The sequence below is a fragment of the Humulus lupulus genome, chromosome 2 (assembly GCF_963169125.1).
Source record: "Humulus lupulus chromosome 2, drHumLupu1.1, whole genome shotgun sequence".
NCBI lineage: Eukaryota > Viridiplantae > Streptophyta > Magnoliopsida > Rosales > Cannabaceae > Humulus > Humulus lupulus.
This window is the reverse complement of record NC_084794.1, coordinates 122,594,990-122,659,552: the sequence shown is the minus strand read 5'-3', so window position 1 is coordinate 122,659,552 and position 64,563 is coordinate 122,594,990. Positions and strand designations below refer to the sequence as shown.

The following is a 64,563-nucleotide window of genomic DNA, read 5'->3' as shown; positions in this document are numbered from 1 at the left end:
ATCTGCATCTGAGTAGGCACGTAACTCTAAAGTTGACGTAGATGGAAAAAGCAGACTCTGAAATTGAGTTCCCTGAAGATATCGAAGAATACGAAGCACAGCTGCCCAATGAACGGTAGTGGGAGATGCAACAAACTGACTGACAATGTGAACTGCATAAACTATGTCTGGCCTGGTGATAGTAAGGTACACTAAGCTACCAACCAGAGTGCGATATAGAGAGGGATCTGACAAGGCAACACCATCAGATGAAGAATACCTGGCATTAAGCTCAAGAGCGGTATCAACAGTGCGAGCATCAGAGAGACGAGCCTGATCGAGAATATCAGCAATGTACTTAGATTGAGAAAGAAGATAGTCATGAGGAGAGTAAGCTACTTCTATCCCTAAAAAGTACCGTAGGGAACCCAAATCTTTCATCTCAAATTCACGAGTCAAGTGCGTTTTCAACTCCGTTATCCCATTCGCATCATCACTGGTGATAATCATATCATCAACATATAAAGAGAGTAAAGTGCCGCCAGAAGAAGTACACCTAACAAAGAGAGCTGAATCATGTGCACTGGGGTGGAAGCCGAGAGAAGTAATCACGATGGAAATTTTTTCAAACCAGGCTCGGGGAGCTTGTTTAAGCCCATAAAGAGCCTTCTTCAATCTGAAAACTTCTCCTAAATTATGAGGAACACCTGGTGGAGGAACCATGTAAACTTCTTCTTGAATAGTCCCGTTCAAGAAGGCATTTTTAACGTCCATTTGAGAAATGGACCACTGTCGAGCAGACGCAACAACAATGAGAGTATGAATAGTGGTATGTTTGGAAACTGGAGCGAAAGTTTCCTCATAATCAATCCCATACTTCTGAGCAAAGCCTTTAGCAACCAAACGAGCTTTGTACCACTCTACTGACCCATTAGACTTAGTCTTGATCTTGTAAACCCAACGGGAACCAATAGCACGCTTCCCCACAGGAAGAGGAACAATATCCCAAGTACCTGTCTTGTACAATGCAAAGAGTTCTTCAGCCATTTCCTGCTGCCAAAGAGGGTCAAGAATAGCCTCTTTATAGGAAGAGGGCTCAGAGAGTTGGTGAATAGAAGTGAAAAAAGAAGAGAAAGAATCAGAATAAGTGGAGTAGACAAAATCAGGTAACTGTGTGGACTTACGAATTCTTTTAGGGTAGCGAGGAGGAGGAGCATGATCCACAATCTCATAAGCATCTTGGGCAGTAGTAGGGACAGAAGGGACTTCGACAGGCTGAGAACCGACATCTGCAGAGTTAAGAGTATCAATAGTACAAGAATCAAATGGATCAATACGAGTGAGATCAGATTTGTGTAGATTGGGGGTGTCCGATGGAATAGAGTAGAAAGGTATATGCTCAAGAAACACAACATGACGAGAAACATAGAGTTTTTGACTAACAGGATCATAACATCGATATCCTTTTTTACCTTCACCATAACCAAGAAATACACAAAGAGCGGAACGAGAAGTAAGCTTACTACGTTCAACATGAGGACGGAGAACAAAACATGTGGAACCAAAGACTCTCAATGAAGAATAATCAGGAGCGTGACCATAAAGTTTTTCAAAGGGAGACAGACCTGAAGTGACAGATGACAGAATTCTATTGATTGAATGAACTGCAGTCAGAATGGCTTCCCCCCATAACTCACTAGGAACAAAAGCAGACAATAAGAGAGAACGAGCAGTTTCAACAATGTGTTTGTGTTTTCTTTCAGCAACCCCATTTTGCTCTGGTGTATCGGTACAAGAGGTTTGATGTAAGGTACCATCTAAAGCAAGCAATTCAGATAAACGATTGGAGGTATATCCACCACCCAGATCACATCGAAAACATTTGATAACAACATTATGTTGAGTTTTAACAAAAGCACGAAACATATGATAAATCGCGAGGAAATCATAACGATGTTTCATAAGATAGACCCAACAAAAACGAGTATAATCATCAATAAAAGAGACATAGTAACGTGATCCACCTTTTGTTAGAACGGGTGATGGCCCCCACACATCAGAGTGAATCAAATCAAAAGGTGCAAGAGAAACAGAAACACTCTTATAAAAAGGTAAAGCAGAAAATTTTGCCAATTTGCAACCACAACAATCTGAAATATCATGGGTTTGTAACTTTCCTAATGCTCCTGTGGAAGCTAAGTACTTTAAACGTGAACCAGATACATGTCCAAGAGGAGAATGCCATAAATAAAAACTAGACGAAGACAAACTTAAACGAAATGAAGACAAATCGACACTAGAAGCTGCAACATCAGGAACTCTCAGCTCATCTAACATGTAAAGCCCCCCCTGCCTACGGCCTGTCCCAATCAGCTTCTTGGAATGAGGATTCTGCACATAACAACAAGAATTAGAGAAAATAACTAAGAAACTAGAGTCACATAATTGACCAACAGAGACAAGATTCAAAGTAAGATTTGGAATATGATATACATCAGAGAATGACATTTTTGGAGTGAAAATCGAGCCAATCCCTGCTAATGGCATGGGAGTGCCATCAGCGGTCATGACAGATACAGTGGGTGCTGATTTAATGGACAATAAGGAATTAGAATTAGGTGACATATGATGTGAAGCTCCAGAATCAAGGACCCATATAGAGGAAGATATACCTGGTGTACTACTAGAAGGCAAACCTATGTGTGAGGAGGCTGACATGGCGTGTGGCTGCAAGGCAATGAACTTCTGAAACTACTCTGTGAGTGTAGCAATAGAGGTACTAGGAGTGCTTCCAGAATCTACAGGTGGAACAATAGCTGCCATGTTCGAAGACACAGGGTGAAGAGGTCGATAAGGTTGGTTGCCAGATTTCCAGTGAGGAGACTGATTCGGTGATTGCGCCCTGTTCAACAGTTTGGGACATTGAGCCTTCCAGTGTCCCTTTTGCTTGCAAAAACTGCATTCGTCGTAGCCAACCTTGGCTTGAGTCTTGTGTTGATTGTTGGAGGCTGGCCGATGAGGAACTGCAAAGACAGAGGGATTCGGAGAAGGAAGAATCCCCTTTTCCGCCCCCCCCCCCCCTTTATCAACACAAGACTTCAAGCGAATCTCTTCTGCTAACAACTCATTAACCACCGAATCAACCGACGGAAGAGGATTGCGATGCAGGATTGTTCCATGAAGACCTTCAAACTCATCTCGAAGAGCCATCAAAAACTGAACCAGATGTTGTGCGTCTCTCCTAGCAATGTAAGGGGCAAATGCCCGTAACTCCGCTGATTCAGTCAAAGCAAGCTGATCCCACATATTAGACATAGCAGAATAAAATTCCTGAACGTTCATGCTATTCTGTTGAAGGGCCAGAATGTCAATCTCCAACTGATACTTCTTTGCGAAATTAGACTGTGTTTACAGCCTTTCCAAGTGCTCCCAAACTTCCTTCACCGTCTCATATTTCGCCAATTGGATACCGATTGATTGTTGAACCGAGTTGTTGATCCAAGTGATGATTTTCGAATTGTTGGCATCCCAAAGATCCAACTATTCTGCAAAGCTCTCATCCTTATCGTTCTTCGGTTTCGTGGAAGTTCCAGAAACATAACCCCACATACGTTTCCCTTTCAGAAAATTTTTCATAACATAATGCCAATACGAATAATTCTGCCCATTCAATTGCACATTGATGGACTGAAGCGAATCATCTTTTGCACCAGCCATGATGAACAATCAAAATCCAAATAAATAGAACAAAGTGCGAGATTATAATCCTAGCGCAACCAAATCGAGAGTACTGAAGAACCTGACTCTGATACCATGATAATTTTGCAAAATAGACAAAGGAGATTTTAGAGAGAACAAAAAAGGAGGCTAGGTTTTCATTATATCAAAAGAGATGATGATAAGAGTACAAGAGCAACAAAATATATAGCCAAAATAATGAGAGGCTAAAAGACTAAACTACCCTTACATAATAATAAAACTTATATTATTAACAATTTAGATTAAATAATGTGACAATGAGTGTCACATATTGTAACATATAAAAGAGAGTTACAATATTTGGATATATGTGAATATTCAAATATGTAACATATTTGGAGTTGCAAATTCAGTTACAAATTTGTAACTCTAAAATATTATTCAATAATGTGTAGATTTGATGTTACATAAGAGATATGGCTATTAGAGATGTGATTTTAACTTCCATAATGTGCATGGAAGTTATAAAATTAAGTGGGAATGGATTTGGAACGTTTTCGAAAAGTTTGGAAAATTGGTAGCTGAAAAAATGTTGTGGTCGCAGCCAGTGTTTGTCCCAGGCCGCGGCCTAGGGGATAGAAGCCACTGGCTGCAGCAAGGCTTATCCCAGGCTGCGGCCAGAGAGGCTGACAACATTTTCTAAACTTCAGTTTTATCCAATTTTGAACGTTTCCAACAACCAAGTAACTCTCAAATCTCTATTTTAATTATATTTTAATTCTATAAAACATCCAATTAAACATTAGTAGCAACCATGAGGGTTTGTGGAATTTATAATTCAAATGGTGTCTCTAAACTCTATAAATAGGAGTCTATTGCTCACTTGCAAGATACAACAATTTCTATCCACTAGAGCACTTAGCTAGAAATTCACCATAGATGCTTGTTTATTCCAGATCTATATTTTTTTGTGAGAGTTCCTTTAGTGCTTGAGATATGGAAAAATAAGCTTTTGGACAAATGTTGTAAACCTTGTTCAAGTTGGTGATCTCAATACTCTTCATTTTGATTGTGTAAGTGAGGGTATTTGTTCTTTGTTCTTGTTCAAAACTGGGATAATAAGAAAGTACGATAATGTTATTATTAACGAAAACATGAAGCAGTATAATCAGCCAACTCCTCTGCATACGACTTGAGTAAAATTCCAAAGGATCTTCCTCTTTTCATGAGCTATGGAAAGAATGATTATCTTTCAGATGTAAATGATGTGAAAGTTTTATTTGACAAGATTAAAGATCATGACAAGGACAAGTTGGTGGTACAGCTTGTGGATAATTATGCTCATATGGATTTTGTTATGGGTAACAATACCAAACAAGTTGTGTTCGATCGTGTTACGGCCTTCATTGCTTTCCATTAAGCTACCTTTGTAGTTCCAACCCCATGAATTAAATAATTCTATGCCAACTCATACATAGTAACCATACATCTCAAGTCACTGACATATTGTTGTATATACATATATCTCATCAAACAATAATAAAGTTAGGAGAGCTTGTACTTAGATATTTAATTAATAGTCCTGATTTGCCACCACTTTAATTTCCAACTCATATGTATACTATCTCCAAAATCACTTGTGCTAGATTCAGGCCAAACTCATCCATTTGGCAAATTAGGATAAATCTAAGGCTATAAAAATTTTGTTTTATTTTATGAGTATAAGACATAAGGTCTCAAAAAAAATTCTCTCTTAAAAATTATTTTTAAGGTCTCAAAATGCTTTTATATGCGTAAGACATTTTAAAATGTTGAGTTGGCCCTGTTCCAGACTTTTTAAAATTACTTGGCTTATTATTATGGTGTTGTTTGGTAATACTAAAAAAAATAATTTTTTATTTATTAATCAGAAATTTAAAAATTAAACATAAAAATGTGTTTGATAACTTTATTTTTATTTATTATTTTTTTAAATTTTAATTAAAATTTATTAAATTTTGAAAATAAAAATTTTTCACTTTCAAATTTTTTTTAAACAGTTTTCATTTTTTTCTTTCATTTTTTTTTTTTCTTCTTCAAATCAACACCTCATTGTTAAACAAAAAATAAAAATAAAAGTTATCAAACACGTTTATTATTTTTTGTTTTTTAAAAAAAAAATAGTTTCCAAACATATTTTTATTTTTTAAAAATAAAAAACAAAAATAAAATAATATTTCCATTTTTATATTTAAAAAATTCAAAAACAAAAATTTTACCAAATGGTGTAACTCTATTTTTATTTATTATTTTTTTAAAATTTTAATTAAAATTTATTAAATTTTGAAAATAAAAATTTTTCACTTTCAAATTTTTTTTAAACAGTTTTCAATTTTTCCTTTCATTTTTTTCTTTAAATCAACACCTTATATTGTTAAACAAAAAATAAAAATAAAAGTTATCAAACGCGTTTATTATTTTTTGTTTTTAAAAACAAAAACAAAAACAAAAATAGTTACCAAACATATTTTTATTTTTTAAAAATAAATAAACAAAAATAAAATTATATTTCTATTTTAGTGTTTAAAAAATTCAAAAACAAAAATTTTACCAAAGAGGCCCTATATTAGTAAAACAAAAACAGAATTAATGTTTTTTCCAATGGAGTAAATTATTATTATTATTTTTTGTAGGAATTGGATACGAAAATCATAGTTCAATTTGGGAAATATAATACTAACAACAGACTAGAAAAAAAAAAAAAAAAAAGCTAAAAAGTTTATAAAGATGAGACCAAAATTTCAAAGATGTGGGGTACCTACAATTTCCTTTTCCTCACAACAAAAATAAAGCTTATATATAATGAATTTTCTAGCATTATTAATGATTTAGCTAGTTAATGCAAATACCATTAAAAGCCTCTTTTTTTCTCTTCTTCTTTTGCATTTACAATAGAACATGTTCAAGATAGAAGAAACATTGCATAATTAAAGAACTTACCCTATTCTTTTCTAATCTCTTAAATGTAGATATTAACCATAAAAGGATCATCAGAATTACTCTTTGCATATTTACCATTCTTCTTATTTGATTCAAGGAAAAGCTCATCACAACAAATAAGAAGAGGAGGTGATGATGATAAAACTAAGGGCCTGTTTAGCTTTGTTTTCTGTTTTCTGTTTTTAGTTTTCAAAGTTGTGTTCTCAGAATTGAGAACAGAAGACAGTTTTTGTAGTTTTCAAAAAACAAGAAGTGTTTGGTTAATATTTTCTAAAAACAATTTTTTAGTTTTTTTTAAATCTTAAATAAAAAATTAACAAATATATTTACAAAGATAAAAATCTTTTCAAAGTTTGTAATAAATAATGAGATAAAATAATTTGAAAGAAAAATGATGACAAATAATGAGTGAGAAAGTAAGGAGAGAAAATTTGAAGAAATAGAAATTGAGAAGAGAGAAATTGATCAATGGATGAAAAAATAAGAGAGAATATAATGAGAAAGAAAGTGAAGAGAGAGAAGTGAGTAGAGAGAGGAAATGGCGAGAGAGAAAAAATGATGAGAGAGAAAATAAGGAAATATTAAGTGATGAGAGAGAAAGTGAGGATATAGTAAATGATGCAAGAGAAAATAAGGAAATAGAAAATGATGAAAAAGAAAATAGCAAGAGAGAAAATGTAAGGAGAGAGAAAGTGATGAGAGAGAAAGTGAAGAGAGAGAAAATGATGTGATAATAAATTATGTTAGATAATAATAATTAAAAAAGTTATGTGAGAAAAAAAATATAGACAAAATTTTTTTGATAACAACAGAAAACAACTTTTTGTTGTTCTCAAAATTTTCTGTTTTTTGTAACTTTGTTTTTAAAAATTGTTTTATGAAAACAACGCCAAACACCCCAACTTGTTTTTAAAAAACAGTTTTTAGCTTTTAAAAACAAAAAACAATTTTTTAGTTAAAGAGTCAAACACCCTCTAAGTTTTCCGCCTCGTCCTTGCAATTTTTTCCTTAAGATTTTCTGAAAATTATCTTCAACTTTCTCACATGTATGATGAGCTTCATCAATCTTCTATTCTTCTCAGCCATGTTTTTCATTGAAAGTAGAAAGCTTAAAGAATGCTTGGATTGTGTGTGTAGATTTGACATAAGAAAAACTTGATGAGGAGTGTATATAAATATATATATATATATATATTATAGATATATCATCACATGGATTATGTGAAAGCTTTTCAGGAGAGACTTGCTTATTTCATGAACTTTTTATTTTTGGTTCAGTTTGTTATTTTGCCTTCTCATCAGTTTGTTAGATATTTGAGTGTATATTTTTGGCTTGTTATGTGTAACCTTTACTTTATGGGGATAAACACTTGGTCAAAAAGTGCAAGACAAGATCTAATGCAATTACATGTAATGGATTATGTCAAATTTATGAAAGTGACAAAATTTTGAAGAGACTTTGCTTGTGAAATCCTTATTTGCACATGTCAAAGGTTGTTCATTGTTTTCAGAACTAAATTAGTTGTTTTAAAAGTAATTTCTTTTTGTTTTTCTTGTCAATAGATTATGACTCGTGATAAAGTAAATGATTCAACGAGTATTAATTAGGTTCTATTTACTGTAATAGGTGATTAGTCTAAACTTGTATTATGTGCAGAGGACACGTGCTGTGTGGTCCCTCACAATTCAGATATATATGCTCTTGTACTCTCCTTTTTATTTTCAAGGAATATACAATATAATTTAATTCCTTCTTTACGTCTATCATGGTATCAGGCCTTAAACAGCTCTAAATGGCCTCTACAACTAGCCCTCAAGATTCATCCTCTATCTCCCACGGAGAGACCACCCCTGTACGTCCCACCTGTTACAGATGTTTCTTCACAGTCGACCATGGCCCCCATGGCCGCTATCTTCGCCCTTTCACCTCCCACCTTACCCTCTCTTCCATTTGTAAATCAACCTATTGCTGTCAAGCTTGATGAGCACAACTTTGTTGTTTGGCAAAAACAAATGCTCAATATCATCATTGATAATGGTTTAGAGGATTTCGTCAATGGAACTCGTCCCTACCCTATTCCGAATGCTTCTAACCCAGCTGACCCAGTCAATCTGCATGTTCAAACATGGCACTGGTACAACCGGCTAGTGATGAGCTGGATTTATGCCTCCATCAATGAATCTATGCTTGGCCATATCGTTGGCTATCGCACGACTGCTAAGATTTGGCTTGCCCTTGAGCAAATCTATGTCGCTGCTTCTCTTTCCCGGATTTCCGAGATTCACACCCAGCTTCAAACTCTTAAGAAAGATGATCTTACTGCTTTTGCATATATTCAAAAGTTCTGAGGTCTCTCTAACATCTTGGCCTCGACGGGTGCACCAGTTTCTTACACTAATAAACTTCTCTATTTTCTCAATGGCCTGGGTCGGGAGTATAATGCTTATGTTTCTCCCATCCAAGCTCGCTCTGATAAGCCTACAATGGAGGAGGTCTTTAGCTTCTTACTCAACTTTGAGGCCCACATCAATCGTCAAAACGCGGTGGATACCCTAAGCTCCCTTCAAGCCAACTTTACCAATTTAGCTCTCCATAAACCCAAACCAAACCCCATCCCACTTATCAGCCTCCACCTCACTCTTCCTCTTCTTCTCGCCCATACACCTCTTCTTCTCACCCCACTTCTCGCCAGCCACACACCTGGTCTTCTTCTCTGCATCCTTCATCCTCCCGTCGTCCTATCTCCACTCTTCCCACCAACCGTCCTCGCTACCAGATCTGTCTCAAAGTTGGCCACACCGCCAATGTGTGTTATCATAGACAGAATCTCACTTATCAGCCACCCCCTAACCCGATGCGTCCTTTCAATGCCTTTCTCTCTCAGCATATCTCTGGTTCTTCTTCGGGCACTACCCCTCCTACTACCTCCGTTGTTGCCAATCTCTACTCCGATCCGGCTTGGTACTTGGATTCAGGTGCATCTCATCATTTCACACCTGACTTGAATGTTCTTGAGGGGGCTCAGCCATATACTGGTTCTGAACAGGTGACCGTGGGTACTAGTAAGGGTGCTTGTATTTCTTCTGTTGGTTCTGCTACTCTACCTGCCTACAATTCTGTGTTAAAATTATCTCATGTCTATCATTCCCTAGCTCTCTCAAACAATCTTCTTAGTGTTTCACAGCTCTGTGCTGATAACCATGCTTTCATTGAATTTCACCCACATTTTTTTTATGTGAAACATCAGGTCACCAAACAAATTCTTCTCACGGGTCATCTTGATAATGGCATTTACCGCGTCTCCAATCCAGTGTCTCCAGTCTCATTTCCCTCGTTTCATCTGTTTTCTGCCTCAACTTTGGATCCTAATATGTGGCACTCCCATTTGGGTCATCTAGCGAATGATGTTACTTGTCATGTTTTTTCTTCTTGTAATCTTTCAGTTCCTAGGAAGTCTGTTTTTCATTTCTGTAAAGCTTGTTATCAAGCTAAGGCTCATAGGTTGCCTTTTCCTGTATCTGTATCCAGGGCCTCAAAACCCTTTGAATTAATACATAGCGACTTATGGGGTCCTTCCCCTGTGTGTTCCATATCTGGTGTTCGTTATTTCATTTTGTTCATTGACGACTTCTCTCGTTTTACATGGTTATATCTTCTTAAAACCAAGGATGAAGCATTTTTTGCCTTTCTCACCTTTCAAAAAATGGTCTACACCCAGTTTACAACCAATATTCAGCAGGTGAGTACCGATTGGGGAGGTGAGTTTCGCTCACTTACCTCTCTTTTTGCTCAGCATGGTATCCTTCATGAGTTGTCTTGTCCATATACACCCCAGCAGAATGGGCGTGTTGAACGAAAGAACCGACATATTGTCGATATGGGGCTTGCCTTAATGGATCATGCCTCGGTTCCTCTTGAGTATTGGCCATATGCCTTCACCGTTGCTTCCTATTTAATTACCCGTCTCCCTACTTGGGTCCTCCAAATGCAATGTCCTTATTCTGTTTTGTATCACAAGCCACCCCAATACACTCACTTACGAGTGTTTGGTTGTGAGTGTTACCCTTTACTCCGACCTTATAATGTCCACAAACTTGAGCTTCGTTCTCAGTCTTGTGCCTTTCTTGGCTATAGTAGCCATCACAAGGGTTATCTCTGTTTGCATTGGGCCACAGGCCGTTTATACGTTACTCGTCATGTCGTTTTCAATGAACACAACTTCCCTTTTCAGCAAGCTTCCATTCCTACCTCACCTTCTCCAGCCTACACAGTTATCAATTCTCTTCCATTTGTCCCTCCTCCACCTCCGACTTCATCTACCTCGTCTTTATCTGTCCCTCCTCCTCGTCCATCCCTTTCGGTCAGTGCATCCTCTCCTATTATCCCCTCTCCTTCCTCATCCGCTCCATCGCTCTCTCCTCTTCTCTTAACACCTGTGTCATCATCACTTGCTGCTACTTGCATCCCACATAATGTCCATCCCATGGTAACCCGTGCTAAACATGGTATTTTCAAACCTAGAGCCTTTCATGGAACCCTTGCTGGTATTCTAGTTGAACCATCACCATTTTTCGAAGCTGTTAAACATGTTGAATGGCGTCGTGCCATGGACCAAGAGATGTCGGCTCTCCACTCCCAAGGTACTTGGATACTTGTTCCTCCTCCTTTGGATGCCCAGATAGTAGGCTGCAAGTGGGTTTACCGTGTTAAACTCACTCCGGATGGCACAGTCTCCAGATATAAGGCCCGTTTAGTGGCCAAAGGGTATCATCAAACTCACGGCATTGACTTTCATGACACCTTTAGCCCGGTGATTAAACCCACTACGATTCGCCTCATCCTTAGTCTCGTTGTTTCTCGTCATTGGGACAGTTAGATGTCCATAACGCTTTCCTCCATGGCGATATCACAGAAACTATTTACATGAGTTAGCCTCAAGGGTTCGTTGACAAGACTCGCCCTCATCATCTTTGTCTTTTGCAGAAGTCTCTCTATGGTCTCCGCCAATCTCCAAGGGCGTGGTTTACTAAGCTAAGCACAGCTCTCTGTCAGTGGGGTTTCAACACATCTAAGGCCGATTCCTCCATGTTTCTTTATGTCTCGGGTTCTACTATGCTCATTGTTCTGGTATATGTGGACGATATTATCTTGACTGGTTCCTGCAACTCTTCTATTGCTGCCTTGCTGGGTTACTTAAAGTCTCAGTTTGCCATAAAGGACCTTGGCCCACTCCATTTTTTTCTTGGCTTAGAAGTGCATCGTTCTTCTGCTGGACTTCATTTGAGTTAGACAAAGTATTTTCGGGACATTCTCACCAAAACAGGCATGTTGGATTCCAAGCCTTTATCCACACCTATTGCCTTGGGCTCTATCTCTCTTCATGATGGTCATCCTTTGTCCTCAGCTACAGAGTATCGGAGCATTGTGGGAGCTCTACAGTATGCTACACTCACAAGACCAGATATAGCTTTTGCTGTCAACAAGTTATGTCAGTTCATGCACTCCCCTACGGACGTTCACATGCAGGCTGCAAAAAGGGTGTTGCGATACATCAAGGGAACCGGTCATCTAGGTTTACTCTTGCAACTTGATACTTCTCACACCTTACATGTTTATACTGATGTCGATTGGGCCTCATGCCCTGATGATAGGCGCAGCACTAGTGCCTATTGCTTGTTCCTTGGCTCCAACCTCATCTCTTGGTCGTCATCCAAGCAAAAGGTCGTTTCTCGCTCTAGCACAGAGTCTGAATATCACGCATTGGCCAATGGAGCTGCCAAAGCATCCTGGATTCAGTCTCTTCTTTCTGAGTTGGGTCTTCCTCTGCCTCAACCACCAGTGCTTTATTGTGACAACTTGAGTACGCTTCACCTTGCCTCTAATCCAGTCCTTCATGCTCGTACAAAACATGTCGAAATGAACTATCATTTTTTCCGCGAACGTGTACTTCGCAAGTCTCTGCTTCTCGCTTTTACATCTTCTACTGAACAATTGGCTGACTGTTTAACTAAACCCCTTGTTACTCATCGGTTTCAGGAGTTGCGTACCAAACTCACTGTGCTGCCTCGCCCAATGAGTTTGAGGGGGGATGTTAAAGTAAATGATTAAGCGAGTATTAATTAGGTTCTATTTACTGTAATAGGTGATTAGTCTAAAGTTGTATTATGTGCAGAGGACACGTGTTGTGTGGTCCCTCACAATTCAGATATATATATGCTCTTGTACTCTCCTTTTCATTTTCAAGGAATATACAACAGAATTCAATTCCTTCTTTACGTCTGTCAACTCGCAACCCTTAATTTGTAAATTGAATTAAAAGTAATGAAAACTATTATCTTAAACTTTATTAGGATGGTGGGATTGGATTGGATAAGATTAGATAATTTTTGTAATGTAACTTTGTTATCAAATTAGAGAGGGTGTTGAAAAAATTAAACCAACAACCTAAATAAGCATCCTAGTTCGAGATAACTGAATCCTATTGAAAAATTTGGGATAATCTTATCCCACCCAATCCTCATTCTCCATATATTTCCTTAGTAAAAAAAAAAAATTGATATTTGGGATAATTAATGAACTCATTAATTCTTATATATTTTTTCTCTTATGTTTTTTAATCCTATCCAATCTCACCATCCAAACATGACCTTAAAGAAATAAAGTGATAAGAACATAATTTTAGCTATATAGTTGGTAAAGAAAAAGATGGTAGAATTCAAATGGAAAGGGAAATGGTGTTATGTATAAATGTAACGTCTCAATTTCCCTAACAAGGGCTTAAGGCCTTAATTAGGGAGCCAGAATGGAAATTTATGGAAACTATGTGATTTAGTTATGAAATATGTGTCTATGTGATATATATATGTATCATTATATGATTATGTGAGTTATATTATAATATGACTCGATATGCATATTTAGGTGTATTAAATATGCATATGGGCCCGTTTATGATTAAAATGGAAATTTTCGTAATTTGGCCCGTTATTGGTATAGTTGGCATATATGTGATATATGTGTGAGACCACATCATTATGTGAATATATTTGGGTTATTTGACATGAGACGATCATAGGGAGCAAATTAGCGGTTTAGTCATAACATGGTCAAATACCCAGCTCGAGGTGAGCCTAGGGGTATTTTAGTAAATTATTACATTGTCGGGATTTATTGGGTAATGGAAAATTATTTAGTGTCTATTTGAGGATATTGGAGATAATGGAAATTTGTGAGACATTAATTATGATTAACGGGGAAAAGTAGCTAAAGATGGTCTTGCCCTCGAGAGCATTAGGGAGTATGTTATTGGGCAAGGGGCAATTTGGTCTTTTCATTCCAAGAGAGTGACTTAGTCACTAGCTTACTTGAGGGGAAGGAAACATAGCAAAGGGGAAACACTCTCAGCACCTCACACACTCTCTTTCACGTTTCTCTCTCTCTTTCACGTTTCTTATCTTGTTATAGTCGCATTTTTCTCAAATTCAAATCAAAAGAAACTAATTTTTTTTTATAAATAAATAACAAATGTTTTATTTCCAATTCTAGTTGAGTTCACCAATCAACTTTTATTTCATTTCCTGAATATATTGAACCTTTAATGCAGTTAACGTCGAACATTAGTCATCTACTCTAAGTTTTCGAGTACGAGCTTGTTTCATACTTTTTCAGGAGCTCATTTCTTTACCTGGTCTATCGACACTATGATTTTTGATTGCCCTACCGAGCAATGCCGGCCTCACCTTATGGCAGGTGAGGCAGTTGCCCTCCTAACATAAGAGGCCTAATTTTTTATGTATCATTCTATATATATATTACATTTTCTATAACATTAATGTATATTAATAAATGATTAATGTAAAACCACGTATAAATATGTGTAAAGTATAATAAAAATAATAATAAGAGAAAGACAAAATAAGAAATGAAATAGAACACAAGAAAATAATAAACAAGATGATTAAATTATAATAAATTGTTTATTTCTGTTTTAAAATTTTCATTGTTAGTGTTAGATTATTTTATATCAAATATCAAAATTTAATATTCATTAAAAAATAATTGGCCGAAAAAAGACATATTCATTGTAAGTCCATCGTGGTTTTATAGGTAATAGTTTAGAGGTAGAAAAAAAAATATCCAACATAAAATATGCGTTGAATTCCCCGTGAAAAAATATATGCATCAAATTATATTAATATTAAAATTTGAAAAGAAGAAAAAAATTTGAAATAAAAAACCTCAATTTTTGTGTTCGCCTACAACCCCGGATTTGCTATCAGCCGGCCCTGCTACTGAGTTGGACTCTGTTTTCTATATTGGTGTTCTTTATGAGCTTAACCTCTGCACACATTATCCTTCGTTCACCCTATGCTCCACTTGACCAAGTAATGTATGCTTATTTGACATTTGGGTCATAATAATAATAATAATAGTTCATCCATAAATTTGAAGAAAGCAATTATAATCTCTTACAATATTTCATAACGACTCATCTAAAGAATCTAAGGAAAAGTTAAATAATATTGTTGTGCATGGTTTTAGCATGCATGCTCCAAAACTACGCACAATATATGTAGCCCAAGTTTCAAGCACGAGCAAGACAATCAAGATTCAATCATAAAAAAAAGTGGCTACCTGCTCTAGGAACATAAATTAGATAATAAGAAGTATATAGAAGACGAGCTCGAGTTAGAGTATTGCTCGAATGATCAGCTTAGGATAGGATGTTATAAAGATCCAAAATTAAGATTATTAAATGCTTCGTCGATGCGGAGGAGATTCTGATTATCTAAGATAAATATTTGAGTTTAATTGGTCAACTCGTAGGAAATGTAATATCATTTATTTATTTGTAATTAATTAGTTTATTTTAACATTTAAATTCAAATAAATATAATTATAACACACGAGTAATTGCCTGAAATTAAGTAGAATTGGACGTAAAGTTTCTCCTATAAATAGTAATGCCTCAATATAACAAGAGAGGGATCAATATATGCAATAACACTACATAAATCAATACTCAAAACAAATAAAACACTCGAGTAAAAGTAGGCTTACTTTTTTTGGATTGAATTACTATAAATTTTAAAAGTCTACTTGCTTGCTAGGGAAGGTGACTCTTTGTTTAACGACTAAATCGTGACAACCACTAAGCGGTGGTTGTTCTTGTTGTATAATCGGGCGATCGATCCACAATGAGATAACCTAAAATCAAAATATTAGTAGAAAATAACAACAAAAAAAAAATAGTTAGAATGAATAAATAAGAAATGGAAATGAAAAGAAGTTTGAGATTTTTGTATTGTCTTTTTTATAAAGTGATAAAATAAGATAAGTGAAATAGAGGTAAGATGTAATCAAGAATTTGAGAAATGGAAAGGTTTCAAGAATCATTCATATGCTTGTTTAGTTACTTGGTTACTTGATTTACAAAAATACACAAGTAAATAGTTCACATCCCAACATTTACTTGGAAAATCTAACATTAAAGTCCATATATTTTTTTCTAATAAAAGTTCATTTAAGTTATAAAATTCTTTACTTTAAAAGCACAATATTAATCTTATGAAAAATCTAAAAATGACAAAATACCCAAGGGCAATAATGCAATAGAAGATTAGACACAAAATTATGTATCAATATTACTTTTACTAATTAGAAGCACATAGAAAGAGAATGACTAATCATATATACTATTAGCATAAGTAAATAAAGATAACAAAATAAAGATAGAAATGAAAGAACATAAATAACTCAAATACATTACATTAAAAACATAGTAAATCAAAGTAGCAAAATAACATCACTAGCATATGGAATCATCCCTAACCTTCTTAGGAATATTATGCCATTATGCTCATGATTCTTACAAAATTCTAAGAAGAAAGTGAGTAGAAATTTTGCTATAGTTTCTTTACTCTAAAAATTACATACCAATTCTGAAGAAAAAGTCTCTATTTATAGAGGGAAAAAATGACTAAAAAGAAATTAAACAACAAAATGGGGTTTACAAAATAAATCTGAAATATTAATAATAAAATATGATTTTGAAAAATCAAATCTTATTATTAATATTACCCTAGCTATTTTGGTGTATGGTCAATATACAATTTTTCTAAAGCACAAAAAAATAAGAGCTTTAAAGCTCAAAATGATAATTTTGCAAGGCCCAATACCCACAAAATATGGGTTGAAGGTGGCTGGTGGCAGAAGTGGGTTTTGACCCATTTCCAACCAATGAAAATGTGCCATGTGGGTGGCTAGGTTGAAGGAAAATGGCTGGTTGGGCCGGCTGGGCTTGCTGAAGGGAGACTAGGCTTTGGGCGAACTGGGCCTTGGAGGTGCTTTGGGTCGTTGGAGGCTTGATGCAGCAATGAGTTAATTGGCGTGGAAATGGTTGGACGCTGAAGGGGATTTGAGGATGGCCTGGACAGGTGGCGCAAGGAGGAGCAAGGAGTCTGGACACATGGCGCGAAGGGAGCACGACACCTAGCAGGTGGGGAAGAGGAAGGAAGAGCTGGGCCTGGGCTTGGAGTTTCGGTTTGGGCCAAATTCTTTCAAAAATGTCATTTCCTTCATTTTCTTTTTCAGTTTTAACTATTTCTTTGTTTTTTTTTTTTATTAATGTCCAAATGCAATTTATTTCCTGAAAAATTAAACACAAATTAAATTTAAAATTAATATTTTCAATTATAAAATATATTACAATAAATTCATGAAAATATTAATTAAAACTTAATTTATTTTACACTTTAAAACCAATAAATTTGTATTTTTGAGCACTAATCACTCTTAAATATAACTTGTTGATTTGTTGATGACTAAATTTTTGGCGAACAAATATATATATATACTAGATACAAGCAATGTGCAACATGCACGTTTGCTTAGTTTTGTTTATATAATTTATTAATTATTTTTATTAAATTTATATTAATGTCATATAAATTTTGAAATAAATATCATATTTTAATTAAATTATTTATTTATTTTGTTTAAGTTTATGTTTGTTCTAGTTTTTTAATTTGGGAGTGACAACAAAAGATTATATATTATATATTTAATGTAATATTAAATATTATACGTGGATTTTAAATTTAGGTTTCTTACTAGTTTTTAAAAAAAAAAGTAATTTGTTGCTAATTCACAACATATTATATTATATGTTTAATATGATATTATTTTAATAAGTGAGTTTAAGTTTAATTAAATTTTATTTAAGGTATAAAACATATGATTTTATTATTTTTAAATAATTATCATTGTAAAATATCTCAAAAATATCATATTTTAATTTGTTTAATTATTTATTATTTTTAAATAATTATCATTGTAAAATTTCTAAAAATATCTTATTTTAATTTGTTTAATTATTTATTATTTTTAAATAATTATCATTGTAAAATATCTTAAAAATATCTTATTTTAATTTTTTATTTTATTTTATTTAAGTTTTAGTATTTACAAACTACCGTTAAATATAAGAATATTCTGTTAAAGTTAACATTAAAAAAATAAAAAACCGTTAAAATCAATAATTTCCGTTATCTACACACTTATTATATAGAAGAGATATATTAAGTAGAAGTTATAAAATTATAAACATTGTCTATAATTTTAATTAAAACTGTTATATATATAATAAAATGAATTATAATTCTATAATATATATCAATAATCTCTATATATATGACATCTAAACACAATATTGACATAGATATGTATTTATATAGCTACGTAACATATATATAAAATACAATAATATTTAAAAACAAATTAATAATAGAAATAAAATGACAATAGAAAAAGTCATAGTGTAGACAGTAGTATATATGCATTAACTATTTTTAGTTTTTAATATATTTCACAATATCTTTTGGTAAATTTGATGAAGAAAAAGAGCTTCAATCACTTGATAAAAAACAAACTATCAAACAAATTTATAAAATAAAAAAATAATATGTATGTCTTTATTATTTTTAAATAAATATAATTTAATTATTTAAATTATCCTAAAATATCTTAAAAATATCATATTTTAATTAATTAATTTATTTGTGTTTTTGTTTATGTTTGTTCTAGTTTTTGAATTTGACACAACAAAAGATGATGTATTATATGTTTAATATAATATTAAGTTTAAATTTAATTACATTTTATTTAAGTTATAAAATCTATGGTTTTATTATTTTTAAATAATTATCATTATAAAATATCTCAAAAAATATCATATTTTAATTTGTTTAATTATTTAATTAATTTTATTAAGTCATATTTACAATATACCATTAAATATAAAAATATTCTGTTAAATATAAGAATATTCCGTTAAAATTAATGAAATTAAAATATATTAGGATTATCTACCACTTTTTTTTATAGAAGAGATATAAATAAAGCAATGTTGAATAGAAATAGAAATGCACTCAAATTTGCAGAAAATATTTTACTTGTTAAACAAATACATATAACTCAGTAAATGGTATTAATTACTTCTAATTTCAATTATTACTTGACTTTCTAAATACATTCTTAAATAATGTTTTACAACATTATACATAAAATTTTGAAATTTAATTTAATTTGTGTAGACGGCTTTTATTACAACAATGCCTTATCAAACTAGTGTTTCTATGAATTATGTCATTGCTAAAAATAAAATAAAAAACTAGTACTATATAAGTATATATATTTTACGACATAGAATGGAATCGGAAGGTAATAGCGTAATTTTCCTTTTCATTTTTATTCCCTCAAAGCCCGAGAAAAACGACGCTCAACCCTGTCGTTACGCTTGAAAGATGGTCAATATTAATTAATAATGGGAAAATAAAAACTAAGGTAGCTGACGTGTAAAACGATGATTGGTCTTTACACGTAATTCGGACCACAGCTTATAATATTGGGCTCTTCCCTGCTTGGCTCTGGAGAGGATTTTGCTCTGATTTGAAGAATTCAGCAAATCTTAGAGAGAGAAAGAGAGATTGAGAAAAAAAGAGAATGAGAGTGGATCGCTCATTGATCCGAGCTCTTTCGCTCGCTTTTGTTTTCCTTTTCGTCTTCAATGTCTGTGATGCACTCTATGGACCTTCGTCTCCAGTGGTTCAGCTTACTGCTTCCAACTTCAAGTCCAAGGTATAATTTGCATATATGTGCCTATATTTACAACATCATGCCCATTTCCCATCCCCCATATATGTAATCTTTTGGATCAATTATTCAAATTTGTCTTCGTTTTCACAAACAGTATCTGTGTAGTGATCATTTTTGTTGTTCCTTAAATTACTCGTTATTGCTTTCATATATTTCTATTGTATTTTTGCACCCCTTTCTGGAAAAATGAACCGTGTAGTCCTCAAATCCGAGTTCGCAGTTTTTACTTTGTGTAACTTTTTTTGGTGAAAAAGTGAATCCATTGTGATTGATAACTAGAACCACATCAATTCTAAGTATATTATTTGGAATTTCAATGGGGCGAGGGACTGAAATATTTGAATGGTGGGCAGGTTTTGAATTCCAATAAAGTTGTTCTGGTTGAGTTCTTTGCCCCGTGGTGCGGACACTGTCAAGCATTAACACCTATATGGGAGAAGGCAGCTACTGTCTTGAAGGGTGTGGTTGGTGTGGCAGCTCTTGATGCTGATGAACACAAGTCCCTTGCTCAGGTATTTTACTAGCCTTTAAACGTTCCCTAAGTTTTGACCTTTTCAGCAAATAACTTGCCATTTTTACCTTAATTCGGACTTGCTTTTTCCCGCTTAATCTTTGAATATATTAATATTAATACTAGCTAAACACAATGATGTGCAATTAATTTTATTTATTAATATTTTCAAGTAGGACTACAATATGGTTGAGAATGAGATTAATTACTTGTGAAATTTTGTGTCCCTAGCATTACTTATATATTAATATGTTTATTGTCACCGATTTCCTGGTTGGTTCCATGCCCAAGAAGGGCATCACAACTTGCCCTGGCAGGTATGCTTTGCCTGGTATTCATTCCTGAGATAGCATAATAGGCAAGAACGCACCTCAATGAACCAATTTTTCAATTATTTATTCCTTATTGTATATAACAAACAGGAATGTCCATTTTCCTTATTTTGTGTTTTTTCCTTCGGAAAATTGTTTGGTTTGTGAGGTTATAAATTATAATCAGTGTCAAATTGTGATATTATGCCTTTTTCAGTCACAGGAGTTAAATAAATCTGCAACTCTATTTCAGAGTTCTCCTACTTAAGTTAAATGAAGAAGCAAATCTAAAAGTTATTGTAAAAGCTACTATTTCCTGTTTATTTGAATGTAATTAATAGTATATTGACCCTCAGTTGGCTGGTTTCCCTGATTTAAAACTTTCTATTTGCTCTCTGAATTACTATAATGTTTTTGTTGATGATGATGTAATTGATTTTTATAGGAATATGGTATTAGAGGGTTTCCAACAATCAAAGTATTTGTACCTGGAAAACCTCCTGTTGACTATCAAGGAGCAAGAGATGTCAAATCCATAGCGAACTTTGCTCTGTCACAGGTTTGTTGATTCATCTTGCGACCTGTTCATTTCATGTCTTCAATCACTGATTTTCCATCACATCTTAATCGCCCAAAATGCGAAAGCTTTTGGTATGGTAGATTTCAAACTAAAGCCAAGATAAGTTTTGCACATTGTCCAAGTGGTTTATGTGTAATAATAACTACCGTTTAACTTGACTTTGTAATGCTTTTGTTAACAACTCTCATAACTTGTAATGTATTAGAAACTACTATTGGAAAAGGGGGAACAAACTATATATTTATATATACATGAAAGTTATCAGTATATGCTGACTATTCTATTGTCCGCCACAGATAAAGGGACTTCTAAAGGAACGGTTAGATGGTAAAGCAACAGGGGGATCCAGTGGGTCCAGTGGATCGAATGAAAATTCTGAAGCTAGTGCCTCAATAGAATTAAATTCTCGCAATTTTGATGAACAAGTACTTAAAAGTAAAGATCTCTGGATTGTAGAGTTCTTTGCACCATGGTAGGATCCCTATCAGCTATGTATCAGTTAAAATTTTTGATTTAGTTTGACCCTAAGAATTAGATACAGCTAATCAAGCAATAGTGTTAACTCTAATTAAATCTTCTCATTTCCAGGTGTGGACACTGTAAAAGGTTGGCCCCTGAGTGGAAGAAGGCTGCTAATAACTTAAAGGGAAAGGTCAAGTTAGGTCATGTTGACTGTGATTCAGAAAAGGTAATGTTGGATTTCTATTGAGTATTACAGAAATCAAATCAAATTATTTTTTCCTGAACATTGTTTAGCTAAGTACAGTCTCTTGCCCCAGTTTCTTTTTCTCTATATTCTAACATTAGATCTTTCATCATATGTCCTTTTGCAAGGAAATGCTTCAAAGATGCTTATGGTTTCTTTAGAATGTTGTTTAATTTGAATTTTCTTTTTATTTGAAAAGTTGTCAATTTGCCTTGGAACTTATGTTACTCTTTCTTTGGGCATGAAAATTTTGAAATCATTTGATTCTAACGGGGTCACTTTTTCAGTCTCTGATGAGCAGATTCAATGTTCAAGGATTCCCCACTATCTTAGTGTTTGGTGCTGATAAAGATAGTCCAACACCTTTCGAAGGTGCTAGAACTGCCTCAGCAATTGAATCATTTGCTCTTGAACAGTTGGAAACAAATGTTGCACCTCCCGAAGTGACTGAGCTAACTGGCCAGGTAGGCACAAGTCTACTTTCTATTTCTTCAGCCCAAATTGGTACTTTGGTAACTTAGAAATCTATGTAATCTTCTTGTGTAGGATGTCATGGAAGAAAAATGTGGTTCGGCTGCCATATGTTTTGTGGCTTTTCTCCCAGACATTTTGGATTCCAAAGCAGAAGGAAGGAACAAGTATGTTCAGCAGTTATTGTCAGTTGCAGAGAAGTTCAAGAAGAGTCCCTATAGGCAAGGACACATTCAATTCTTCTGTATTTTTTTCAATTTCGTTTCTTTTGGCTTTTTGTTCCAAGAATCTCGTCTTGCACTGTCATATTAAGTTACCCGCATTAACCATTGCATTAAACATAAAGAAACATTTTCCATTACTAATTGCTTAAGTCAATTTTATATTATTTGCAGTTATGTATGGGCAGCTGCTGGAAAGCAGCCAGATCTTGAACAGCGTGTTGGAGTTGGTGGGTATGGTTATCCGGCTTTGGTTGCCCTAAACGTAAAGAAAAGTGTTTATGCCCCACTTAAGAGTGCTTTCGAGCTTGAGCATATCATGTGAGTCTTATTTTGTTCTCCTTGATTCTTGAATACCACCTTTGCAATTATCATTACATTCTAACCTACTCAATTTGGTTCGCCAGAGAATTCGTGAGGGATGCCGGTCGTGGAGGAAAAGGAAACTTGCCTCTGGAAGGGGCCCCTGTAATTGTGAAGACAGAACCATGGGATGGAAAAGATGGAGAGGTCATTGAAGAGGACGAGTTCTCCCTGGAAGAGCTCATGGGGGAAGATACTGCCAGCAAGGATGAGTTGTGAATTAATTAAACCTTAGTCGTGAAGGAAATGAGATTTAGGAGAGATTTTGGACTCTTGGGATCACAACTTGTGCTGTTACGGTATTAAATGACTTTTTCTCCATGGTCAAACTGATTACTGAATGAGGCGTACACTTTCTAAATCTTGCATTCTGTTCCTTACCATTAATATTAGTAGAAAAGGGAATACGATATGGCTGATCCCATTCTCTATCTCCTTGTCATGTTAAGTGAATAATTAAGAGTCATATTACATTGTATCTGTTTTAATGAGAACAAAACATCACCAATCCAATGCAATCGGGTATAAAGCTCTTGCTTCGGCGTAATCATTTAGTCTTGAGCAAACAATCGAGATGTCTAATTCTATAGCAAAAAAAAAAAAAAAGTATCATGTCGTCTTATTTTCAAGCCGCACTTGTCAGTTTGGAACACTAAATTAACTGAAAATTAAATAACGGAATCTTACCAAAAACAATTGGTTACAATATAACAGGAACAATGTTGTACCCTCTTCTTTCTCCTCTTTACACACATGTAAGTTTTATGAAAGTTCTATAAAAATACAAACCTATCTTATGTCAGAATATCGTCATCTAATTTAGTTGGGACATCCAATGAGAAGTCATAGGAGAATCAGCTTCACAGCCATAAAGCTTCTAACCCTTCCCCTTGTTCTTCTGATATATCTTTCTTTTGATGGAGGAAAATTGATCGAAGCTTCTAGAAACTAGCATTTGCTAATCTCCACAAACATTCTTTCCTCAGAGGTGAATCCGCAAATATGGCTTTGATGAAGTCTTGAACCTGAAAGCATGCAGAATGAAATAATATAAGCAAAAAAATTGATAATAATAGAAAAAATAATAATAAAACGGAATAATAAAAGAATTTTGATAGAAATATGAATTAAAAAATATTGTATTGAACAAAATTATGTGCTCAAATCCGGCTAGACTAGTCATACCTCTTTTAATGTAAAAGCACTGCTCAGTAAATCTCCACTTTCCCAAGCTGCGGTAATGGATTTTAAAGGCATGTCTAATAATTCTGTAGAGAAGTGAAAACAAACATTAGGTTATTGTTACAGGAATTTTTTTAATACAGGGGAACTCTAGAGCAAATCATAAATAGCATGCCTGCTAATCTATGCATCTTGCGTAATGATGGTATGAGATCGTCAAGCGTCTGTGTCATGCTCTCTTGTAAATTCTCTGTTTGGTGGACATTGGCCAAGGACTCCAATAGAGAAGATAGGTTTTCCAGCATCAAATGAATTAATCTTTGGAGCTATGGACATTAACAGAAGAAAAGAGCATAAGCAATAAAGGTGCAAGTATATGCATCAAAAATGAGGAGAAAAGAGAATTGATAGGTTTTACTAGATTATACCTGTAATGTTTCCTCTGCTGCCATGTCATCGATAAGCAGTATGTCTCTTGTAATTCTAGAAAATACCGACTCTAGAACCATAGACATGCTTCTCCTGTAAGTTGAAGGCATCAAGAGTGGTTCCCATATGATATGTACTTTCTCAAGAATGAAAATAACCTGATAAAACATATTACATACCCATCCATCAACCCAAACTCACAGAGAAAAAAGAACGAGAATGGCAATGACGAGAGAATGATCAAATGATAAATATCTTCAATTTAAGACCATGCTACCTGATCAATGCTAAATTTTGCAGATTCGTATGCATGCTTCAAATGGGTATTCTGAAATCCATCTGCACCGTCTATAGCCTAAACAAATAAATAATAAAATTTTCAGTGGCCTATCACAGAAATTGTCAAAATAGACTACCTGATCGGTTATGCAACTTTTATTGACCGGGACATTTCAATATGACTTCACCTCTTTCAAATTATAAATAACTAATTGAATTTGTCTCTGCAGTATCTGCTCTGCCATGACATGAAATCTTGGGGCTAAATCAACAAACACAGCATGTTCCTTGATCGAACTTGGGAAATCTGGGCGATACTGGCAAATTAAAAGAATAAAAAGAGGAGAAACACGCATAAATTGGATTCAAAAGCATTAGTTAATCCAACATTATATTAGCATCTGTTGTGCAGCTTCATTAAATAGTAACAATGCAGTATACATGCAATAAGTAAGAGTGTGTGGATGAAGGGGCAAGGTGAAAGACTGAGAGCATGTACACTTTTAAACATGCAAGTACATACCTCATATGCAAGCCCAAGAATCTCCTGTGATAGATAGAGGCAATCATTATGCATGAGAACAGCTACCTGGTTGATGCCTTCAAGCTGCCTTTCTAGCTTCAGAAGTCAAACAAGAAGGTTACAATAAAAACATTATTATTTTATATGATAAACTGTAGTTGCTAAAACTAAGAGATCACCATGGTAAATCAAGATCTCACAAAGGGAGAAGGATTTGTAAACCAAAGAAAAATATTACAATGTAATTGCCCAGAAATGTATAAAAAAATTAATGTCCTATTAAATTTGTACTTTGAGAAACTGGAGTCCACATTAAATGGTCATCAACAATCTAACTCTCACATCAATCATATGACCTCATTTCTATCTTCCACTAATGAATATTTTTCCTGCTAGTACAGTTGAAGCTGTCTTCAAACAAGCTGGTTATATAGATCTCCAGAAAAAAGAAAAGGGAAGCCATCTATAATAACTGACAACATCTTGTTCTCTGGATCATACAACGCTCAGCTACAATCATTTAGAAATTAAGGGAAGCAACCTCTCAGCTTTTATCACTGACTATCTGCTATGTTCTGTATATTCTTAGGACATCTACAGTTAATTTTACATTTTTATCCATCATCAAAAGATAGAAACAGAATTTAAGGACATTATAAGAAAATTTAATCACAACAAGCACTCTCACACAGACAACTTTTAACTCAGTCTGCTAACAGTGGACTCAAAAAATCTCTTATTATCTTTAAAACGCATACATAAGCAAATTAGTACTTCTGTCGATCGTCCTCCCACAAGTGTAAACTATTGGAAATAAATATTTAGCAGGCACACTTCGTGCATTCCAAAAACTAACCTTCACAGGTATAACAACTTCATAAAGAAGTATAACATCCCTAGCAGCATGGTAGAATTCCAAGGCAACTCTGGTGGACGACAAGCAAACATCCTGCCCATGGGATTAATCAAAACACTCTCCAGAAAAAATAATTATGTTTAATGATAAAAATTCCACTAAAATTCTTATTGATAAGAAGAACCATAAAATAAAATCCCAACTTTATTTATTATATCAGAGCATCCTAACTACAGTGGCAATGTTAATGTTATCAGGATATAAATCTCTGGAAAACAAATGGGCATTGTTATACCTTCATATTTTCGGGTTGTCCAATTACAAATAATTATCAATTCAACAATCTTATCAAAAAAAGTTATTCTTCTAAACACCCTTTTATTACTTCTAATGCTCTTCCTTCACAACCAATCCCTAAAATGCTGTTACAATGTGCTCAATCATCTTATGTAAGTTCCAAAAGTATTTTCATTTTAGAAGAAAAAATGCAATATCTTACTACTTTAAGAGTCAATTCTAGCAATCTTCAATTACAGAACCCAAATATCATCCCTCTTCAAAATTCCAAGTAATTTCTACATTCTAGCATTTGCTGAAAGATGTCTAGACGAGTAATTACAGCTTTTTTAAAAAAAAAAATCAAAATCTACTAAATATCTACAATTATAGGCTTCTTCTGAAACAAGTATCTTAATCATCCTATTTATAATATTCTAGAGCAGAACGAAAATTGAAAAGAAAAAACAGGTGCTGCAACCATGCAACAAAACCCTAGCTCATTTCCATTATTTATATGCTTCAGTTATATCAAAAATCATCTTATATGGGATATTACTTTCAACTAGACAATCAACAAAATAATGCCTAATATTATACAATCAAAATCCAAATAAGCAAAACAATTATAGAAACTCATGTTCATGCCAGGCAAGTCAACAAACAGGGCAGGCCAATCAACTATATACTAATAGAGATTAGAGATGGGCAGGTTCATTCTGTACTCCACACCTTAAGTGTCTGATGTACAAGCTCCATCAGCTGAAGCGCAGCTTTAGATACCACACACCTTTCTGACAGGAACAGCAATTGCACATGATGTTCGGAAGTGTTTACAGCCACCCTATCATTCTTTGCATACTCCTGCAGCAAATTTCATTAGTCTAAAGCTAAAAATAAGAACATAACAACAAAAGCAGCAATGCTGGTCCTAAATGCTCACTTGAGGTATAGAAAAATCACATTGCAGAAGCAACTTTCTAGCATTTGCCAAAATTTCTGTTTTCTTTCTAGATGCAAAGTGAACCTCAACATTTTCTGCATAATCACTCAATGTGTTATCCTTGTTATCAGATTTTGAAATATATGCGACTTCCTTTAAAGCATTTTCGAATTTAGATGTGTGTTCGATGATCTTCTGAAAGCCAGAAAGTTTTGAAGCATCTGGAGGGACAACCTGAAACAAGAAATCAAACTTAAGTTACTCAACTCATGGAACTTGCACTACAAAATTAAGCATTTTTCGTTATCTTAAAAAAAATCCAGACAAAGAGAACCATCAAACTTCGTGTGTCACATGCTTCAATGTCAGTGTAATAATGACCAACATATTGGACTATTTCAGGAGATTTTTATTTGTCATTAAAAATGGCAACTTAAACTAAAATCTGACAAGACATCAGAAACAAAATTTATTATCCATCTTTAGCTTAGAATTTTTTTTTTTCCTATTCGAAATAATATTTATTAAAATAAACCCACCATCCCAATCCAACTTTGTTTGTTTGTCTTACAGCAATCCCTAGAAATCACGATGACTACCAAACTAAAGATGAGTCAAATTTTGTAAAACTAAACAACTTGCGCAACAATGGACACAAATGGATTAAGATTACAACAAAGCCTGGTAGTTGATATGCAGCCATCCATGTCTACAAGTCTACAGGATTTTAACAAGGACAAACACTAAACCTCATCGTAAACATATGGATTAATAATGTAAAATGAATCATGTTTGTACAAAGCTCAATATCTGGAAGTATTTTATTGATATACTAATAAACCATAGCTTCATTTCCAATAATGAAGAACAAACCTTAGAAAGAAAATTTGAAATAATCAAATTTGAAATCCTTGGCCATGTCAATCTCCCAAAACTTTGTATCCAAGATCCATTTTGGAAGCATATACTTTTGCAGACAAACCTGATAGTCTGAATAATTCCTGAATAAATAGTCTCCCCCTCATTCTCAAACTGACATTTGGCAAAAAAATAATTCAGTAGAACACTCAAAACTCACAACAAACAAAATTGTTACACAACCACTGTCAAATGGACAAGCCACAATACCAATTTTCCTTCTCCTCAATTAAAAACACAAAACTAAGTACTTGAGGCTAGCTCAGGTGCTTAAGTTAGTGAATCAATGGTCCAGGGTTCACGCCCACATAAATGTAACTTCAAAAAAAAAATACATATTATGCTAGCCAGTATATTCAAGCAACCAAATTCTTCTCATAGTAACCTGTGAGCATTCTTAAAAATATAATAAGTAATCAACCAAAAGCAATAAGCAGTCTACCTTCGAATCACTTGATGGAACTATCTTTAATAACGCTCCAGTCAGTTCCTCAGAGTCTTGAACCAATTCTTCTACAAATGAAACAGGCGATCTGTAATTTACAGCTGGAGAGATGACATACTTGATCAACAAATCGGCTACTTTTGCCAACCCATAATCCAAAATTCCAATCACCTACCAAAAAAGTAGCCACAAAAGGAAATTCACCACTAAATCCAATTGACTTTCATTATTGCGGAAGCACCTGTGACCCAAAGGGCTAAAGAGCCCCTAGGCCATTTTGAATCTCAACAACACATAGTTTACACAGAATCAAAATCCCATATCCGTAAAACCACAACAATGTTCTATTACACATTATGATTACTATGCTTAAACGTTTAAACCATTAATTTTCACTGAGTAATAGGTGATAACAATTATGACATATTGACATTGTTGTTAACTTACGTCTAAAGCCTCTAGAACCGTACAGAGCTCAATTCTGTCAACTCCGCCATCACTAAGAAAATATTCCACTTGAACTGCATTCAATTCCTGATCAAACCGCACCGCCTTTCCCATGAGCTTCAAAAGAACCTCTTGAATCTACAAACCGAAATCGAATTCCTCTAAAAAACACAATCAGAAACTCAAATAAAAATCACCAAGAGCAAATAAATCAGAACATCGAATTAGAAATAGAAACGCAGCACGATTTCCCTTGGACGAAACTTAATTTCCATTCTCTCTTTATTTTTTACCTCATCGAAGCAATCGGACCACTCTTTCCTCAACAATCCGAAAACCACGGGCTCTCTCTCATCTACTTGATGGTCACCACCATTACATATTCCTAGGGCCTTCTTCAGGTCCCTAAGTTCCTCCGCGGCAAATCTCAACCGTTTACTCCTCAAGGCCTCCCTTGCAGCCATCAATTTCTCGTTGATTTCAACGATCAACTTCACCAAAACCAACAACTCCCTCTTCGCCCTAACTTGCTGCATCTTCGTGTTCATTTCCTTGACGGTGTCCGAAATCTCGGCATCGATCGGGCGATCGGAAATGGTACTAAGGAGGTGGGAGACGTCGCCGGAGATTCGGTCGGAGCGGGAAACGGCGTCATTGCAGATGGAGAAGAGGTTAGAAAAATCATGGTGGTGAGAGATGATGTAGGACTGGATTTTGGCCTTGATTTGGAGGGAGTGAGATTCGAGACGCTGTATCAGGAGGCGGAGATCGGGTGCGGAGAGCGGTGTGGTGGGGTCGCTGAGGTCGTGAGCGGATAGGAGATCACGGACGTTGATTGAATCAAAGAGGGCGTCCATTTTCGGAGGATCCGACGGCTCCGGCCGCAGCACGACGGAGAAGATGAAATGGAAAAAGCTGGAGACGGTTCTGAGTAGTATTGTATATGATGACGCTGTTGGGTAAGTCTCTGGATTCTAGTCAGGGAAAGAGCAATTAGTAACAATGTGCTTAATTGGGCACTGGGTTCAGATTGAGACCTTTCTTGGGCCCTAGACGACGTGTGAAGCCCAAGTTGAATGCCATGAGACTACAGTAATTTCAGAGAGCTTTACAAAAGTACCTGAAAAATAAATAAAAAAATATAGATTAATCTACACAAATGCACTAAAAGTTAAAAAAAATATGATAAATACGGTACATTACAAAAATACGAAATTTTTGGATAAAAACACGAAATGGAAAAATTATAAATACGGAGTGACAAAATTATAAATAAAAGCTGTAAAATACAATTTTTTGTGATCAACGTTTACAAACTAGTAAATATCTGTTACAAACTTGTAAATATCTGTTACATGTTTGTTAATAATATTTACAAAATCAGTTATAGAATTGTAGATTTTTTTATTTTGTAGATAAAACTTACAAATAAATTCGTAACTAAATTTTCTTTTTTTGTAACAATAATTTACAAATCTAGTTTTACAACTAAGAAAGATATTTTTGTAACTAACATTTACGAAAATATTTTATAGTTAAAAATCATAAACATAATATACATAAAAATATTATATTTTTCCATATTCTTACAATATTGTACCAACAAATTACAGGAACATTCATATTTATGTTATACAACTTAAAAATATAAATTTAAGATATTCATTATTTATAAAACACTTTATTAAATATATATAGTGGTGAAATACAATATTTTTTAAACAATTTTTACAATTTTGTAACAACAATTTACAAAACTAATTTCACAACAAAAAAAGTTTATTTTTGTAACTAACATTTACATATATATATATATATTTATAAATTTATGTTTATATTTAACATGATTGTTACATAGATTTATAAAATTAAGTTGTGAATTTAGTACATGTTTGTAACAAAAATTTATAAAACTAAGTTTCTTACTAAAATATACTATTTTATTTTGTAACTAATATATACAAAAATATTAGATTGCATAAAACAAGTAACAAATATTAGAAAAAATATATAACTACTAATATAGAAATAGATTATATTTATTAAATATAATAATTTATGCAAGCATAATATTTTTTTAATATTAATAATACATTCATTTTAAATATATAAAAATAAAAAAAATTGAAGAGAAAATGATTGAGTATTATTATATCACATCAATATAATTAAATTACATCAATTAATGCTGTTTCTTTTTATGAGTACACGAAAAAAATAAAAGCTCATCAATTAATGAACTGTATTCTTGTTTTTTTCTTTTTACTAATATCTGAGTATTATTTGAAGGCACCGTATATTTGTAATTATTTGTACTCACCGTATATTTCAAATTTTTTATAAATATGCAGTGTTTTATGTAATTAATCCAAAAATATATTGATTTTTTTTCAAAAACAAAAAGAGCAATGATTCAATCCCTCGGCTAATTCTGAAGGATGTGAAACCTCATTTTAGTTTTCATTGTCCAATTTAATTGTAGGGAATTTTTTTGGGAAATTCCAGTGCAATACACAATAACATATTGAAATTTTTTAATATGTCAAAGATTCCTCACACTAATGTGCCCCTTACTATATTTTGTACAAAAGTACCTCTTTCTTTTAAAAATGTCAGATTTAACATCACACACATTTATTTCTCTCTCTCCCTTCAACATCACTCACGATCGTTTTTGCATCGACATGTATAAAAGCACTGAACCGAGTTGCAATGTTTGGACTGTTCAGATCTGAAAGCTTTATTTCATGTGAAAAAATTGTCATTCTTGGTATTTTTGAAGAGAAAAAATCATAGGTAAGTATCATCTTATTCTATCTACTTGTGAATATGAAATGTCATGGTTAGATATTGTTGACTGTGTTTTTAGCCAACGACGTGAGAATGTCAATAACGACAAGCCTTCAAGAGAATGTAAATGACAACAGACAGTTTAATAAAGAAAATAAAGAACACACAAGATTTTATAGTGGTTCAGCCCCGATTGTCGGTAATAGCCTAATCCACTTAGAGTTGTGATTTATAGATCTGTACTCAAGATCAGATGGACTGAGCCAACTGAGTTTCTTCAATACAGATTGCAAAAATACAAGAATTCTCTCAAATGCCAGCATTTTATCTCTCTAGAATACTCAGGCTCAAATTTCTCTCTCTAGCAAGAAGAAGCAGAAGAAGCCCTTCTCTAATCCCATAAGCTCTCTATTTATAGGCTTAGGGTCATACATACGGTATCCCCTAACATGGCACTCTCCTCTAGCATACCATGTTTCTCCTCGGACCAAATCCTTGGGGTCTCCTAAGACCACCCTCTTGAGTTCTCCTCGGATGCACTCTCCTCACCCTTGGGGTCTCCTAGGTCCACTCTCTTGAGTTCTCCTCGGACCAAGGTCTCTTGGGCTCTCCTCCTCAGACCTCATCCTTAGCTCTCCTAGGATGCATTCTCCTTAGCCTCCTAGGATGCATTTGGCTTGGTTATGACATCTTTCAAGCAGTCCAAATTCTTCGTCAGTCTACCGGGTCACTTTATCACAACTCTGAGGAGTCAATGTATTTATTGACTATTAACGTGTCTTTTACTGACCATGTACTGCCACTTATCACCTTTATTGCCACGTCATTGATCTCCAATTTTTGGGTATAACAGATATTAGTTTTGAACTGTTCTGGTGTTGAGTGTGGTATTTTTTTCTGCATTTTTTGATCTGTTCTTCGGATCTGGAAATATGTGGGTTGCCATTCGAAATTGATGATAAATCAATATCAAACCAATGGTAAATTGATGCCAAATTGATGAGAAAATGATACAAGTGCTGAAAGATGCTAGACACAATGCCACATCGATGCCCTACCGATGCCCCATTGATGCTATTTAGATGTTGAGACGAACTTATAATTTGGAGATTATTTTTTATGTAATATCGATGGTATATTGATGTTGAATCGATGTCATGTATGTTGGTGTGTTTCAGCATTGAAATGACATCAATATACCATCGAAAATGCATCGCGCATAGATGCCAACCAACAGCATCGACTATGCATCGATGTGGCATTGCAAAGCGGATAACATTATATAGGCATCGATCAACTCATCATCAATTTTACTATATTTTTATAATTTTCTTAAGCTTTTTTTTTGTAAATTTGCAGGTTTCAGAGTTAATATAATTATTTTTTACAACGATGTTTGGGAACGGAAAGGAGAGAAATGGAATTTCAAAGGTGGTTTGAACCAGAGCTGTAAATGTGGGTCGACCCGGCCCACATTTTTCGTGCCTCTAAATAATTCGGGCTGGGCCGGACCCGTATTTAAATTCGTGTCTGGCTGGACCGGCCCATATTTGAAAGAGTAAGCCCAGCACGACCCATGCCGTGCCATGCTCATGTCGTGTCGGGCCCAAGCCGGGTCGGCCCACTTTCCTTATTCGAGTCCGCTTTTAGGCCCATTTTATTATTGCAAAAAAATATGAGGATGGGGAATTGAACCCTCCACCTCCTCTTTAACAATCAATGGACTCACCACCAATCTAAATACATTTCTTTGTTTAAATTATAGTTTGGGATATTTTTATATACTTTTCAACAATACTTTACCAAAAATTATATCAAAGATAATTATTAGAATTTGAATACCTACTAATAAATGCTATAAAATTTAACTCACAAATCTCAAAATAAATTAATATAATTATAAAATTAGAAACATTGAGAAAAATAATAGACTTTTATTATCATTTTAATTTATAGATAATTGACAAATAAAAATTTATTATCATTATTAATGTCAAAATATCAGAATTTTTATCGTGTCGTGCTTTCAGGCTAGTTTGTTCATGCTTTTGTGTCGTGCCTTCGGGCTTGTCGTGTCATGACGTGCTCAAGCCCATGTCGTGTTGTGTTGTGCCGTGCAATGCCAATTTTCAATTCGTGTCGTGCCTGGCCCAAGCCCATATTTTTTCGTTTCGTGTCGTGCTCCTGCCTCCCGGGCTCGTGCCGATTTTGTGCCGTGCTAATAAGCCAGGCCCATATTTATAGCTCTAGTTTGAACAATATAATACATGTACCAATTGATGTTGGTTACATAGAATTATTGGAGAAGTTGTATTCAAAGCTGAAAGCGGATAAGTCATTGTTTGACTTAAAGTTGGAAGTTTTGTTTACATGCAATGATTTTAGCTTAGATCCTATTGAAATCACGAATGATGAAGGAGTGAGTGCTCTTATTCTTGACAATTCGAAGTCCTTAAAACATCGGGTTCCTTTATGTGTCAGTTCGATTGAAAAGAACATTGCTTTTCTTGATCCATCTCATAGAGCGAGTGTTAATAAGGATAATCATAATCATTCTTCCACGGTTGTTCCACAAACAGCTCACGAGGCAAGTGTATGCATCGAAGGTCCTAGTCAAAATGAAACTTTTTTCCCCAATGATGATGATGGGTATGAGTACGAGCCTTATGTCAATGATGATCTAGTTGCCCATTTGGGTGATGATGGTGAAAGAGTTGAGGGGTGCAGTAGTTCCGATGATAACTCCAAGGATCGGTTACCCATGCTACATGTGGAGCAAGTGGTTAATTTAAATGTACGATCCTTGCCAAGACGTCAAGAAAGCCAAGGACGCAGGAATCCTGCCTCAGAGAGCAGTCGTCCAACTACACAAGACGATAGAAAAAGATGGAGTTCTCCGACATATACTGCTGAAGATATCCTATGCCCCTCTTATGTTATTCCGGTGTTATTTGGAGTGAGTTGTGGAGTAATAGAAGCTGGGAAGATTTTTTAGAACAAGTTAGAGTTGAAGACAAAGGCCCACTTGTATGCAATGAAGCAGAACTTCAAGTTTGTGGTGAAGAAGCCAGGTGTTGAATTTTGGTATATCACTTGCAAGGATCCTGATTGTGGGTGGATATTGAGGGAGAAGAGAATGCCTAAATCTAATATGTTCGAGATAACTTGTTTCACCAAGAAACACACTTGCTCACTTGAACTCTGACATAAAGGCCACCGCCAAGCTGCACCTTCAGTTATTGGTCATTGCATAAAGACAAAATATCAGACTGGATCGAATGCATACATTGAAAACAACATAAGAGAAGACATTAAGAATGCCAAAAAATTTAGTACCTAACCTTTTTTTTTTTTGCTTTAATTACACTTTTGAGTCCAAATAACTCGCTCAACGAGTTAAGCTATATTTTAAACACGCAGTGTAATGGTTTTGGATTAATAGGACATTACTGTTGGGAATACATTTTACAGGATCATAAATATTTTCATGTAAGTTTCATATATTAAACAAATTAACATATAAAACAACCTAGAAACATGTTTCTAATGAATTTCATTAAGTAAATCAAATAACAGAGTTTAAGAATCTTACTTTTACGCAGTGGATATTAAGACTCCTTTCTTCACTCTCTCTAACATTTGTTCATTTCTGTCGCAAAGTAATGAGAAGAGAGTGAACTGGGTCTTCAAACTACACAATATTCCACAATTTCCTTTGATCACACTAGACTAGAGTGGGAAATTCCCAACACATGAGATGGAAATATTATAGAGAATAAGAGAAAGGATATGAGCGGCTACAAGAGGTCTCTTGAGTCTATGTTTTTGCTTGTTTTCACTTCACTACTTTCAGATTATAAAACCCTAGACTTAAGTACCTATTTATAGCAAAACTTCGAGGTTAATTCAATTTAATTAAATAATTAAAATAAAATCCTTATTAATTAATTAAATATAATTTAATATACATATTATATACACTAATTTCGTATATTACGAAATCTTTTATTAAAACTTTATATATATAATTATAAATATATTTAAACAATAATTAATTAATTAAATCCTTTATTCAAATCAACTAATTATAATTTGAATATTGATTTAATATTATTTATCAATTTGACACCAATTTGTCATAATTAATAAATTTGCCCAAATTTCTCTTTTCTTTTCTAAATTTCACATCTTAGTAAAACTGTCCAAAATTGACACAAAAAAATTTAGACAATCCTAATTGATAATTAAATCAATTAATTGAGACTATCTAGATGATTTAATCAAATGCATTGTGGGACCATGGACCCATGAATTCAAGCTCCAATAAGTTACCGTAAAATTATTATCGAATAATTTCACTACCTTATTAATTCCTCGTGACTCCACTAAAGACTCGGAATTGCACTCTTGAACTCATAGAACACTTTACAATTAAAGTAAATACGTTATCCATTGTTACAACCATAATTTGTCATTCAATCTTCTATACATGATCTTCAACAGAGTCGGGTACAAATTACTGTTTTACTCCTCATTGTATTTTATCCTTAAATACCACTAAGTTCCTTGTAAATGATATTTTCGCAAACTTTAATCACATAAATGAGTACTCAATCATTTAACTCGTTGAACCAATCTATAAGGTGATCATCATTTCACTTATTGCTAGAAGCTATAGATGTTCATATCTATGATTAACACTCCTACTCAATGATACTACCAAGTCCCCAAGATGTAAGTATGGGCTAGTCCATAGGGTAAGCTTGTAGCGAACAAATCAAAGGACTTGAATAATACAATCAGTAAGAATACTAACCACTCATAATTGAGATTGAATTGACCTATGGTCAACTTTATGATGTGACTATATTAGATAATAACGGTACATTTACTTATCTATCTAAAGTCAATATCGGTCCAGTCCGATGTAACAAATACATCTGATCTTATCTACTTTGCTAATGTTCTAGAAAGAACATAACACTGTAATGTGCAAGTAGAACATATCGTAGATTGACATGTCATTGTAAATCTTGTGCACTGACTAATCTTAGGACTAACTTATATTTGAACATATAATCATATTTATATTCCATTGTGATTACGTCACTATAAATATGATTAGCTATATGATCGAGATTTAATAGAAGTTTATATTAAACAAATAATCATGAAAATAAAGCATTGAGCAAACTGAATGACTAAGTAAAAAATGATTTCTATTCTCTTATTGATAATAAAATGAGATTACAAAGAAATTGAGTTTTAATTAGGGCATAAAACCCCAACAGACTCCCACTAGCACCAATTGAAAATAATGTCTTAATTCTACTAATCCAATTTTCTAGATATGCTTATCAAATGTAGCTTCTGGTAGTGTCTTTGTAAATGGATCTGCAAGATTATCTTTAGATGCAATCTTCATAACCTTCACATCTCCCCTGACCACATATTCTCGAATTATGTGATACTTCATTTCTATATACTTACTTCTATTGTGACTTCGAGGTTCTTTCGAGTTAGCTATCACTCATGTGTTGTCACAAAACAACACAAGCGGTTTATCCATATTTAGAATAACACCAAGGTTTGAATAGAACTTCTTTAGCCAGACTATTTCCTTAGCTGCTTCAGATGCAGCTATGTACTTAGCCTCCATGGTGGAATCTGAGATTGCAGATTGCTTTACACTTCCCCATGTCACAACTACACCCCCAAGAGTAAACACCATTATAGAAGTAGACTTCCTATCATTGACATCAGTCTGGAAATTTGAATAAGTGTAGCCTATAGGGTTCATAACACACCCTTATAGACTAACATATAATGCTTAACTGCTATCCAATGTTCGAGTCCTGGGTTTGACTAATACATGCTCACTACTCCCACTGCATAGCAAAAATCTATTCTAGTACACAACATAGTATACACCAAGCTTCCAACTGCAAATGCGTAAGGAACTTTTCTCATTGCATCTCCCTCTTCAAGAGTCTGAGGAGACTGCTTCTTTGAAAGATGAATTCCATGGCGGGACGGTAGACGCCCTTTCTTGGAATTTGACCTTGAGAAACGTTCAAGCACTTTATCAATGTAAGTTGCTTGAGATAGAGCTAAGAGTTTGTTCTTTCTATGCCTAATGATCTGGATACCTAGAACATAACTTGCTTCACCCAAATCCTTCACCTGGAATTGAGTGCTCAGCCAATTCTTCACATTTGATAATTTCTTAACATTGTTTCTAATATGTAAGATATCATCTACAAAAAGAACAATGAATACCACTATTTGATTTGCCCTTAGTTGGTAAACACAAGGCTTATCAATATTTTGTTCAAAGCCATAGGTTTTGATTATCTCATCAAACCTAAGATTCCAGGAACGAAAAGCTTGCTTAAGTCCATTATCTCATCAGGCGATGCTATGCCACTTAGAAAAATGTGAATGAAAAGAAAAAAAAATCATGTGTATGAATTTTCTCTTAAAATAAGAAATATTGGGAAATTTTGGATTGGTTTTGGGTTTGTGAGTGAATAAAGGTTTAATTGTTTGGTTGAGTGCTTATGGTACGTTTTGAGCCTAAATGACTTTTTCATCTAACTTTACCTAAGCCATTTAATTATAAGTTGTGAAAGTCTTATTGATTTTTGAGCATGTGTTGTCTACATTAGTGGAGATTAGCAAGTATAGCAAGCTTATGGGATATTAATTGATTGGTTGATGGATTGAGATGAAAAAAAAATTGGTGAGCATGAATGGATTCAATTACATTTTATTTATTAATCATGATTATGAGAGCTTTTATCTTTGTTTGGATTTAAGAGAACTGGAAGAATGTTTTGACTAAAATTCTGGATTATTGGTTGATTTTCCTGAAGATTATATAAGTATGTTAGTCATCATAGCTTGATGCTTGAATAATTATTGTTGGCTTGATTCAGTTGTTATTAGTCGAGTTTGTTTATTGTTGTGTTCTTTACTCGAGGGCGAGTAAATGGTAAGTTTGGGGGAATTTGATAAACGAGTTTTATACTCGTTCTAGTGTGTCTTTTTAGGAAGTTTTTGTAGTAAATTAGATTTATTTTGTTCCATTTTACTCTTGTTTTGGTTTGTTTTTATGTTTTGAAGGACTCAGGATGCTTTGGAACGAAAAAAGGTCAAAATTCATAACAAGATGAAAATCTGGCAAAAATGGTGATTTGAAGCATGTAGCGCGACCACGCTACACAGTGCCACGACCACGCCAGGTGACTGGAAAGCGGAGATTTCTGCAGATTTCTTTAATGAAAGGCAATTTGGTCATTTCACTTGGGGAAATCGTAGCGTTTTGTATTTTAATGTGATTTTCAGCAATAAACCCTAATTATGCAGAATTAGGACTAGGAGAAGACGGCTGGAAATATTGGAGGAACATTGGATCAATTAGAGTTTTTCTTTTCCTTATCTTTTCTTTTCATTTTTAGTTTAAGTTGATTGTTAATTTCATGGATTTCAATAGTATGAATATGAACTAAATCTAGTTTTAGGGTTTTTAATTGAGTCTCTTGAAACTCTTCTATGAACTAATGAAAATTTATGTTTTGTTCTTCTCATTTGATATCTTTTCAATTTATGCTTAATGCTTGTGATTTATTGGCCATTTATTACATGATACATATGAATTTGTTTCAAAATGTGAAAGGTGACATTCAAATATGCTATACTTGAATAGACATAGATTTCAATACTGAATGAAAGTATCAATATGGTTTATGTAGCTTAAAAGTTCGTATGTCTAATGCTTCCTATATGTTGAGTTTATCATAGAAATATAGAAAATTCACACATATATCAAATTTTATATATCTTAACACGAATATAGAATACTTTTGTAACTTGCTATCTCATTTAGAAGAAAATCTTATGATAATAATGCATTAAGGAAATGGAGAATGGAAAGATGATGAGATTAAATTCCCTTATTTTCATCCATTAATTAATTATATTCATTGTTATTTGTTTAAAGTTTATAGTTTTTAATTGTTTTTATTTCGTAGTTTTTATGTTTATGTTTTAGTTTTCTCTTGTCAACAAATTTTTGTTAGCTAAATAGAGATTAGAAATTAAGTATTGGTACTTAGTAATTCAGTCTTCGTGGGACGATACTTGTGCTTGTGCAATATATTTCTTGAAACAATACGTATACTTGCGTTATATTCTTCACAACACTCTGAGTAGCAACATCCTCTGCCTAATCATGGAGACTACTTCAGTGGCCTCTCTCACTGCTTCTGGTCCTAGAATCTGTTTCTCCCCCACCTCATCCCAATGTAGGGGTGTCCTAAATTTATGTCCATATAACATCTCATACGGGGTCATCCCTATAGTAGACTGGTAGCTATTGTTATAAGAGAATTCTATTAGAGGTAAATATCGACTCCATGATCCCAAAAATTCAAGTGCACAAGACCTCAACATGTCCTCTAGAATCCGTATTGTTCACTCTGATTGACCATCTGTTTGGGGATGGAAGGCCATACTAAGTTTAAGCCTCTTCCCCATAGCTTGCTGTAAACACTTCCAGAACTTTTAGTTGAACACAGACCCTCTATCAGAGATTGTAGATTTTGGCACTCCATGTAATCGGACGATCTCACTTACATATAACTATGCATATTGTTCCACGGTATAAGTTGTCTTAACTGGTAGGAAGTGAGCTGACTTGGTGAGTCTGTCGATTATCACCCAAGCTTAATCATGTTGCTTTGGGGTCCTTGGAAATCCTACCACAAAGTCCATGGCTATGTCTGTTAGGAAAATATAAATTGCCTAAAGGGAAATGGTAAGCCAATGTTACAACTCTATGCAAAATATTACAATAGACAAGGTTGATTAAATAAAGTGTTACAACTCTATAACTGAAAATACAAATAAAACAAAGGAAATGAAGAAGATGATGAGGAAGTAGAGAATAGTAAAATACAACTCTAAGCAAAAGGTTACAAATAAAATAAAGTGTTTGGACCAAATGAAAAGATTACAACTCTTAAACAAAATATACAAGTAAATAGAACAAGAGAATAAGAAGAAGAAGAATAGAATAAAAAGAAGAACAAAAACACAAGTAAACTCTTACTTGCACAACCTAAGTGAAGAGGGTTGGGGATCACCAACTTGAACATTGAACAAGGTTTAAAACCTTTGTCCAAAAGCTTATTTCCCCCTAACTTAAGCACTAAGGGATCTCTCTCAGATATTGGAAAATCTTTTTGGAATTATCAAGCCTCAAGGTGTTTCTAGCCAAGTGCTCTAGTGGATAGAAAATGTTGTGTCTTTCAAGTGAGTTATAGACTCCTATTTATAGAGTTTAGATACACCTTTTAAATTTCAAATTCCACCAACCCCAATGGCTGTTACCAATATTTAATTGGATTAATATGGAATTAAAAAAGAGATTTGGGAGTTATTTGGGTTTTTTGAGCCGTTCAACAAATATTGAAAAAACTGAAAATTGGTCAGTTTTTTGGCCTGTGGCCGCGGCCAGAGACATTGGTGGCCGCGGCCACTGGTCTCTGTCCCATAGGCTGCGGCCACTGAATGTTGGTGGCCGCGACCACTGACCAATTTCAGCACAAAAAATTGTGCTGTTTTTCCAAACGGTTCCAAACCCTCCCAAATGATTTTGTAACTCCCAAAACACATTATTGGGGTTAAAATCATATCTCTAACAGCCATATCACATATGACTTTATGAAATTCATCTCAATATTGTGTAACAACAATTTTACATAATAAAAGGTAATATTTGGAAGTTACAAATTTGTAACACCAAATATGTTACATTATTCGGATATATCTCATATATCTAAATATTGTAACTCTCTATTATATGTTACAATATGTGATACACTTTTGTAGTGCACCAAATTTTTTTTTTTAGATTATTTAAATTTTTGTGATTTATTTTATTTAAATGTTAAGTGTGATGAATTGTTTTATTTAAGTGTTGTTATTTTATTTAGTTGATTGTTTGTTTTATTTGATTGTTTATTATTTTATTTAATTGTTAAAATTGTTTGGTATAATCTTTTGAATTTAAATTTGTTAATTGTTTGTTTGGTTAATTAATTTAATAAGTGATTAATTGTGTAACATGTTTATTTTACTATTAGTGTTACATTTTAAATAAGTGTGACAATTGAGGTAATTATGTGAGTTATGGTTGAATGCACTAAGGTGCATGGTAGATAGTGATGCACTCTAGTGTTTTAGTGTGTGCTAGTATATGGTAATAAGGTTCATATGTGTGGATTTTCTACACATTTTAAAATTTCCATTTATGATATTTTTGGGTAGTTTATTTTAATAAGTAGGAAATTAAAGAAAAATTAAATAAAAATAAAGGAAATGGCATGTAGTGTGGACGTGTATGTGTAGTGGGAAAAGAATGGTTTATTCTATTTATTTTCTTGATTCAATTAAATTAAAATTAGAAGACCATGGTTATTTTAAGTAAGGATGTGATCATCTTTTTATTCCTTGCCATTTAAAGATAAAAACAATTATACAAAAATTAAGAGAAAATATGGAGAGAATAGGAAACTTACCTTTTCTTTTTATTAAGCCATTATGAGAGAATAAGGATAAAGGGGAAAGGAAAGAGGGGAAGAGCCATTTGCTCTTGTGGCTGCCGAAATTAGAGAGAGAGAGAGAGAGAGAGAGAGAGTGGTGCGTAGAGAGAGAGAGGGAGAAGAAGAAAGAAAGAAAGAAGAAGAAGGTGAAGAGGAACCCATCTTAGAGTATGTTTTCTTGTTTTTCTTGTTTGTCTAATCTCTTTTTATTGATTATATGTTATTGACTTTGTTTATTTTTTGTGTGTGTTTGGGTTCTTTCTCCTCCTCATGATGGTTTTCAAATAAAAAAACCCTAGGCTTGAACAAGGGTGTGAAGTTTGGGTGTTGATCTTATTGTGTTCTTGATTTTACAATCAAGAGAGGTAATGGTCTTTCTTAGCCTATATATTGGTTTTGATGGGTTTGTCTTTGAGGTTTTGATGGTGATGCTAATGGTTAATTATTGTAGGATTGATGATTATGATTTGTATTTTTAAGAGAATATGATTTGTTTAAAAAGGGCTCATGGGTATGATTGGGAAAATGGATTTGATAGGGTTTATAATGAGGATATATGTTATGTTTATATTGCTATGATTATTTTTTTTAATCTTTGATTTATGTAAAATGGTAAATGATGATTTTAGAAATATGATAAGGAATATGTTAGGATCGTTATAAGGCATGTTCATGAGATATGGTGTTATGAATTTATGTATGTTATTGCCATTGTTATTGTTGTTGGATTTCATGTGTAGATTCAATGGAATAGAAAAAATTGGTTTTATAAGATTTCATGTGAATATGTTAGTAATATTCTTATAATCATGTATATAATAAGAGTATGATGAGATTTTGGACATGTATGATTTTATGTAATTTTTGGGATAAAAGATGAATCTCTTGAGGAATTAAGCTTGCTGATTTTTGTGTAAATAATTGGGTAAAAGTTGATAAAAAAAATGATTTGCATGCATAAGTAATGTTCTTGATGTTATGTTAATTTTATGAAATTAAAAAGGGGATTTTAAGTCCCATTAAAATGATATTTTACTCAAATAATTACCTACATAATTTTTATTGAATTTTTGAGAAAATATGAGCTTTTAAATTGAATATGGTGATTTTTAATAATAAAAATAGTTGCTCGAATTTTTGTAAGAAAATATGAAGTGAGTTTCACTAAAATGAATTTGATAAGTTTTTGGAAAAAATTATTTTTCCTAAGTTATAGTAATATTGAAAAATTGTATTTTTAAATGGTATGGATGCATATTTTGATAAGTTATGATTTTCCTTTATTTTGATTTAGAAAAATATTTAGATTCTATTTATTTGTGATTTTTGAAGAAAATAAATAGTGGCTGAAAGTTTGTTTTAAAAAGGTTAAAAATTGTTATTTAATTGTCACATATGGATTTTTGTTACATAAAACTAAGTCTTAAATAATTTAAATAAAAATATATTTTCCACACTTAAAAATATATTTTTCACATCATTTATGTAACACAATGATTAAATTTATTTTTTTAAAGAAACATATTAAAAATAGGTATTTTAATTAAATCCAAGCTTTTTGGTTAATTATTTGTAATGTGAGATTTATTAATGAAGATGTCACATATTTTATTTTTGAGCTAAAATAAAATAATTTTATAAAATAAAATAAAGTTTTGAGAAATTTAATCAACTTAGAAATTTTTAAGAAAAATAAAGCATGTAATATGTCTATTGATTTTAAAACAATAAAAGTAAGAAATGTAGAATTATCGTTTTTGAAAACGTCTTTATTACGCAATGTTCCCACGTATGCATGTTACATGCAAATCCACTTTTACGTCCAAAATTATGTTTATTATTCAACTATGTGGTTTTTATAAAATGATCATGCTAGTAAAATGGGTAAAACGAGCATTATTCTTTTATGGCGATAATTGCATGTTTTGTGTAACTGTTATCATGAGTGCATGGCCCATGCACACATGAGTTGTATGGAAGGGCAAAATAGTAATTTTATGAACCTAAGAAATGTTATTTTGATTATGATATAGGCTCGTTGAAAGATTGTGAAATTCTTAGCTTGGACCTGAGGTAAGGAAGTTAGATAGATTCTATGATTTTATGCTATGAATGGTAAGACTGTTGTGTGAATAAATTGTTATGAATTATGAATGCCATAACGTGATGATATGTTGAATGTGATATGTGTATGGATGTTAGATACATCAAACCAGTTACGATGTCAGATACATCAAACAGATTACGATGTTAGATACATCAAACAGATTACGATGTCAGATACATCGAACGAGTTACTAAGGACATTGAGACGTAACTCCTAGGGCGGACGCGCCGAGGTTATTCAAGGACCAGTGATCTCCTGTTTACCTCATAGGGTGACATGGACAACTAGCGATCCATGCTTATCATGTATGCTGTATGTTTGTGATATGATGATATGTCACGTTTATGTTATGATATGATGATATGTTACGATTATGTTATGATATAATGCTATGTTACGATTATGTTATGATATGATGATATGTTACGATTATGTTATGATATGATGCTATGTCACGATTATGTTATGATATGATGATATGTTACGATTACGTTATGACGTACCATGATGTTTTAGATGAACGTTAGTGTTTGCTTTTGTTGTATTCTTACTTGCTTATTTGTTTGTACTTCCTTACTGGGCTTTTAGCTCACCCCCCTTACTTTCCTTCCAGGTAGCAAATAGGATTTCTCTATGGCACGCGTGGTGACGTGAGGAGTTCTTTCATCATGGGGTGTATGGCGTGGGGTAATCCTATGGACGGAAAAACGATCAACGTAGAACGCCATTTAAATTATGTTTTGTTTTTAAGAGACTTTCCTAAATTATCAGTGGGACTCAGTTATTTAATTTTGGTTTCTTTGAACTTTGCATAAAAATCTATGTTTTATTTTAAAACTTGTGGCGCCAACTTGCATGGTTTTAAACAAGTCCCCCTGAGACTTTGATAATGAATGGTATTCTTTTATAAACTATGTTATGCGAATGTTTTGTAAGTATTAGTCTAGGGCGTTCTTTACAACTTTGTCACATTTATTTAATCTAAAATATTATATTATAATATAATATAATTTTACATTATATTATAAAATAACATAACAATGTCTTCCCATTTCCATTCTAGGATACTAATGGGTTGGAGCAAACCTGCTGGCCTCTGTTGCTCTGCTTTAACCTGCTGACAAGTGAGACATCGCATCACGTAGTATGCTATGTCACACTTCATTCTTGGGCACCTGTACATCTTGGTAGAACCTGGATGCAGGGAATAAGGGGTAGTGTGAGCCTCTGACATGATGCTCTCTTTCAGTTCCTTATCTGCTGGCACACAAATTTGATCCTTATACCGCAACAATCCACCCTTGGACTTAGTGCAGTTGTTGTCACTCCCTTCCTTGATTAGTGCTTCTTGCCTAACCAAAGCCTCGTCTAGTTTCTGCTTCTCCTTTATTTGCTCAAGTAAGGATGATTGTAGAGTTAAGCTTCACAAGCTCCCAGTAACTAATTCAATTCCAGCTACTACCATTTCTTTATGGAGTGGAGCCTCTATTGAAATTAGTGTTGAGAGAGTCCCATAACTGCATCTACTCAAGGCATCTCCTACAATGTTTGCTTTGCCTGGGTGATAAAGGATCTTGTAGCCATAGTCCCTTACTAACTCCAACCACCTTCTTTTCCTCATATTCAGCTCCTTCTGAGTGAAGAAATACTTTAGGCTCTTATAGTTTGTGTATATCTCACATTTCTCTTCGTACAGGTGGTGTCTCCATATCTTAAGTGAAAACACTACCGTAGCCAACTTTAAATCATGAGTAAGGTATCTCTGTTCATATTCTTTCAATTATCTTGAGGCATAAGCTACTGCTTTACCGTCTTCCATCAATACACATCTCAAGCCATTCTTGGAAGGATCACTGTATACTACAAACTTCCCTTCTTCAGTTGATACACACAACACTAGAGCTGATACAAACTTATTCTTCATGGTCTGGAAGCTCTCCTCACACTTTTCAGTCCAAGTGTATTTCTGATTCTTTCTTGTCAAATTGGTTAGGGGTGGAGCAATCTTAGAAAACCTTTCAACAAATTTTCTGTAATACCCCGCCAATCCTAAGAGACTTCTAACTTCTGTTGCATTCTTAGGTTGAGGCCAATCTCGAATAGCCTCAATCTTAGCTAGGTTTATCGATACTCCCTCCATAGACACTATATGGCCCAAAAATCCTACATTCACTAACCAGAATTCCCACTTCCTAAATTTTGCATACAACTAGTGCTCTTGAAGCCTCTTTAGTGTCAATCTCATGTGTTCTTCAGGTTCTGCCTCAGATTTGGAGTAGATTAAAATGTCATCAATAAACACTACCACAAATTTGTTCATCCAATCCATGAAAGTTGATGGAGCATTTGTGAGTCCAAAAGACATCACTAGAAAATTGTAATGGCCATACTAGGTCCGAAAGGCAGCCTTTGGGATATCTTCTTCCCTCACCTTTAGCTGATGGTACCCCAACCTCAAGTCGATTTTAGAAAATACTACCGCTCCCTAAAGTTGGTTGAAGAGGTCATCAATTCGCGGTAGCGGGTAGTTGTTCTTGACTGTGACTTTGTTAAGTTCTCGATAATCAATATACATCCTCATGCTCTTGTCCTTCTTCTTAACAAACAACACTAGAACGCCCCATGTCGAATAACTTGGCCTTATGAAACCTTTGTCCAACAACTCCTTTAGTTGTAGTTCTAGTTCCTTTAGCTCCATCGGTGCCATTCTGTAGGGTGCCTTTGATATGGTCGCAGTCTCTGGAAGTAAATCGATCACAAATTCAATTTCCCAGTCTGGAGGTAGCTCAGGAAAGTCTTTCGGAAACACCCCCGAAAATTCACACACCACGCGAACGTCTCAGGCCTTAGCTTAGTTTCTTTTGTCTTATCCACTATGTTTGCAAGATACACCTAGCATCCATTGTGAATTATGTTGTATGATTTTAAGGTCGATATTATCATTGTACGAAGTCCTGCTGCATCGCCCACAAAGGTGAATTGTTCCCCGTTGTCTAGCTTCAACTTCACTGCCTTCTTGCAACAGTCAATGGTTGCTCCATACTTAACCAACCAATCCATACCAAGAATCACCTCGTAGTCAGTTATATCCAACTCGATCAAATATTTTGGACATATTCTCCCTTCAATCTCTATTGGGGTTGTCGGTATCCATCTAGTTGACATCATTACTTCACCCGAGGGTAACATCGTAGCAAAGCCCTCACTAAAATCCCCATAGGGCACTCCTAGGCTATCTATCATTTCCACAGAAATAAAAGAATGCGTAGCTAATGAATCAATAAGGACTTTACATAATTTACCAACTATTGAGATATGACCTGTTATAATGGTGTTACTGGCCTCAGCTTCTCATTTTGTCAATCCGAAGACTCGACCTGGTACAAGATTGCTATTGCCTCTTTGTCCTGCCCCTGCCCCCATTTGTGGATAGTTTCTCTTTATATGGCCCTCCTATCCACACTTGAAGCATTTTCCAGTGTTTTCCCTACACTCACCCGGGTGCTTATGGTTACACTTCCGACAAAATGGGGACTCAGTTCTGTAGTCCTGCTGGTTACTGTTGCCATTGCTCTGGGTTGCTGCTTTGGGCTTCTTGTCTGACCCACTACCCTGACTCTCATGAAATTTTCTCTTGTTATCACCTTGCTCTGAGTGATTCTTCCTTGCTTCTCTCCTATGTGCTCCATCTTTCCATATGTGGTATTATAGGAATTCTACATCCAAGGCTCTATCCAGGATCTCAGCGTAACTGCCTATCCCTATACTAGTCAACTTGACGTCTCTGGCTATCATCAGTTTCAATCCCCTAATGCAGTGTTGGATCCTCGTGGATTCCATCAAAAATATTTCTGGTGCAAACCTATCCAATTAATCAAATTGATGTGTGTATTTTGTGACAGCACAGTTCCATTGAACTAGTGTCACAAACTCATCGACCCTGGTGGCCATGACTGCAGCACTATAATACTTCTTATTGAAGGCCAACACAAAGTCATTCCATGTCATAGTAGCTAAGTCCCGAGTCTCTCTGATGACGTCCCACTAGATTCTCGCATCCTTCTTCAGTAAGCGGGATGCACGGGATATCCTCTCCCAATCATTTAATTCCATGTGTTCAAAGATAGCCTCCATTGACTTGAGCCAATCTTCAGCCTCCATATGATTCAGTTTCCCCTCAAAGTTTGGTGGGGATTGTTTCCTGAACCTCTCATACACTGGTTCAAATCCATGAAATTGTACCCCCACACCTGCTGGCACCTATTGTGCTACTGCTAGAGTGGGTGGTGCTTGCCCAGCGCGAGCCAATTCTTCCTCTTTCACCCTTAACTGCTCTCTCAACCTTGCCACTTCTCCTGCTAGGTTGTTAGCAGCGAGTGCTACAAGAACCTTAGGAATGTCAGCCATGGGAGGTATTGGGTCCTCAGGGATGTCAGCCATGTTTGGGTTAGCAGTCGCACCACGACCTTTGCCCCTTCGCTCTTCCTCGACCAGTTCCTCTCCCTCTGCCCATCACTGCTCCTCTAGTTGACATGATGGAATTCTGAAGTCCAAGTGGATTTGATCATGGGAGAAGAGTGAATCTGATTCCTAGTGGCTCTAATACAAAAAGGAATAACGAAACCAAAACAAATAGAAAACAACACAACTTATGACACAGTGAGTCAAGTCTTTTCCCCAGTGTTCAGTATGTATGCTAAGGGATCCTTGAAGCCAAGAGTTGAACGAGTGTATCTGATGTCGTTTTTTAATGCCCCTAATCGCCTATCTCTATTAAAATACTAGTTTTAATAATAGTTCAAAAGATTTCGTAACTTTTTCTGAAAACACAGCGAGACTTTATTGGAAATACATGCAGAGTTTGGACCTAATGTTCAAAACAAAAGAGAGTTTGATGCAGTCTTAAAAATAACTAAAAATACATCCCACTGATAAATTAACATAAGAAATACTCTAAGTCACTACGACGTTTCAGATCGTTTCCTCGTTCATTGGCTCCTCGCAGCATACATACATACTTATCAAAAACTGACTCAGCTCACCATGCATGCTAAACAAGTCTATCTATTTTCAACCTGCGAGGGGGGAAAGTAAGGGGGTGAGCTAAAAGCCCAGTAAGGAAGTACAAACAATGCATACAAGCATAAGCGATACTTCTCATACATTCTTAATATACTTTTCTTATAGCAATCACTATCATCATAAGTCATAATCATAAACATGAGACTATTTTCGACATAAACATAGTCATACACCATAAGATTGTAATCATAACCATAATATCATTTGCATCATGAGCATAAATATACAACGTGAGGTCATAAGCAACATAATCATAAGCATAAAACATAAGATCATTGCACCCCTATTGTCCAATGATCACATGTGACTCCCTTTTGGTCACTTCCCTAGCACCCTTTTGGCCATAATTCACCTGGCACCCTTTTGGCCATGAATTTCTCGGGCACCCTTTTGACCAGAATCTTAGGCATGTCTGCCTTTTATAATGCTGCAACACTAGGTTAAGCAAACATAAACAAATCCATACGTATCTCATAGTGCCCATACCGCGTTCGGAAGGCCGTCTTAGGTATGTCCTCATCCTTGATCCTCAGCTGGTGATAACCAGATCGAAGATCAATCTTTGAGAACACCGTCTTACCCTGCAGCTGATCGAACAAGTCATCAATCCTTGGTAGGGGATACTTATTCTTAATGGTCAACTTGTTCAATTCCTGGTAGTCGATGCACATTCTCAAAGTCCCGTCCTTCTTCTTCACAAACAAAACTGGAGCACCCCATGGCGAGTAACTAGGCCTGATGAATCCCAAATCCAGAAGCTCCTGCAGCTGCATCTTTAATTCTTTCAGTTCCGCCGGTGCCATTCTATATGGTGCCCTCGACATTGGCTCTGTCCCTGGTGCCAACTCAATGACAAACTGAATCTCTCTACGCGGTGGCAACCCAGGCAAATCCTCAGGAAACACATCCAAGAACTTGCAAACCAATTTGGTCTCCTCCGGTCCTACTGGTGAAACTCTGGTGGTATCCACCACGCTGGCCAGAAAGCCTACACATCCACCCTGTAACAAGTCTCTGGCTCTCAGCGCAGATATCCTGGGTACGCGGGGTCCATGCACCGCTCCCACAAAAACAAAGGGATCCTTGCCCTTTGGCTCAAAAGTCACCATCTTCTTCCTGCAATCTATGGTAGCTCCATATCTAACCAGCCAATCCATACCTAAAATCATATCAAAGTCCTCCATACTCAACTCAATCAAGTCTACTGATAACTCCCTACCATCAACTATCACTGGCAGTGCTCTAATCCACCTCCTAGATACTACCAGTTCTTCTGTAGGCAAAATAGTCCCAAACCTTGAAGTACTATACTCACTAGGTCTACACAGTCTATCAATCACCTTATCAGATACAAACCAATGCGTAGCACCAGAATCAATCAACACAGTAAAAGAAGTGCCAGCACTAGAAAGCTGACCTGTCACTACCGAGGGACTAGCCTCGGCCTCCGCCTGCGTCAGGGTGAACACTCGAGCTGAGGTCAAGCTGTCTACCTTCCTTGTCTCTCCCTTCTTCACTGTCGAGCAATCCTTCCTGAGGTGTCCCACCACCCCGCACACATAGCAGACCTTAGCCCGACACTTGCCCGGATGGCGTCTCTTGCACCTTGTGCACTCTAGATAAGTCCTCCATGAATCACCGCCTCCCTGACGGCCACCTTGGGTACCCCGACCCCTCCTATCAGGACCAGGAGCGATCAGAGCATCAAGAGTCTTCCTCTTCAAATCACTGGGGCCTCCGCCCCTACCAGAACCAGAATATGGAGGCACCTCCCTGCGGCCCTCCCTTCTCACAACACTCTCTCTCCATATCTTATTCTCCGCTTCCTCAGCGGTAAGATCCTTCTCCACAGCCTGGGCATAAGTTGTTCCTCCAGGAATTGTGGTAATTCTCACATCTCAGGCTATCATAGCATTCATCCCTCTGATAAATTTGTCCTGCCTAGCTGCATCAGTAGGCACAAGATCTGGTGCGAACTTCGCAAGTTTGTCGAACTTCAAGGCATATTCTGTAACTGTCATACTGCCCTGAACCAGCCCCACAAATTCATTTATCTTCACTGCCCCTGATGGCAACATTGTAATACTTTTGACTAAATAAGTCCTTAAACCCTTCCCAAGTCAATGCAGAAACATCTCTGGTCTGTGATGCCACCTCCCACCAGATTCGGACATCCTCCCTCAGCATATAAGTGGCACAGGCCACCCTGTCATGTCCTTCTACCCTCATAAAATCAAGTATGGTAGTGATCATAGTCATCCACTGTTCAGCCTTCAGTGGATCTAATCCTCCCTCAAATATCGGGGGCTGCTGCTTCCTGAACCGATCATACAACGGTTCCCACTTGCTCCCAGCCTCAACTGACTACCCTATAGGTACCACCGCTGGTGGCACAATAGGGCCAACACTCCTAGATGGAGCCTGTCGCAAAATTCGAATTTGTTCATCTTGACTCTGAAGTCGAGCCTGCATGTCGGCCATTAACTGATGCCAGTTCTCAGGGACTGGCGGAGGGGTCTGGCCCTGATCATCATCTCTAGCCCCAAACTTGCCGGCTAGTCGCGTGGATTTTCTTGAACGCATAACTATTCAAGTCAATCTGCAATCAACGACTCGGCAAGTAGGCTATGATGACAGGGTATCCATCACTGGAACTCCAATCATTCATAAGCAATCAAAATATAACAATTTATCCAGATATTCATTCACATGCATGGCAGTGCTAATAAGCACGCCTCAATAGCATCATACAATAGTCAAGGGCCAGGCCTTATCAGTATCTCATGCTCCCTATTCATCAAATAGATATCAACAATCATATCTCACTCAAATCATTTAAACACATAATCATGTATACACAATTACCAAACCCTGAGTTGAGCTTGTCTCTCGCGGCGAATGTACATATCCAGCCAGTCTTCAGGACCCATAAACCTAGGACGCTCTGATACCAAGTTGTAATGCCCTGGATAACCAAGACCGTTACACTGTGTGTTTATTAAGTGCTAGACTTGCTAATCAAGTAATTTAATTAAAATCGTGTTACTGAAACTATAGAGGAACTAGGGTTAAAATGTTTTGGTCTCAAAAGTCGCACTTTCATTAAGAAACATCATCTATTTACATGGGATCCCAAAAATATTAAGTTTAAAGACCGTTTACAAAAGTCATAAGGTTTAGATACAATAACAAGCCATATTAAGGAAAAACAGACAGTTAGGTAATCCCTGTCCTGACCCACTCCTCGACCATGGCGATCGAACAGCTGGCTATGCACATTCAACCCCGCAGCTCTCCATCTCAGGGTTGGTCCAGCTTGCCTTTGCCTTTACCTGCACCACGTAGCACCCGTGAGCCAAGGCCCAGCAAGAAAACATAACAACAGAGCATAAGCAATCAACAGACAAATCAATATCTCATATTGCATCACATATTCTCAACCATATAAATATCCAGTATAATCAAGTATTCAACATACTAAACACATAAACTCATATCATATATCAATTCACAAATGATAACTAGGGCTAGCGCCCTTAGGCCACTCCCTCCGTTATCCCACTGACTCCGGCCCGTTTAAACCGAGCTTAGTGAATATTAAGCTGTCCTCGGCTACCAGTGGCCAAGCCGCGCCCTGTGCGCAAATATTATGTACGACACTCTTAGGCCGCTTTCACATGTCCCATGGCATAATACCATCATTGACACGATACAAATATCGGGAGCACTTAGTCCCATCACAAATATATAACGGGGTGCAGTTTTCTTACCTTTCGATACGCTAGCTTTGATCACTCGACTCCTTGAGCACGATCCCCCTCGAGCCCTAGCGCTCACCTAAACACAACCATAGGCCAAAGTCATCATCAAACCTCAAGTCCAAAACCTAGCCTCGGGGCCAATCCCGAGCCCCCGGGAAGTCCTAGTTCCACCAAACAAGGTGGTGGAAACAAACCCCAAACCCTTGGTAAAAAACCCTTGCAAATAACCCTAAAATCCCTTTATGAAAACAGGGTAACGCTACAACGCTCATGGGAGGGCGCTACAGCGCTACAAGCAGAAGCAAAATCCCCTCAGCAAGCTTGGCCTAGCGCTACAGCGCCCAAAGGCTAGCGCTAGTCATAGACAGACCAACTCCAAGTTTCTCTTCCCGTGATTTCCTCGAACCAACCTCAACCAAAACTCCTCCAAATCTTTCCCAAACTCAAAAACAGCCTTATGAACATACTCCACTCATCCCAAGCACCCCAAATACCTAGAACTCAAGCACATGCATCCCCAAACTCAAAATTCACCATAGCCACTTCTAGACACTAAAACTCAGTAGAAACTAGTTGAACAACAAAGTTAGAAGCTTAGAATTTATACCTTTGGTGGAATTTCGACCTCAAATTGCCTCTAGACTTCCTTGGCTTGCTCTTCCTCAACCCTTGGCTCGAACTTTCCTAAAATTCCCCATCAACACAGCTTAGATATCTTAGCTAGGAACCAAAACCAAAGCTGAAGAGACTTACAGAATTTTACCTCAAGTGTTGATGAATTATTGCTAAACCTTTGCCAATTCCTCAAACCTAGCTTAGGATCCTTGATGCTCAGTCTATCCCAGCTCTCCTCTGAGCTTTGCTCCAGAAATCCTCAAGAAACTGATGAAGGAAGCTTAAACCGACCTTAGAAAACTCTCTCTGTTTTTCTCCCTTTCTTTTTCTTCCTTTTCCTTCTTTTCTCTCTTTCAGACTTCTACACTTCTCTACAATTTCCACTAACATAAAGTCTCAGTAATTCCCATCTCTAGAAAGCCAAATGACCTTAATGCCCTCCCCTTTATTTCTAACCCTTTAATCCACTTAAGGGCATTTTAGTCATTTCACCCCAATTCCCGCTAACTCCTCGAGTGTCCCTAATATTTCCCACTTAATTCCCAATACCTAAATAATCACCAATAGTATTCCTTGATGTTAAAATAGACTCCAATATACTCACTGAATTCCCATTTATACCCCTAGGCTCACCCCGAGCCGGGTATAAATCCCCGCTATGACTTTTTCACTACTTTGCTCACTAGGATCGTCTCGAGTCACAGATCACAGATATATCCACATAATAATTTGGTCTCGACAATTATCACATATATCAATACAGTTATGCCCATAATGGCCAAAATTACGATTATGCCCTTCTAGTCTAATTAGGGCCTACATGCATACTAATACACATAGTCATGCATCTCAAATATTCAAATAGCCATATAACATGCTTTAAATCATAACCACGTATCTTACTCATTAAAATCACACATAATTCCCATTATGCCCTCCAGGCACACTAATCAATGCCCTTAAGCCTTATTAGCAAATTTGGGTCGTTACACAGTCAAAGCTGTTTAAACAAATTCAAAATATGCTGAAAGAGTGCAAAAACATGTTTGATATATCAACGTATGCTGATATATCGCAGCTATAGGGGCCGATATATCACCTACGAGAGATACGAAAAACACGAAGACTTCACACGAACGAAAGCACGAAAGCTCGGGGCATAGGTAGGCGATATATCGACTCCTGGAGCCATTTTTAAATCTTTGTGGATTTAAAATTAGAAACATCCCCCAACCACTTGGACTTGCTCTTGAACGTTTTTGACCAAGTTCTGGGCATCTGTTGAAACGAAAATTCAATTCTTTTTAATTATTATTCATTTTAAAAAGGGTTAGTTTCACTCCTTGAACTCTATAAATAAGACCTAGTACTTAGCCATTTTATTCATCATTCAAGCATTCTTCAGAGCATCCAAGCTGCTAAGATTACTCTCGAGAGAAAAAACTTGGGTTTTGGGATAAAAGGTTTTCCAATCTAAGCTTTTCTAAACACTTGGGAAGTAAGATAGAGTGACTTTTCGGTATCGAGGTGTAGATTGGAGTTCTAGATCATCTAAGGTATTCTTATCCTCAGGTTTAATCCATCATAGTTCTTTTATTTTCATCCATTTTTCTTTCATATCCTAACTCATTATTGTGGATTTTTGGTTAGGTGTTTAAGTTTCTTGAAACTTAAGGTTTTCGGTAAGTTTCTACTTTGATGGTTTAGTTCTCTTTTTCATCTCCTTTTCTTTAGAAACTCATGGTTTTTACTGTTGGTTTTAGGAGTGTTCCATTCCCGTTCTTGTCTCCAATATCTTGGTTTTTTGTAAGGAAAATAGGTTAGATATATGTGTTATGATATGTTTATGTGATATGATATGTTATGTTGATATGTTATAAGTATGAATATGTTTTTTGTAGTCACTTGGGGCTTATAGTTGCTTAGATAGCAAACCCCAATGTTTTTATCATTATCGTGGAGTAGAGTTATGATTTACCCTACCTCGATTAGTAGACAGAGGACCTAGATGGGTTATCATATACTATTTTGTGATATAACCTACCTCCATTAGTAGACTGATGACCTAGATGGTTTTATCACATACCACGGTAATGAGTTAATGGCCATTAATATTGTAGTCCTATATGATATACATTTTTATGTCATATATTTTATAGTATATGTTTTATGATATAGTCTTATGATTTATGATATATGTTTTTTTTAGTATATTTTCCTTGCGGGGCATTAGGCTCATTCCTTTTATTTAGACGGTGCAGGAAAAGGAACTTGGAAGGTGGGATAGATTCGTGGCAGCTTGGCATGTGTATTGGGGATGGATGGATTGAATAGACTGCGAGAATATCGAGGATGACGTTGTTTAAAGTCTTTTAATTTATGTTTTATGTATTTCCGCACTTAGTATTTAAACGATTGATTAAAGTTTATGTTTTTATGTTTTATATACTAAACAATGGGTACACATACCTTATTTTGTATTTCGTACCGTATTTTGGATTTTTAATAAAGTTCTTATATTTTATGTATGTATGTATTCCAAAATAGTAGTTATGTTTAGTAGTTTTTAATGGCCCGAGGTCTAGAATTAGTCAGGGCATTACATTTTTGTGGTTAGGAATGAATGTGCAATGATAGGACTTGAGAAAATGAAGTTTGGAGCGAGTTTGAAGTGTTTTAAAAGTACCTAAACCCGAGGTTCGAGCATAAAGTTGAAGATTATGAAGAAAAAGCACTCGAGCAGAAAATGACCTGTGGCTGTGGCCATCAACATTTACTTTCGCGGCCTGGGAGACAGGGAGTAGTGGCCGCGACCACCATGATCTCTTGGCCGTGACCTCCGTGCGATTTTGGCCTAGAAACATCCCGTGGCCACGACCACCAAGAATCACTGGTCGCGGTTGTGCGACAATTTTTTCTTTAAAATTCAAAATTTAAATGTAATTTTTGAGGGGCTATACAAAGGATTAGGGTTAACTTTTATGATAACTTTGTATTGCGAATTTTAGAGGCTAGAGCAGCAGAGGAGGAGAAAAAACATCATCATCTATATTCTTCAATCTAGTTTTTCTTTCTTCTCAAAACTCTTTTATTTTTATTGAAAATTTATGTTTATGAATATGAATATGATTATGGAGTAGTTTTCTTTATAGTTGAGGGTTATTTCAAAACCCTAGACATGAGATCTTGAATGCATTGATGAATTTTATTCCTTCTATTCCCTTATATTAAATTGCTTCTATTTTTATATTTGAATGTCATAGTTCTTGTAAAATCTTGTTTAGACGACTGCTAATTAGGGTTTTACATTATTCTACTATCATCTTAGTATTTCTATTCACCTAATAGTTTAGGATTCTAAGTAGAGTGATAAATTGCAATTAGAGTATTGTGACATGTATTTTGATTGTGATGAAAAATAGAACCTAGGTTAAATGAATTGCATGCTTAATGAATTTTGTTGCCTAGATTAACTTGTTTCCACAAAGTGTAATGCTTTTACTAGGTTAAATAGATCGCATGCTTAATGAGTTTATTGCTGGGTAAAAAGGGTTAATTAAGAGTGCTTAGCTTTAATTAAGTATAATAGGGAAATTGAGATAATTGACTGCTTAAGTTTATCTGCGGGGTTAATAGTTTTGTACGCCCTAATTATCCATGGGCTATTAGCAAGCTGAGATATGGCATAATTATATCAACCACGTGGATGACACGTACCCGGGGCTGCTGTTACTAGGTCCTACCTCCTTAGCTCGAGGTAACCAAAAACTTACTAAGATTACTAAGGAATCGGGTCAGAAGTATGGACATCACGGGCTAAGAGGACAACAAGCTCGAGGTACGAGCTTGAGTTGGCATCTGTGACCCCTTATAAAGTCAACCACACAATGTAAATGTGCATATATCAGACATCACGTGTCTGATATATCCCTGAATTCTCGGACACGCAGCATAAACGTGCGTGTTCTGGCACCCACGACTGGGTTGGGCCGTGTGGCCCATTATCCCCCTTACCTATTGATTAGACCACACTTCATTTGTCAGGTTTTAGGAATTAATCATGAATGTCACAGAAGTGACATGATGGGATGGGTAAGAAGGTCACGGGATGACCCCCCCCCCCCCCCCCCTTTTGCCAACCCCCAGGTGCCCTCTCCCTATAAATATGGAGACCCAGGGAGTTGCAAAGGGTTGGATCCTATTGTGTAAAGAAACACCCTGTAAAGAATACCAGAGAAATAACAATAATATTGGCTGGTGGACTAGAAGGATTTTAACCTTTGAACCACCTAAAAAAGTATTCGTGTTATCGTTTTATTTTAAGATCATTCATCTATTACGGTTCATTACTTAGCACTAATCCCACTCTCTATTCTATTAATTACCTGTTGGCGAAGAACTGCGTCAACAGTTTGGTGCTTTCATTGAGAGCCTGTTAGATTGGTGCTATCACAAATACCCAACCATGGTGGTCACTCGCTCAAGACATGGTAACGAGGCGGACCAACGTGATGGGCAAGAGGCCCATCATGCCGCCATCTCCGATGATCGGAACCCTGAGGTTCAACAGCGGCCAGGCAAGCAGCCAATAGGCCAAGATGACACTGGAAGTTTGGCTCCCCGGCCACCTAATCCGAACCTAGATTTCTACACGGCGGTAGAAATGGAGAATGCACAGCTGAGGAGTCAGCTGGCGAAAGCTAACCAGCAGATTCAAGAGGTTTTGGCCCGACTACCCCCTCTTACAACCGACGCTAACGTCGAAAAAAAGCAAGGTGAGACTCATAAGTCCCACCGGGGTAATCGGTCCAGGCCTAGCCAGTTAGCCAGACCCCCGGCATCAAACTCTACTCCCACATCGCACCACCGGGAGACCACTTTTGAAGAACTACCTAGGGCCGAGCAACAATACAACTGATCGGTTCGAACTTCAACTCCCAGCTCACTTCCGCCCTCGACCACGCCCAGGAGGGCTCGAGGGAATTCGCGAAGGAGATCCAAGGAGGGCTCACAGCGACATCCTGTCCCGGCCAGCCATCTTGCACCCCGCTCAGAAAGTCTAGCACAGGATCCGGAGGTCGGTAGAGCCGAGCGGCCCCGACCTAATGTGATCCGCCCTGACGGGACCAGAATTGCATCCCCAGTCAAGCATCCTCCTTCACCGATAAGATACCCGTCTCCTCCTCGGCCAGTCCAAGATATTCCAGCTCATGGGAGCAGTAGGAGGAATCCACCTTCCGCAGGACCTTCCCATCGTAGCAGGGCGCCTAGAGAAGTCCCAGATCCTCATCCCCAGAGGCGGGCTCCGAGCTTCTCAAATGGGAGCTATTGGACCGGAAGCCGTCAAAGTGACCTTTCTGGCGGAGACCTGTGCCAACGCTTGAGCTCGGCGCAAAGTTCTCAAGACACCCCGAGGGACGACCTCCGAGATCGTCTAAACTCTCAAAGAGGAAACCCGGTGGGAAGCGGCAGCCGTGCTCGTCCAAGGGTAAGCCTGTCCGAGGTACGCGACAGCGGGAACGTCCCATATAACCTATCTCAAGATAGGAGGGACAATAACTCACCAAATGCGTACAATGGATCTGGAGCTATGGAACAGCCCCGGACCAACCAAGGAAATCAGGACAAAACCCTTGAGCACCTGGCTCAGATGGAGGAGCTGATGAGGAAGCTCCTATCAGAAAAAGAAAAAGACGAATATGATTCGGGCGACGAACTTGAGCTTTTCGCCCCCACCATAGCAGCAACAGCCTATTCACCTGGTTTTCGTATGCCGCACTTGTCCAAATTCAACGAAGACGGGGATCCGTCTGATCATCTGGGTATGTTTAATACCCTGATGATGGCCCACAACATAGGTCCCGAGCTGAGGTGTCTAATATTTCCTTCCACCTTGACTGGGCCGACCAGACAATGGTTCAAACAGAGTAAAAAATAGTCAATCAGCTCGTGGAAAACTTTCTCTACTGACTTCAAGAGAGCATTCCGAGCCTCCCAGGTTGCCCGCGTCAAGGCCGACACCCTGGCAAACGTGAGGCAGCAACCCGACGAGCCTCTGAAGGCATACCTGAGCAGATTCGCGAACGTCGCTGCTCGGGCCAGAGACGTAGATGACAGCTCCAATCTCATGGCTTTGAGGACTGGAATCCTCGTCGGAGGGGGACTCTGGAAAGAGATACAAAGGAAGGGAGTCAGCACCGTCAATGAATTCCTAAATAGGGCCCAGGGGTGGATCAACCTGGAGGAGGCGTAAGCCTCAGCTGCAGGAACCAGCCAGGTCCCCGAACAACCCGCTTGAGTGGGAACGGAGGTCGTGATAGCGACCCAGACTGTTACGCAAAATAACCAGTTTGGTGGAGGCAAGAGAAAGGGGAGCAGTGAGGGCAACCAACACAGCCCAAAAAAGAACAAGTCCGTAGAAAAATCTAATTCGGTCTACGCGACTTATACGGAGCTCACCCACTCTAGGGAGAACATCTTCCTAGCAAATTCTGCTCGCCTCCCCTGGAAGAAGCCGGAGCCGTTAAAGCACCAGAAGGGTAAGCGAGACCCTTCCAAGTTTTGTCGATTCCACAACGACATTGGCCATAATACCGATGACCGTAGGCACCTGAAGGATGAGATCAAAACTCTCATCAGAGTCAAACCTTTGGCTCAGTATGCACGGAATAGAGTTCCCGCAGGCCATCCAGCTCCGGAAGTCCAGGTCAGTTAGCCCAAGTCTCGGGTAGATCAGGGCGTCCCTCCTCCCGTGATAGGAGGAGAGATCTCCACGATCTCTGGAGGTCCCCATCTGGCTGGCACGAGCAGAGGTGCCCAAAAGAGATACGTCAACGAACTTAAAGCTCATAATGGAGTGGAGTTTGTCCCCGAGCGACATCTACAAAAGCAGCAACGATTGGAGAGGCAACCAATCATATTTACTGAAGAAGATGCCAGCCACGTCCAATTCCCTCATAACGACCCTCTGGTCATAGCAGTGCAGCTCTCTAATCAGAGAGTTAGGAGAGTGCTGGTCGATAATGGGAGCTCGGTAAACCTACTGTTCCGGTCCACGCTGGAGAAAATGGGTTTGTCTGTCACCGAGCTGAAAGCAACCTCCATGATGCTTTATGGATTCTTTGGAGAAGGATCGGCGACAATAGGAACAATCGAGCTAGTGATCACCTTGGGAGAGGGACCTCGAACAGTCTCGAAACTCCTCGAGTTTGTGGTCATCGATTGTCCCGCCGCATACAATGCCATTTTGGGTCGACCTACACTTATAGCGTTTGAAGCCGTTACCTCCATCCGCCACCTTGCGTTGAAATTCCCCTCTTCCACGGGGATATGCACGGTCCGTGGCAATTAACTTGCTGCCAGGGAATGCTACAACATTTCCATGAAGGGAAAAGTAAAACCCGGGTAGTTAACGATGACCGTCCAGAGTGGAAATGAGGAATCTCAGGAACCTTTGCCTAATCCTGAGATTGAAAAACCTCAGAGTGCCGAAGGGGAAAATATTGTCTTAAGTGATGATATTGATCCCAGAGTAGGCGAGGATAAGTCCGAGCTCCAAGCTATTGAAGAGCTCGAGGAGGTAAATATCGATCCACAGAATCCCTCGCGGATGGTTAAGCTCGGGAAAAACCTCTGTGGCGAGAGGAAGGCGGAGCTGATCAAGTTCCTACAGGAGAACCTGGACGTGTTCGCATGGTCTCACGAGGACATGGTGGGAATAAGCCCGAGTGTCATCATGCACACCCTCCATTTGGATAAGAGCGTGCCAGTGAAATCCCATAAACAGAGGCGCCTAGGAACAACCCGAGCTGAAGCCCTAGAAGAGGAAGTAGCCCGGCTCAAAAAGTGTGGCTTTATCCGTGAAGCTAAGTTCCCGGTCTGGGTCACTAATCCTGTGTTGGTCTTGAAGCCCAATGGGAAATGGCGGACCTGCATCAAATTCTCTGATCTGAACAAAGCTTGCCCCAAAGACTGTTTTCCCTTGCCAAGGATCGATCAATTGGTAGACGCCACGGCGGGGCACGAGCTCATGTCCTTTATGGATGCGTACTCGGGCTATAATCAGATCACCATGAATCCAGTGGACCAGGAGCACACTAGCTTCATGACCCCAACTAACGTCTATTGTTACAAGGTCATGCTGTTCGGGCTGAAGAACGCCGGGGCTACATACCAGAGATTAGTAAAGAGGATGTTTGCCAACCAGATCAGGAAGAACATGGAAGTGTACGTTGACGACATGCTGGTCAAGTCGAAAACTGCCGATAACCATGTTTCCGACCTGGGAGAATATTTTAAGATACTGAGAGAGTACGGCATGAGGCTTAACCCGCAGAAGTGCACTTTTGGGGTCGCATCTGGAAAATTCCTGGGTTTCATTGTAAATACTAGAGGAATCGAGGCAAACCCTGATAAGATCAGGTCGTTGCTCGAGCTGCCCTCACCTCAGTCGTGAAAAGACGTTCAAGGCCTGACAGGAAGGGTGGTGGCCCTCAATTGGTTTATTTCTAAATCCACCGACAAGTGCCTGCCATTCTACAACCTGCTCTGGGGGAATAAGAAGTTCGAATGGACTGAGGAATGCGAACGTGCCTTCCTCGACCTGAAAGCACATCTAGCCGAGCTGCCTGTATTGTCTAAACCAACGGCGGGAGAGCATTTTTTCCTTTACCTAGCTGTCACAAAAGACGCGACTAGTGCTGTATTGGTCTGAGAAGAAGACCGGGTTCAGAAGCCAGTCTATTACATCAGCAAGAGGCTTCTCAGAGCTGAGTCCAGGTATCCGTTGATGGAGAAGATGGCTTTCTTTCTCATTACGGCCTCCCGAAAGCTCAGGCCGTATTTCCAGTCCCACTCAATACATGTCATAACCGATTAACCTTTAAGGCAGGTTTTGCAAAAACCTGAAGCATTGAGACATCTGTTGAGGTGGGCTATTGAGCTTAGCCAGTTCAAAATTTTGTACACTCTGCGAACTGCAATTAAAAGCCAGGCCCTGGCTGATTTTGTGGCAGAATGCACAGGATTCCAAGAAGATCCGGTGGAAGACTCACCCCAGGCCACCTCGGTCCGGGCCTCATGGAAGGTCTTCGTAGATGGCTCATCTAACGAGAATGGCTGCAGGGCTGGAATCATTTTGATATCCCCAGAAGGACATAGATTCCACTCGGCGTTGAGATTCGGGTTCAAGGCATCCAACAACAAGGCTGAATACGAAGCTTTACTGGCTGGGCTAAGGTTGGCCCAGGAGCTAAAAGCCAGCTCCGTTCAGTGTTACAGCGATTCCCAGCTCGTGGTAAACCAGGTGCTGGGTGAATACCAAGCATGGGGAACCAAGATGGCTGCTTACCTGACCAATGTAAAAGTCGAGCTGTCAGCATTCGAATGGGGCTCAATCGAGCAGATACCTCGGGAGTAGAATGCCAACGCAGACGCCCTCGCAAAGCTCACTACCTCTAGGGAGACAGGGACTTTGGGGTTAGTACCGGTAGAGTTCTTGGAGAAACCAAGCATAGAAGAAGTCGTGGCGGAGGTCGAGATGATCGATGCCAGACCGACCTGGATGACCCCCATCTTCGAATATCTCACCGAAGGAAAGTTACGTGAGGAGCGTAACGACGCAAGGCGGATACTTTACCAGGCTCCAAGGTATACAGTGGTAGATGGGATGCTATACCGGTGTGGGCACTCTCTACCCCTCCTACGGTGTGTTCTGCCAGGCGAAGCGAAGACCATTTTGCAAGAAGTGCATGAGGGTTTTTGCGGAGATCACACTGGGGGGCAAAACTTGGCTCTGAAGATCTTAAGGCAAGGATATTACTGGCCCACTTTGTCAAAGGACTTGATCTCTTACGTCAAGAAATGTGACAAGTGCCAGCGATTCGCCACCGTTGCCCGAGCTCCCCCAGTCGAGCTGAAGATGATCTCGTCCCCGTGGCCACTCGCAGTCTGGGGAATCGACTTGGTTGGCACCCTCCCTACTGGAAATGGAGGAGTTCGTTACGCGGTGGTGGCTATTGACTACTTTACCAAGTGGGCAGAGGCAGAACCCTTGGCGACAATCACTTCAAAGAGAATCCTCGAGTTCGTGGTCAAAAGCATCATCTGCCGATTCGGGCTGCCAAAAAAGATCGTATCAGACAATGGAACGCAGTTCGACAGCGACCTCTTCACCGAATTCTGTGAGAGGCATGACATTATGAAAAGCTTCTCTTCCATGGCCTATCCCTAAGCAAATGGGCAGGTCGAGGCTGTCAATAAGATGCTAAAGGCGAGCCTTAAGAAAAGACTGGACGAAGCCAAGGGAGTCTGGGCAGAGCAGCTCCCC

General features: G+C 36.8%; 3 protein-coding genes across 5 annotated transcripts; 1 reads left to right on the top strand and 2 right to left on the bottom strand.

The window, feature by feature from the left end:
- Positions 1 to 19,587: 19,587 nt before the first annotated feature.
- LOC133818447 (protein disulfide isomerase-like 2-3) lies at positions 19,588 to 23,523 on the top strand. Its single transcript, XM_062251332.1, has 9 exons — positions 19,588 to 19,795; positions 20,167 to 20,325; positions 21,081 to 21,194; positions 21,512 to 21,687; positions 21,804 to 21,903; positions 22,209 to 22,385; positions 22,468 to 22,613; positions 22,788 to 22,934; positions 23,021 to 23,523. Exons 1-9 carry the CDS (start codon positions 19,661 to 19,663, stop codon positions 23,193 to 23,195), a joined length of 1,329 nt encoding a protein of 442 aa, XP_062107316.1. The 5' UTR covers positions 19,588 to 19,660; the 3' UTR covers positions 23,196 to 23,523.
- Positions 23,524 to 23,572: 49 nt separating this feature from the next.
- On the bottom strand, positions 23,573 to 30,248 carry LOC133818446 (centromere/kinetochore protein zw10 homolog). 3 transcript variants are annotated; one of them, XM_062251329.1, is made up of 14 exons: positions 29,568 to 30,247; positions 29,275 to 29,412; positions 28,825 to 28,998; positions 28,338 to 28,496; positions 27,465 to 27,698; positions 27,254 to 27,385; positions 26,246 to 26,338; positions 25,390 to 25,485; positions 25,055 to 25,183; positions 24,865 to 24,942; positions 24,587 to 24,745; positions 24,334 to 24,484; positions 24,162 to 24,244; positions 23,573 to 24,001 (listed from the first exon to the last, which is right to left on the bottom strand). In XM_062251329.1, exons 1-14 carry the CDS (start codon positions 30,129 to 30,131, stop codon positions 23,918 to 23,920), a joined length of 2,274 nt encoding a protein of 757 aa, XP_062107313.1. In that variant the 5' UTR covers positions 30,132 to 30,247; the 3' UTR covers positions 23,573 to 23,917. The 3 variants fall into 3 exon arrangements, with proteins under 3 accessions (XP_062107313.1, XP_062107314.1, XP_062107315.1); XM_062251330.1 differs by lacking the exon at positions 28,338 to 28,496 and having other exon boundaries at positions 29,568 to 30,248; XM_062251331.1 differs by lacking the exons at positions 23,573 to 24,001; positions 24,162 to 24,244; positions 24,334 to 24,484 and having other exon boundaries at positions 24,634 to 24,680; positions 29,568 to 30,248.
- A 16,310-nt stretch (positions 30,249 to 46,558) lies between these two features.
- LOC133814688 (uncharacterized mitochondrial protein AtMg00860-like) lies at positions 46,559 to 46,918 on the bottom strand. Its single transcript, XM_062247618.1, has one exon. It carries the CDS (start codon positions 46,916 to 46,918, stop codon positions 46,559 to 46,561), a length of 360 nt encoding a protein of 119 aa, XP_062103602.1.
- Positions 46,919 to 64,563: the final 17,645 nt, after the last annotated feature.

What these genes read in the sequence shown, in the direction of transcription:
- LOC133818447 (XM_062251332.1), top strand. Translation starts at nt 19,661, where the DNA reads ATGAGAGTGGATCGCTCATTGATCCGAGCTCTTTCGCTCGCTTTTGTT. An exon ending in AACACAAGTCCCTTGCTCAG is followed by an intron (nt 20,326 to 21,080) that starts GTATTTTACTAG and finishes TGATTTTTATAG; the next exon opens with GAATATGGTATTAGAGGGTT. An exon ending in CGAACTTTGCTCTGTCACAG is followed by an intron (nt 21,195 to 21,511) that starts GTTTGTTGATTC and finishes TGTCCGCCACAG; the next exon opens with ATAAAGGGACTTCTAAAGGA.
- LOC133814688 (XM_062247618.1), bottom strand. Translation starts at nt 46,918, where the DNA reads ATGGAGGGAGTATCGATAAACCTAGCTAAGATTGAGGCTATTCGAGAT.
- LOC133818446 (XM_062251329.1), bottom strand. Translation starts at nt 30,131, where the DNA reads ATGGACGCCCTCTTTGATTCAATCAACGTCCGTGATCTCCTATCCGCT. An exon ending in TTTCAAATTTTCTTTCTAAG is followed by an intron (nt 27,699 to 28,337) that starts GTTTGTTCTTCA and finishes TTCTTGTTTCAG; the next exon opens with GTTGTCCCTCCAGATGCTTC. An exon ending in TTATTTATAATTTGAAAGAG is followed by an intron (nt 24,943 to 25,054) that starts GTGAAGTCATAT and finishes TTATTTGTTTAG; the next exon opens with GCTATAGACGGTGCAGATGG.